The following is a 70476-nucleotide window of genomic DNA, read 5'->3' as shown; positions in this document are numbered from 1 at the left end:
TTCCAAAGTGCTGGGATTACAGGCGTGAGCTACCGCGCCTGGCAAGCCCTCACTCTCAAAGAACCTAGAGACTAGCTGGGATCAAAGTGGAGCAAACCGGCAATCAGTACAATAGAAGTGCTAGGTCTGCATATGCACACACACATGCACACACACTAGCAGTTTCAGAGACTGTCCCCTCACCACCTTTGACAGCACAGTCAACTGCAAATCTGATAGGTAAAAAACAGTATGTCATTTAATCTGCATTCCTGTGATTACTTATCAGAATAAAAATGTTTCTCATATGCTTCTTGGTCATTTGTATTTCTTCTTTATGAACTCTGATCATAAAGTGATAATACCTGGGTCCAGAGGAAGCACTCAGTGTCGGCTACTATTATTACTATTATCACTGCTGTTATTACTATTATCACTACTTTTTTTTTTATGGCTAATCAAGTGAAGCAGTGGGAGTGGAGAAGAAACAAAGAAATCTGTAACTGGTTGTGATCAACTAATAGTAACCACCACTATACTTGGACCAGTCACTACTGTTATTAAAGACTAGGGGGAGTAAGTTTCCAGAACAGGGTAGAGTCCTTCTTAAGCTGAGGTAATTGCTTGTGTGAAGACCCAGAGGCAAGGAACAACAGGGTATACAGCAGGCACTGGGCACAAGCAGTCTGTACTACCGCGTACAGGATGCTCAGGAAGAAGTGGAGAGATGATCTGGCAAAACATTTCAACTCTACCTTCAAAGCTAGGAGAGTCATGGTGGAAGAGGGATATGATCACACGCTTAGACGTGCAGTTTACAAGGATCGTGTTGGCAGCGACTTGGAAGAGAGAAAGCAGTCAAGGAGAATGACTACAAGGCAACAGAAGGTCAGGCAGCCAAAAGGGCGATGAAGGTCTGGACTCAAAAAGGAGAAGTAGGATGACTAGGAAAACATTATGAGCTAGGATCTCAAGAATGTGGTGACTAGAATGGCATAAGAAGGAACCCAGAGGCCTCTCAAATCCCTGATTCGAGTGACTGGCTGGATGACACTACCGCTCACCAGGATAAGAAGATAGGAAGAGGTTGGACCTGGGGAAGTGGATAAGATCATTTTAAAATGTCCATAGGATGGCCGGACATGGTGGCTCATGCCTGTAATCCCAGTACTTTGGGAGGCTGAGGCAGGTGGATCACCTGAGGTCAGGAATTCAAGACCAGCCTGGCTAACATGGTGAAACCCCATCTCTACTAAAAATACAAAAATTGGCTGGACGTGGTGGCACACACCTGCAATCCCAGCTACCCCAGAGGCTGAGGCAGGAGAATCACTGGAACCTGGGAGGCAGAGGCTGCCGTGAGCCGAGACCGTGCCACTGCACTCCAGCCTGGATGACAGAGCGAGACTCCGTCTCAATAATAATAATAATGATAAAATAAAATAAAATAAAATGCCCATAGGACATCCAAGTAGAGATGTCCAGGAAGCAACTGTGTATACGGGATTGGAGATCAGAAAACTAGTCAGAGCTGGAAAAAAACACTTTTGCAAATCATCAGCATATGGACGGCAAGTGAGGCACAAGTTTATCTAAGGCATTCCTCAGAAACTGCACAGGGTGAGGGAAGAAACGGTCAAGGGAAGGCAAATATGAATTTTTTTAGGAGCAAAAGAGGGAAAACATCTGAAAAGAAAACCAAGAGTATGGGCCAGGCTCGGTGACTCACGCACTTTGGGAGGCCAAGGCGGGTGAATCACCTGAGGTCAGGAGTTCGAGACCAGCCTGGCCAATATGGTGAAGCCCATCTCTACTAAAACTACAAAAATTAGCCAGATGTGGTAGCAGGTACCTGTAATCCCAGCTACTGGGGAAACTGAGGCAGGAGAATAGCTTGAACCCAGGAGATGGAGGTTGCAGTGAGCTGAGATCACGCCACTGCACTCCAGTCTGGGCAAAAGAGCAAGACTCCATCTCAAAAAAAAAAAAAAAAAAGTTTCAAAGATAAAACAAAAATCTTGTTAAAGATAAATACATAAGAAGCTAAAGAAATAATCTACTTCTTTAAGTCATGCTATCAATTTGCACCAAAATTTTCATTTCCTATGTGTAGGTGTCAAGAGTCTAGTACCCATGTTAAATGACATACACCTGTTCTGGGCTGAATTGGGTTCCCCAAAAGAGATATGTAGTACTCCAGGGGGCTGGGCACAGTGGCGCATGCCTGTAATCCCAGCACTTTGGGAGGTCAAGGCCATAGGATCGCTTGAGCTCAGGAGTTCGAGATCAGCTTGGGCAACATGGCAAGACCCCGTCTCTACCAAAAATATTAAAAAATAGCCAGGTGTGGTGGTGTGCACCTGTATTCCCAGATACTCAGGAAGCTGAGGTGGGAGGATTGCTTGAGCCCAGGGGTGAGGGGGCTGGAGGTTAAAGTGATCCAAGTGCCACTGCACTCCAGCGTGAATGACAAAGGGAGACCCTGTCTCAAAAAAAAAAAAAAAAAGATATGTAGTACTCCTAACATTCAGCACCTCAGAATGTGATCTTAGAGACAGGATCTTCAGACCAGGTACGGTGGCTCATGCCTGTAATCTCAGCACTTTAAGAGGCCGAGATGGGTGAGGTCGAGAGTTCGAGACCAGCCTGACCAATGTGGTGAAACCCTGCCTCTACCAAAAATGTAAAAATTAGCTAGGCGTGGTGGCGAGCACCTGTAACTCCAGCTACTTGGGAGGCTGAGGCAGAAGAATCACTTGAACCTAGGAGGAGGAGGTTGCAGTGAGCTGAGATCACGCCACTGCACTCCAGCCTGGGCAACAAAGAGAGACCCTGGAAAAAAAAAAAAAAGATAGGATCTTCAAAGAGGTCACAAAGTTAAAATCAGGTCATCAGGGAGGACTCTAATCCCAATATGACTGTTGTCCTTATAAAAAAGGGGAAATAGGCCGAGACGTGCGGATCACGAGGTCAGGAGATCGGGACCATCCTGGCTAACACAGTGAAACCCCGTCTCTACTAAAAAATACAAAAAACTAGCCAGGCGAGGTGGCGGGCGCCTGTAGTCCCAGCTACTCGGGAGGCTGAGGCAGGAGAATGGCATAAACCCGGGAGGCAGAGCTTGCAGTGAGCTGAGATGCGGCCGCTGCACTCCAGCCTGGGCGACAGAGCAAGACTCCGTCTCAAAAAAAAAAAAAAAAGGGGGAAATTGTGGACACAAAGAAACACACACAGAGAGGCTGGGCGCAGTGGCTCACACCTGTAATCCCAGCACTTTCGGAGGCTGAGGCTGGCAGATCACTTAAGGTCAGGAGTTTGAGAACAGCCTGGGCAACAAGGTACAGCCCTGTCTCTACAAAAAATACAAACTTTAGGCTGAGTGGTGTGGTTCATGCCTGTAATCCCAGCACTTTGGGAGGCCGAGGCAGGCAGATCACCTGAGGTCAGGAGTTCAAGACCGGCCTGGGCAACATGGTGAAACCCTGTCTCTATATAAAATACAAAAAATTAGCCGGGCATGGTGACTCGTGCCTGTAATCCCAGCTACTCAGGAGGCTGAGAAAGGAGAATCACCTGAACCTGAGAGGCAGAGGTTGCAGTGAACCGCTGTTATGCCACTGCACTCCATCCTGGGCAACAGAGCAAGACTCTGCCTAAAAAAGAAAAAGAAATACGCACAGGGAGAACTCTACATAAGGACTGGAGTTATACTGCCACCAGAAGCTAGAAGAGAGGCTTGAAACAGCTCCTGCCCCAGTTGCTTCAGAGGAAGTATGCCTCTGCCCTTAGATTTCTAGCCTCCAGAACAGTGAGACAATAAATTTCTGTTATTTAAGCCACTCAGCCTATGTCACTCTGTGGCAGCAGCCTTAGCAAACAGATGTCATGAAGAAAATTCGCAGCTCAGGTTTACTGACTACCTATCAGGTGCTGTTCTAAACACTCTACATCAATAAACTCATTTAATCCTTATAAAGTGCCCTCCAGGATCTAGGTACTATCATTACACCCTTTTTTTTTTTTTTTTTTTTTGGAGACAGAATCTCGCTCTGTCACCCAGGCTGGAGCACAGTGGCGCGATCTCGGCTCACTGCAAGCTCCGCCTCCCGGGTTCACGCCATTCTCCTGCCTCAGCCTCCAGAGTAGCTGGGACTACAGGCGCCCGCCACCATGCCCAGCTAATTTTTTGTATTTTTAGTAGAGACGGGGTTTCACCATAGTGGCCAGGCTGGTCTCAAACTCCTGACCTCAGGCAATCCTCCCGCCTTGGCCTCCCAAAGTCCTGGGATTACACTTGTGAGCCACCACGCCCAGCCCTAAAGATTTTTTTTTTCTTTTCATATATACACCAATGCAAATTATCTTTTTCTCCTGTTTTTCCCCAAAAAACACAAAGTGTATCAAATCATACATACTGTTCTGCATCTCGCTTTTATCACTTAACTGTCTGCCTTGCAGATCTTTCCATATCATATTAAATTATATTTTAATTCTCTCGTTTTGCTTGTCAAGAACAGTTTTTACTTAATTTTACTATAGTTCAGTCTAGCACACAAGGCACCCAGCAGCCCCTAAGAACTACCCGAGACAACTGATGATGGCTCCATGCCACACACTAAAGGCCCTGTATCTTTTCTCTCCTCCTCATTTTCATTTCACTTTTTTCTCCAACTCACTCAATTCTCCTTCCTTCCCCTATACCTCTCCCATCTCAACCACTCCTTAGCCCCTAACCCTGACAACTAGACCTAGCAACATCACTGACATTGCTTAGTCATAGCTAGAAATATTCAGGCTTTAAAAAGGTACAGACCCCCAACATAGAGAAAAAGGGATAAATAATAATTTCCATGAGAACTTCTAATTAACGAGAGTGCCTTAAATTGAAGAGTTTTGGTCTGGAGTTATTCTTCCTTGTTACTTGCCTCCTCTCGCATTTTGGTTTGTGAAGAGTAAGTATGACACTATTTTCTATATGCATGGAAACAAGCACATACTCAGTCTAACATTTAAGCAATGCCTGACAGAACGACAGAGTTCATTCTACAATAAGATAATTGGAAACAAAATATAAGAGCTATATAAAATTAACATTTGGGCTCCAAAATATGCACTTTAATTAACCTATCATTTCTTTTTACTTAAAGTAAGTAGCTCCAATCTGAAACTACATCTTAGAAATGTTTTAAGGATATTCACCAATGAAAAAGAGGAAAGTTCCCTCTCCCTGCTTTTATTTTCCAGCCCACAAACTCTATGCTATCCTCCCCGCAAAAAGTACCTTTTTTTCTGGCCGGGCGCGGTGGCTCAAGCCTGTAATCCCAGCACTTTGGGAGGCCGAGATGGGCGGATCACGAGGTCAGGAGATCGAGACCATCCTGGCTAACACGGTGAAACCCCGTCTCTACTAAAAAATACAAAAAACTAGCTGGGCGAGGTGGCGGGCGCCTGTAGTCCCAGCTGCTTGGGAGGCTGAGGCAGGAGAATGGCGTGAACCCGGGAGGCGGAGCTTGCAGTGAGCTGAGATCCGGCCACTGCACTCCAGCCTGGGCGACAGAGCGAGACTCCGTCTCAAAAAAAAAAAAAAAAAGTACCTTTTTTTCTGACCAGACGAACACTGTAATTTTTAAGATTTCTAAATAATAAAAATAAGAAAACATCACCCCCAAAAATTGGTTTACACTTAGAAGACGTTTCGCACTGAGCAAAGGATTGATAAGGAACATAAAACTAAGGCAGCCACGTAACTACATTCTCAAGTAGTAATAGGTGGGATATGGAGCTCATTTCCTTTCTCTATTCCCGCCATGCCAGGGACTTCTGGTAGAACTTCTGAGGTTAATGTATTGTAACCCAGGTTCAGAGACATTCACAGGTAAAACCTTAAACATTGGAAATATCTTTAAAAGTAGGGCTTTGTGTACCAAATACATTCGTTAAAACCTAGGAAACTATAAAATGAAATCCCATATATTGATCTCAATCCCCTTGCCTGCTTCCTAAGAAGGACAGAGGCCAGCAGGTCCTGGTGCTCAACACTTGCTAAGTCGAAACAGTCTTACACAGGTCCTCCGATTCTGGACGGGTTCAGGACTTCTGGTTGCATTCCCCATGCAACCCCTCCAACTCTACAGGGAGAATGCTGGAAAAACTGTGTCACTTTGGCTTCCTGCATATTAATATAAGCACTCATTATCCAGCAATAGCAGCTGAAATGTAAATGAAGATGAGAACTCAGTCTACATGACCTAAGATTTCCCACAAGTCCAGATATTTAGGTTACGCAGACTGCATTATTGTCCGATTTCTCCTCTGCACTAATCTGGAAGTCCACAGAACAGATTAGCACACAACAATCTTTTTTTTTTTTTTTTTGAGACAGAGTCTCGCTCTGCCGCCCAGGCTGGAGTGCTATGGCCGGATCTCAGCTCACTGCAAGCTCCGCCTCCTGGGTTTAAGCCATTCTCCTGCCTCAGCCTCCCGAGTAGCTGGGACTACAGGCGCCCGTCACCGCGCCCGGCTAGTTTTTTGTATTTTTTAGTAGAGATGGGGTTTCACCGTGTTAGCCAGGATGGTCCCGATCTCCTGACCTCGTGATCCGCCCGTCTCGGCCTCCCAAAGTGCTGGGATCACAGGCTTGAGCCACTGCGCCCGGCCAGCACACAACAATCTTAACTAAGCTAGTATTCAACTCTGAAGGAAGGCGAAGCTGGTGGAGGGTTTCCAGGACTCCTTATCCTTCTCTGTCCTTCCTCCCATCCCCTCCTTATGTCTTTTTTGTTTTTTGTTTGTAAAATTTAAAAATATTTAATTTTTAAAATGTATTTTTAGTCACAAGAAAATCAAAGAAGCCACCCATTTAAGTCTTAAGCTCTGCCCTTTGCCTAGTCCTAATGGAGAGTTCTTTGGCCATCTATGTATAAGAGATTAGAGGAGCCAAAGAGACTGGAGAATCACCACATCAATGGGAGCTTTTTCATCTAAAGGTCATCTGTCCACACTGTCCAAATGAGGTTTACCCTGTGAAATAAACTTGGCATAAGTGCTACCTGTTGAGAAAAACAGTGTGAAATGTCACACAAAGGACTGGGGTGCAGCAGCAGGACTCTGAAAGAGTCATACGTGTAAACCAGCAGGTCTTAGAATGTTCTAATATACTATATTGCAGTTTCAGAGTAAACAAATGGTTAATGACACATCTTTTGTAACACATGAATCAGCTACTGATTTGCAACAGTGGGACACACCCTAGTACCTACGACTCTAAAGTACCTGTTTGAAAAGTGGACCTAGATGTCTGAATTGCCAACCTATCCTAAAATTGGAACAGAATTTTATAACTATGTAAGTTGCCATAATTTAAAGTTAAAAAGATCACTGCCTTTCATTATAATGGAAGTTAATTTGAGAACTTCATTAAAACCTTCACACCGATAATCAAAGAACAGTAGCAATGCAAAGTAAGGTATAGCCAATCAATCCTAGGAAGCAAACACAAGAGGCAAGAGAAATGGCCGGTAAAGGAACCGAAGAATAGCAAATTCAAGAATTACAATTCAAGAATTACAAGCATTACAAAGTTCTAAAGAAAAATGAATAAAATGAGGCTGGTAATGAAAAAATAACACATCTTACCTTAAGAGGCATCCAAATAGCATTCATAGTGTCAGGATATCAAGACAATACTCAGAAATGAGCAAGAAGTCTTAGTAATTCCCTCGGTTACCAAGTATGAGCAGGTAGGAAAATCTTTTGTTTTGATAAGGTATCTGAAAGAGAGGATTTTCATTTAGACTAAAAAATAACCAAGAAAATGCAAATAGTTTAAGCTACCTGGGCAGGGATTTTGAAGTACTATTTGCCTCATCGCACTAAAAAAGTATAGAAAATACAGTCCCCTTTAGAAAATGGCAAATGTGTGTGTGTCTCCATATATGTGTGTAGAAACACACGTTATATAAAAAGAGAAATAAATATGTAACACATATTTTAGATAATGTAAAATTGCTTATCAAACAGCCAAAATCCCAGAGACAATAAAGTTTCCAGGGTACCTCATAAACACTAAACGTGATTTGTTAACTAACCGTCTAAAAAAAGACCCTTGCCACATTTAATTATATTTAGTCAAGTAAAACCTCTCTAATCATCCAGACTGTCCCAAGATTATGCTTAAGTTTCAGAGTCAATTCCACATGAAAAGTAAAACCTATTCTTGACTGAAGTACTAGAAACAAATAAAATACCCTTCTTCCCCAGAGATCGTTAAAAGCAGACCGAGCAACTTAATTTTGAGGGTGGGAGGAAGGTAAATTTGCCTGGAGGCTGGAGGATGGACTAAATGACCTCTAGTAGGATCCTCGTTCAAGTCCTGGGCCTGAATACAATTCCAGCTTAACCAGTTACTGCTTCGCTTAAAATGGAGGCTTGTCCGCGTAGGGACAAAAATAACAGCACCCACTTCGTTAAAAACAAATGTCGAAAAGTACTCTTATTTAAATAAAAATAAAAAATAAACACCTCTGGAGTGGATGTGTTCTTGCTATGCGTTTGTCACTGAGGCTTCGAAGACTTGGCATCACTTTCCTTACCGCTCACCGGATTTTGGGGGAGGAGCGGGGGGCGGCAGTTTGACTCCTGACCCAAGTCTCAGGCAGGCTTCAAAGCCCCACCGGGGCCCCCAACTCCAGAGCCAGCGGGAGCGGAGAGGCGAGAGCCCGAGATCGCACCTCCCCCCACCGCGGACCCCAGTCCCAAACCTACCCCTCACCCCTCCGCAGTGGGGCGCCTCCTTCTGCCCCATTCCCATTGTTAGGGAGGGGAGAGCGCGGGGTGGGCTCAGGGCAGGGGCGCCCGCGGCCCTTGGCCGGCTCGCTTCAGGAGGGGCGGCCCGCGGGATGCGGCTTCCCTTCCTCCCCGCGTCGGTCCGTCCCACCTCGGCTCGGCCTGGCGCCGCGAGCTCCGCTCCGCGCCCCCGGCCGCGGCCCCGGCCCGCCCCCCGGGCAGCCAGGCCCCCCGGCCACTCGGTCGGCAGCCTGCGGCCCAGGCCTACGAGTGGGCGCTGGGCGGGGGTCCCCGTGCCCCACACACGCGTCCCTCTCCCCGAGCCCCTCCGCTTCCAGGGCCCTCGGCGGCGCCCGCTCCCCGGGCCCCGCTGCCCCCCGCCTCCCAGCCGGGCCGCTCCCTCGAGCTCGTCGTGTCGGGGCCGCCTCCTCTACCTCACCATCACCCCTGTCCACTCGTGCCCCCACCCCAGGGGCACCAGTGCCAAAGACAGCTCCCCCAGCCCCGGACCTACCTGCACGGTTCAACCAAGCCTAGAAGTGGGGGCGGGGAATCTTCCGCCCTCCTCTGGCGTTCATTGGCCCTTCAGGGGCATATCGTGAGCGCCATTGGCTGAGCGATGGTGTCCGTCAGAGAGATGGGGCGGGACAGAAGGGGGAGAGGGATGCTGGTGCCTCGGCGTCTCTGTCTCTGTGTATCTCGCTGTCTCTGTCTCTGTCTCGGCCCTTGGAAACGAGAGGCTTTTGGATGAGAGGACTAGAAGCGGGCCTGAGGTGGGAGGAATAGGAATAGGAATCCTGCCAGAGCGTCACGCCAGTTGGCCACTCTGAACTCCCTACCTAAGTCCCCTTTAGGTTCTCTTCTCCATCACCCCCAACCCCTGCCCCTCACCCCTCGAGGTTCCTTCATCCAGGAAGCGACGTGATGAAAACTCCAGGCCGGAAGGCCATAGGGAGAGATGTTATATATGTATACAAAATATACACATATAAATATTTATATATAAACTCAACCAGATATCAGTGCACTAGGGCCTGGAAAGGAAAGGGCACACATCTCACAGACAGGGAAGGACTTGAGATAGAGCCGGCAGAAGAAGGAATCAAAAATCACTCTTAAGAGCTGGCAACAGTGGTTACCTCCTGGGAGGGGAACTGAGTGCCTAGGGAACCAGTGGGCAGAAGACTTACATATCTCGGCATATCCTTTGTATCCATTGATTTTTGCACCATTCATCAAGATTCCAATTTTTAAAAAATTGATTTAAAGGTTTAAATAAGGTCGCAAAACCAGGGGACAGATAAGATAGTTGGCCAGGAAAATTGGCACAACATGCAGATTTGGGGAGGAATCTTAGCTTTTAATATGTTCAGTTCCAGGTAACAGGGTTTTGTAAAACCCAGTGAAGGTGTCTCAGAGGCAACTGAAGTTACACAACTTGAGAGAGGGTAGACAATCAGGACTAGAGACTATGTGCGGTCCTCTGCCTGAAGATAGTGGTCTATGACATGCTAAAGGATAAACTACCAAAGGAGGGAAATAAGACACCCACAGTAAAAGGTAGGAGAACAAAAAAGAAGGTCAGTGAGGTAAAAGAAACAGAATATTAAAGAGGCATGAAAATTAAGGAAGGAAGGGTCTGTGGAAAATAGAATAATAAAACTATGAGAGGCCGGGCGCGGTGGCTCACGCCTGTAATCCCAGCACCTTGGGAGGCCGACACGGACGAATCACGAGGTCAGGAGATCGAGACCATCCTGACTAACACGGTGAACCCCTGTCTCTACTAAAAATACAAAAACTAGCCGGGCGCGGTGGCGGGCGCCTGTAGTCTCAGCTACACGGGAGGCTGAGGCAGGAGAATGGCGTGAACCCGGGAGGCGGAGCTTGCAGTGAGTGGAGATCGTGCCACGGCACTCCAGCCTGGGCGACAGAGCGAGACTCCATCTCAAAATAAATAAATAAATAAATAAATAAAAATAAAACTATGAGAGAGGCCAGGCGCGGTGGCTCATGCTTGTAATCTCAGCACTTTGGGAGGCCAAGGCAGGTGGATCACCTGAGGTCAGGAGTTCCAGACCAGCCTGGGCAGCATGGTGAAACCCCATCTCTAATAGAAATGCAAAAAAAAATTAGCCAGGTGTGGTGGCACACCTCTGTAGTCCCAGCTACTGGGAAGTCTGAAGTGGGAGAATTGCTTGAACTGGGAGGTGGAGGCTGCAGTGAGCCAAGATCGCGCCACTGCACTCCAGCCTGGACAAGAGAGCGAGACCCTGTTTCAAAAAAATAAAAAATAGGCCGGGCGCGGTGGCTCAAGCCTGTAATCCCAGCACTTTGGGAGGCCGAGACGGGTGGATCACGAGGTCAGGAGATCGAGACCATCCTGGCTAACACGGTGAAACCCCGTCTCTACTAAAAAATACAAAAAATTAGCCGGGCGAGATGGCGGGCGCCTGTAGTCCCAGCTACTCGGGAGGCTGAGGCAGGAGAATGGCGTAAATCCGGGAGGCGGAGCTTGCAGTGAGCCGAGATCGCGCCACTGCACTCCAGCCTGGGTGACAGAGCGAGACTCCGTCTCAAAAAAAAATAAAAATAAAAATAAAAATAAAATAAAAAATAAAAACTATGAGAGCCTCATAGGTCTTACCTCTTTAGGCTCTGGTAACCATGGGACAACAAGAATGAAAGCCAAGGCCGGGCAGGGTGGCTCACGCCTCTAATCCCAGCATTTTGGGAGGCCAACGCAGGCAGATCACAAGGTCAGGAGATCAAGACCATCCTGGCCAACATGGTGAAACCACAGGCATCGTGGTGCATGTTTGTAATCCCAGCTACTCGGGAGGCTGAGGCAAGAGAATTGCTTGAACCAGGGAGTCAGAGGTTCCAGTGAGCTGAGATCGGGCCACCACACTCCAGCCTGGAGCACAGAGCAACACTCCGACTCAAAAAAAAAAACAAGAAAGAAAGAAAAAAAAGAAATATAACAAACATACACCGAAATTGAAAGAAAACCAACTATACTAAAATATGGTTTTCAAAATATTTTTATAAGTGTAATATAGCGATATATATACTTTTTATTAATGTATTAGATAATCTAATGGCAGGCCTAATGACCACCATAATTCTGAGGTCATAAATAAGCATAAGTATTATTTTATGATGCCTGCAACAACTATAATGTGGATTGATCTTAGACAATAGGCTGAGAAGTGACCAACTATAGTATATGAAAATACCTGTGATGGGCTGGGCGTGGTGGATCACTCCTGTAATCCCAGCACTTTGGGAGGCTGAGGAGGGTGGATCATGAGGTCACGAGATGGAGACCATCCTGGCTAACACGGTGAAACCCCGTCTCTACTAAAAATACAAAAAATTAGCCAGGCGTGTTGGTGGGCTCCTGTAGTCCCAGCTACCCGAGGAGGCTGGGGCAGGAGAATGGTGTGAACCTGGGAGGCGGAGCTTGCAATGAGCCTAGATGGCACCACTGCACTCCAGCCTGGGGGACAGAGCGAGACTTCATCTCAAAAAAACAAAAACAAAAACAAAATACCTGTGATTTCTGTTCATGACAATGTCACAGGTAGTGCTGTTACTACTGTGGTTTGTTGTTTCCATTCATAAATGAAGGAAATGTCAATTTCCTGTTGAACTTTCACAAAAATAAAGGCAGGTTATTTTTTCTATTCCAAGTTCATGGGTTTCCTAGTCCGTGGACCACAGGTTAAGGAACCCTATCCTAGGCTGCGGCAGGAAGATGGTTTGAGCCTCGGAATTCGAGGCTGTAGTGAGCTATGACTGCAGCACTGCACTCCAGTGTGGGTGACAGGGGGAGACCTAAATAAACAACAACAACAAAAAGCGGGGAAGGAGAGAATTTTAAAAATTAAAGAAAAAAAAGAAGAAAGAAAAAAGAAACCCTGCCCTGAAGAAATCATCCTTCCCATCCTCCGCACGTGGGCTGTGACTCTGCCTTTACCCCTCATCCCTATCTCTCTCTTCCCTTCAGCAAACTCCAAACACTCCACTTCTCAATCCTGCCTACACGTGTCTGACATCCCTGGGACACAAAAAACAAGGAAATATGAGTGGGAATTGGAAGGAAGATACGTACATCTTGTCTTTCTTCAAAGAAAAAAAGAGAAAAGGCCAGGCTTATGCCTGTAATCCCATCACTTTGGCAGGCTGAGGCAGGTGGATCACTTGAGGCCAGGAGTTCAAGACCAGCCTGCGCAACATGGCAAAACTCCGTCTCTACAACAAAATTAAAAATTAGCCAGGCCTGGGGGCTGGCGACTGTAATCTCAGCTACCAGGGAAGCTGAGGCGCAAGAATCGCTTGAGCCCAGGAGGTGAAGGTTGCAGTGAGCCGAGACTGCACCACTGCCCTCCAGCCTGGGTAATGGAGTAAGACTGTCTCAGAAAAAAAAAAAGAGAGAGAGAAAGGTTGAGGTATATTGAAGATCTAAGATGATGAGGAAAAGAAGCCCAGGATGGAGTATCATTGATTCCCAAGAAGGGAAACAAATTATAAAAAGAAAACCTTTGGCCGGGCACAATGGCTCACTCCTATAATCCTAGCACTTTGAGAGGCCAAGGTGGGCGGATCACGAGGTCAGGAGTTCAAGACCAGCATGACCAACACGGAGAAACCCCGTCTCTACTAAAAAATTAGCCAGGCGTGGTGGGGCACACCTGTAATCCCAGCTGCTCAGGAGCCTGAGGCAGAAGAATCGCTTGAACCTGGGAGGTGGAGGTTGCAGTGAGTGGAGAACCTGCCATTGCACTCCAGCGTGGGCGACAGAGCAAGACTCTGTCTCAAAAAAAAAAGAAGAAAACCTTTATCAATTAAGAATCTTTTTTCTGGCCGGGCGCGGTGGCTCAAGCCTGTAATCCCCAGCACTTTGGGAGGCCGAGACGGGCGGATCACGAGGTCAGGAGATCGAGACCATCCTGGCTAACACGGTGAAACCCCCTCTCTACTAAAAATACAAAAAAAAACTAGCCGGGCGAGGTGGCGGTGCCTGTAGTCCCAGCTACTCGGGAGGCTGAGGCAGGAGAATGGCGTGAACCCGGGAGGCGGAGCTTGCAGTGAGCTGAGATCTGGCCACTGCACTCCAGCCTGGGTGACAGAGCGAGACTCCGTCTCAAAAAAAAAAAAAAAAAAAAAAGAATCTTTTTTCTGAGTGTATTAATTCCATTTAAATCAACCCCAGAAAACACCTTCAACACAGTCCCATATTTCATATCTGTAAAATGGGGCAAAAAAATAGTTCCTACCCCTTAGTGTTGTTGCAAAAATTAAATTAGTAAATACATATGATGGATTTTTTTTTCTTTTTTTCTTTTTCTTTTTTGAGACAGAGTCTCACTCTGTTGCCGAGACTGGAGTACAGTGGCACGATCTCAGCTCACTGCAAGCTCCACCCTCCAGGTTCATGTCATTCTCCTGCCTCGCCTCCCGAGTGGCTGAGACTACAGGCGTCCGCCACCACACCCGGCTAATTTTTTGTTATTTGTAGTAGAGACGGGGTTTCACCCTGTTAGCCAGGATGGTCTCGATCTCCTGACCTCATGATCCGCCTGTCTCAGCCTCCCAAAGTGCTAGGATTACAGGTGTGAGCCATCAGGCTCGGCCCATATGATGGATTTTTTTAAGAGCCTGACTGGCTGGGTGAGGTGGCTCATAACTGTAATCGCAGCACTTTGAGAGGCTGAGGCAGGTGAATCACTTGAGGCCAGGAGTTCGAGACCAGCCTGGGCAACATGGCGAGACCTCGTCTCTAAAAAAGCACACACAAAAAATTTATCAGGGCATGATGGTGCATGCCTGTAGTCCCAGCTACTCAGGAGACTGAGGTGAGGGTCACTGGAGCCTGGGAGACAGAGTTTGCAGTGAGCCGAGATCTCACCACTGCATTTCAGCCTGGGTGACAGTGTAAGAATCTGTCAAAACCAACAAACAAACAAACAAAAAAACAAAACAAAAACGGACAAAAAAACACACATAAGCTTCTTGAGGGCAGAAACTGTCCCCAGTCTTCTATATTTTATTTCACATAATGTACAGAAGACTGAATTTCTTTATCCTTAGTCAATCACGTAGGTATCTAATGTGACATTCCAAAGTAAGGACAGGAGTTTAAATTCTAAACTATGGTATCTAAAGTAAACCTGAACTTTCCTTATTTTTAAAAAATTTTGGTCAGGCGAGGTGGCTCACGCCTGTAATCCCAGCAATTTGGGAGGCTGAGGCAGTCAGATCACAAGATCAAGAGATCAAGACCATCCTGGCCAACATGGTGATACCCTGTCTCCACTAAAAATACAAAAATTAGCTGGGCGTGGTGGCACACACCTGTAGTCCTAGCTACTCAGGAGTCTGAGGCAGGAGAATTGCTTGAATCCAGGAGGCGGAGATTGCAGTGAGCCAAGATCACTCCACTGCACTCCAGCCTGGCGACAGACTGTTTCAAAAAAAAAAAAAAAAGAAAAGAAAAGAAAAAAAAATCCATACATAGAATTCTGTGTGGCATTTTAGAGAAAATCTTGGTGACTAGAGAGACTAGGTGAATTTTTTTTTTTTTTTTTTTTTTTTTTTGGTGACACAACCCCAGGAGAACCTGTGAACATGTGTCCCTTGACCAGGTGAATTTCAGGAGCTTGCACTAGTCCCAGGCAGCTAGCCCCAGGTTGGCCCTAGTTTGAGTGCCTTCCACATACCAGGTACTGTACTGGAGAATTAACACCAAAAAGGAAAATCAAATTTCATCTTCAACAAGTTATTACAATACACTGTGATGAGAGTTAGGGTGATGGAGGTTCAGGTTACCATGGACTTATATTAGGAGGGCAAATCTGTCTTCAAGTTTTCTTGCTTCAACAGTAGCATTTAGATCTTGTGGGCTGATCACGGTGGCTCAAGCCTGAAATGCCAGCACTTTGGGAGGGTGAAGTGGGCAAACTGCTTGAGCCTAGGAGTTGCAGATCAACCTGGCAACATGGCGAAACCCCATCTCTACAAAAAAATACAAAAATCAGCCAGGCATGGTGGTGCAGGCCTGTAGTTTCAGCTACTTGGGAGGCTGAGGTAGGAGGATTGCTTGACCCCAGGAGTTCAAGACTGCAGTGAGCCACCATCGAGTCACTTTACTTCAGCCTGGGCCACAGAATAAGACCCTGTCTCAGCCGGGTGCGGTGGCTCAAGCCTGTAATCCCAGCACTTTGGGAGGCCGAGACGGGCGGATCACGAGGTCAGGAGATCGAGACCATCCTGGCTAACACGGTGAAACCCCATCTCTACTAAAAATACAAAAACTAGCCGGGCGAGGTGGCGGGCGCCTGTAGTCCCAGCTACTCGGGAGGCTGAGGCAGGAGAATGGCGTGAACCCGGGAGGCGGAGCTTGCAGTGAGCTGAGATCTGGCCACTGCACTCCAGTCCAGGCGACAGAGCGAGACTCCGCCTAAAAAAAAAAAAAAAAAGACCCTGTCTCAACAACAACAACAACAAAAAATCTTGTCATACAATAACAGCTTGTGCAGTCTTCAATAGCTCCCTGGTAGAGCAGAGGGCTGTAGACTGCACAGATAATAATAACAGTTTGTGTTTTTGAGTCAAAGATGATACCCCAGAATCATTATCAAAAATAATAGTTGATCCATTCACCTGTGCCTATAACTATGAGCCACATTGTGACCAATCTATGAGCAGCAGGGTTGGGGATGCAGTTTGCAGCCATGGAACTCCCTTAACAGGAAATTCCAATAGCAGTGGATTTACCATATTGCAGCTGTAGGATCTTGGACAAATATTTAATGACTCTGTCTCTCCGTTCTCTCAATAATAATACCTCCCTCCCAGGGTTGCTGTAAAGGTTAACATAGGGGAAGTCTTGCACATAGTAGGTGCCCAGTAAACATTGGCTAATAGTGTCATTGTTCAGCCTTTAGGATTCTGCCCTTCTAGATTAAAATGTAAGAGGCAGGGCATGGCGGCTCATGCCTGTAATCCTAGCACTTTGGGAGGCTGAGGCAGGCAGATCACTTGAGGTCAGGAGTTCGAGACCAACCTGACCAACATGGTGACCCCCCCCATCTCTACTAAAAATACAAAAATTAGCCAGGCGTGGTGGCACGTGCCTGTAGTCCCAGCTATTTGACAGGCTGAGGTGGGAAGATCAACTTGAACCTGGGAGGTGGAGGTTGCAGTGAGATGAGATTATGCCACTGCACTCCACCCTAGGTGACAGAGTAAGATCCTCTCTTGAAAAAAAAAAATATATATATATATATACAAATATATATATTACATAATATATATATGAAGAGATGAGATCTTGAATTGTACAGACTGTCCCCATACCCATTCATTTGCATTTCTTTTCCTTTATAATAATACATATCTATGATTTCCTTTCATTGCCACTGTCATCAATTTAGTTAGATTGCTGGGCAGAGATCACCAGTGGGGCTGGAGTAAAATGAAAATAAATGTGCATTGACTCTAGGTATTCCTAAGTAATCGCACAGGTTACTATGTTCTCCCTCATAAATCCTGGTAGCTGAATGTTGCCTGCTTTTAGCAGTTAGGTTAATGCTCATCTTAACCTCAGTGTTCAGTAAGAAAATAGTTATTGAATGGCCAGGCTCACTGGTTCATACCTATAATCCCAGCACTTTGGGAGGTTGAGGTGGAAGGATCACTTAAGGCCAATATTTGGAGACCAGCCGGGGCAACATAACAAGACCCCATCTAGGCCGGGCGCAGTGGCTCAAGCCTGTAATCCCAGCACTTTGGGAGGCCGAGACGGGCGGATCACGAGGTCAGGAGATCAAGACCATGCTGGCTAACACGGTGAAACCCCGTCTCTACTAAAAAATACAAAAAACTAGCCGGGCGCCTATAGTTCCAGCTACTGGGGAGGCTGAGGCAGGAGAATGGCGTAAACCCGGGAGGCGGAGCTTGCAGTGAGCTGAGATCCAGCCACTGCACTCCAGCCTGGGTGACAGAGCGAGACTCTGTCTCAAAAAAAACAAAAAACAAAAAACAAAGGACCCCATCTCTACAAAAAATTAAAAATCACCTGGCCATGGTGGTGAGTGCCTGTAGTCTCAGCCACTTGGTAGGCTGAGGCAGGAGGATTGCTTGAGCCCAGGAGGTTGAAGGGGAAGTGAGCCATGATTGAGCCACTGTACTCCAGCCTGGGTGACAGAGTGAGACCCTGTCTCTAAAAAAAAAAAAAAGAGAGAGAGAGAGAAATAAAATAGTTATTGAGCACCTACTGTATGTCAGGTCCAAGACCCTAAACATGTAAAAATGAATAAGGTGGTGCCCCTACCTTCCAGTTTCCACAGAGGTGGGCAATATGGATAAAAGTAGACAAAACCATTGCCATGGGATAAGGACAGAGAATAGCATGTGCAAATTCTAGAAGGTGAGGGATAATATACCACTTTCCAGAAACTGACGGTTCAATGAGGCTAAAGCATGGAGTTCAAGAAAGGAAACCAGATGAGATTAACTGCAACGTGGTTCTCAAACTTAAATGTGCATAAAAACTGGCCTTCGCCGGGCGCGGTGGCTCAAGCCTGTAATCCCAGCACTTTGGGAGACTGAGACGGGCAGATCACGAGGTCAGGAGATCGAGACCATCCTGGCTAACATGGTGAAACCCCGTCTCTACTAAAAATACAAAAAACTAGCCGGGCGAGGTGGCGGGCGCCTGTAGTCCCAGCTACTCCGGAGGCTGAGGCAGGAGAATGGCGTAAACCCGGGAGGCAGAGCTTGCAGTGAGCTGAGATCTGGCCACTGCACTCCAGCCCGGGCGACAGAGCAAGACGCCGTCTCAAAAAAAAAAAAAAAAAAAAAACTGGCCTTCTTGGCTGGGCATGGTGGCTCAATCCAAGCACTTTGGGAGGCCGAGGCGGGTGGATCACTTGAGGCCAGGAGTTCAAAACTAGCCTGGCCAATGTGGTGAAACCCCGTTTCTAATAAAAATACAAAAATTAGCTGGGTGTGGTGGTGCACACCTATAGTCCTAGTTGCTCAAGAGGCTGAGGCGGGAGAATCACTTGAACCTGGAAGGTGGAGATTGAGTAAGCCAAGATCAAGCCACTGCACTCCAGCCTGGGTGACACAGCAAGACTCTGTCTCAAAAAAAAAACTGGCCTTGTTTACACAGTCTCGTAAGCTCCATGCCTAGAGATCTTGATGTAGCGGGTCAGAGTGCTGCTGCTCAGAGGGCCACACTCTGAGAACCACTGATGGAGAAGAAGGGCGGGGTCAACTTGCAGAGCTGTGCTGGGAGGTGTATGCTGCACCCTTGAGTGGGTGAAGAACCTTTGAGGGGTTTTAAGCCTGCAAGAGATATGGTCACATTTACATTTTAGAAAAATCACCCTAGTGCAGTATGAAAAATGGAACAGAGAGGCCAAGACTGGAGTCAGGGAGAGCAGTTAGGAGGCTACTGCAGAAACCCAGGCAAGAAACCATAAAGTCCTGAAATAAAACAATGCCAGTGGTGAACGGGGAGGAGAGGGGTATTTAGGAGCCAGAATTGAGAGGCTATGAAGACTGCTGATGGGATACAGGACAGGATCTGAGATGACTTGCAGGTCTTCAGCTTTGAGTGACCCATGGAAGCAAAGGAAGATGGGAAGGAGGGTGCCTATCACACCGAGAGAATGAAGGTTTGAGAGGCAAGTGTAGTTTTTGACATTTTGCTTTTGAAATGTCTATGGGACATCAGAAATAATCTCAAAAGATGACCACGAGTCAGGCTGGGTGCAGTGGCTCACGCTTGTAATGCCAGCACTTTGGGAGGCCGAGGTGGGCGGATCACGAAGTCAGGAGTTTGAGACCAGCCTGGCCAACATGGTGAAACCCTGTCTCTACCAAAAATACAAAAATTAGCTGGGCATGGTGGTGGGTGCCTGTAATCCCAGCTACTTGGGAAGCTGAGGCAGCAGAATCACTTGAACCTAGAGGCGGAGGTTGCAATGAGCCGAGATCAAGCCATTGCACTCCAGCCTGGGCAATGAGAGTAAAACTCTGTCTAAAAAAAAAAAAAAAAAAAAAAAAAAAAAAAGACCATGGGTCACTGATTAACAGCCTGAGCAGCAGAAATCTCACAGATCTGAGTCTGAATCCTAGCCTAGCTCTGAAACTCGCAATCTGGAGCTGGGGCTTGGTGCAGTGGCTCAGGCCTGTAATCTCAGCACTGTTGGGAGGCTGAGGCAGGGGGATCGCTTGAGGCTAGGAGTTTGAGAGCAGCCTGGCCAACATGGTGAAACCCCATCTCTACTAAAAATACAATTAGCCAGGCATGATGGTGTGCACCTGTAATCCCAGCTACTTGGGGGGTTGAGGCACGACAATCGCTGGAACCCAGGAGGCAGAGGTTGCAGTGAGCCGAGATTGTGCCACTGTACTCCAGCCTGGGCAACACAGCAACACTGTCTCAAAAAAAAAAAAGGCTGGGTGCGGCGGCTCACATCTGTAATCCCACTTTGGGAGGCTGAGGCGGGCGGATCACCTGAAGCCAGGAGTTCAAGACCAGCCTGGCCAACATGGTGAAACCCGCCGCCCCTTCCCTGCCATGCCCTATCTCCCCCAACACACCCCAACTCTGTCTCTACTAAAAATACAAAAATTAGGCCAGGCGTGGTGGCTCACGCCTGTAATCCCAGCACTTTGGGAGGCCAGGGCATGTGGATCACGAGGTCAGGAGATCAAGACCATCCTGGTTAACACGGTGAAACCCTGTTTCTACTAAAAATACAAAAAAATTAGCCGGGCGTGGTAGCAGGCGCCTGTAGTCCCAGCTACTCAGGAGGCTGAGGCAAGAGAATGGTGTGAACCCGGGAGGTAGAGCTCGCAGTGAGTCGAGATCGCGCCACTGCACTCCAGTCTGGGAGACACAGCGAGACTCCATCTCAAAAAATAAAAAAATACAAAAAAAAAATACAAAAATTAGCCAGGTGTGGTGGCACACACCTATAATCTCAGCTACATGGAAGGCTGAGGCAAAAGAATTGCTTGAACGCGGGAGGTGGAGGTTGCAGCAAGCCAAGATCGTGCCACTACACTCCAGCCTGGGTGACAGAGCAAGACTCTCTCTTGAAAAAAAAAGATTTTTTTTTTTTTTTTGGTAGAGATGGGGTTTCTGTGTTTCCCAGACTATACTCAAGCTCCCGGGCTCAAGCTGTTCTCCTGCCTCTGCCTTCAACCAGCCTCAATCCTCCAATTTTCTTATTTTGTCTATTTTTCAACACCTTTTAAATGCTACATTCTGGCCAACTGCAGTGGCTCATGCCTGTAATCCAGCACTTTGGAGACTGAGATATGAGAATTGCTTGAGGCCAGGAGTTTGAGGCTTGCAGTGAGCTAGAACGGTGCCACGGCACAGTGGCTTGGGAGACAGAGCAAGACCTTGCCTCAAAAGAAAAATAAAGAATTTCAATACTACATTCTAGGAGATTTCTTCAACCTTCAAATTTTCTATTTAATTTTAAATTTTGGCTTTTTTTTTTTTTTTTGACAGGTTCTCACTCTGTCACCCAGGTTGGAATGCAGTGGCTTAATCTCAGCTCACCACAACCTCCGCCTCCTGGGTTCAAGTAATTCTACTGCCTCAGCCTCCTGAGTAGCTGGGATTACAGGCATGGGCCACCATACCCGGCTTATTTTTGTATTTTCAGTAGAGACAGGGTTTCACCATATTGGCTAGGCTGGTCTCAAACTCCTGGCCTCAAATGATCCACACGCCTCAGCCTCCGAAGGTGCTGAGATTACAGTTGTGAGCCACCACACCCAGCCTTGGCTATCATATTTCTAATTTATGATAGTTTTTCTTGTTTTCTTATTGTTCATTTTTTATAGCATCTTGTTCTTCTTTTTTTTTTTTTTAGATGGAGTTTCAATCTTGTTGCCCAGACTGGAGTGCAATGGCGGGGATTACAGGCATGCGCCCGGCTAATGTTGTATTTTTAGTAGAGACAGGGTTTCTCCATGTTGGTCAGGCTGGTCTCAAACTCCTGACCTCAGGTGATCCACCTGCCTCAGCCTCCCAAAGTGCTGGGATTACAGGCATGAGCCACCGAGCCTGGCCCATCCTGTTCGCAAATTATGGATATATATCTTCAGGTCTCGCTGAAGAAATAAAGAGGTGTATGTGTATATGTGTGTGTGTATTATTTTTATTTTTATTTTTTGAGACGGAGTTTCACTCTGTCGCCTAGGCTGGAGTACAGTGGCGCGATCCTGGCTCACTGCAACCTCTGCTTCCCAGGTTCAACTGATCCTCCCACCTCAGTCTCCTGAGTACCTGGGATTATAGGTGCCTGTCACCTTGCCCAGCTAATTTTTCTTTCTTTCCTTTTTTTTTTTTTAATTTTTATTTTTAGATAGAATCTCTGTAGCCCAGGCTGGAGTGCAGTGGTGTGATCTCGGCTCACTGCAAGCTCTACCTCCTGGGTTCAAGAGATTCTCCCGCCTCAGCCTCCCAAGTAGCTGGGATCACAGGCATGCGCCACCACACCTAGCTAATTTTTGTATTTTTAGTAGAGATGGGGTTTCACCATGTTGTCCAGGCTGATCTCAAACTTCTGACCTCAAATGATCCACCTTCCTCAGTCTGTAGCTAGGATTAAAATGATCCACCTTCCTCAGTCTGTAGCTAGGATTACAGGCATACTACTACGAAGGCTGAGGCAGGGGAATGACTTGAACCCGGGAGGTGGAGGTTGCAGTGAGCTGAGATCATGCCACTGCACTCCAGCCTGGTGACAGAGTAACAGAGCAAGACTCCATCTTTAAAAAAAGAATTTTCTACTTTTCAGTCTAACAAATGTTTTATGAACAAGGGCTTTGCTATGTTTTGAGTTAATTTTTGTAGGTAATATGAGGTGAGGGTTTAACGTCATTCTGTTGTGTGTGGGTATCTAGTTTTCCCAGGACCATTGTTTGAAAAGATTTTTTTCTACACTTTCCCTCACTGAATTGTCTTGGCATATTTATTAAAAATCAGATGACGGCCGGGCGCGGTGGCTCAAGCCTGTAATCCCAGCACTTTGGGAGGCCGAGACGGGCGGATCACGAGGTCAGGAGATCGAGACCATCCTGGCTAACACGGTGAAACCCCGTCTCTACTAAAAAATACAAAAAAAAAAATTAGCCGGGCGAGGTGGCGGGCGCCTGTAGTCCCAGTTACTCGGGAGGCTGAGGCAGGAGAATGGCGTGAACCCGGGAGGCGGAGCTTGCAGTGAGCTGAGATCCGGCCACTGCACTCCAGCCTGGGCGGCAGAGCCAGACTCTGTCTCAAAAAAAAAAAAAAAAAAAATCAGATGACTTTGGCTGGGCACCGTGGTTCACGCCTCTAATCCCAGTACTTTGGGAGGCCAAGGCAAGAGGATCATTTGAGCCCAGGAGTTCAAAACCAGACTGGGCAATACAGGGAGACTCCATTTCTAAAAATAATAATTAAAAAGATTAGCTGGGCAGGCCAGGCGCGGTGGGTCACTCCTGTAATCCCAGCACTTTGGGAGGCCGAGGCGGCAGATCACCTGAGGTCGGGAGTTTGAGACCAGCCTGACCAACATGGAGAAACCCTCTTTCTACTAAAAATACAAAATTAGCCTGGCATGGTGATGCATGCTTGTAATCCCAGCTACTAGGGATGCTGAGGCAGAAGAATTGCTTGAACCCAGGAGGCAGAGGTTGTGGTGAGCCGATTGTGCCATTGCACTCCAGCCTGGGCAACAAGAGCAGAGACTATGTCTTAAAAAAAAAAAAAAAAAAATAAAAGAAAATTAGCTGGGCATGGTGACACATGCCTGTGGTCACAGTGACTTGGGAGGCTGAGGCAGGGGGATCAGGAGGCGGAGGCTGCAGTGAGCCTTGATCACTGCACTCCAGCCTGGGTGACAGAGTGAGACCCTGTCTCAAAAAGAAAGAAAAAATCAGTTGACCATAACGTGAGACTCATTTCTGGACTTTCAATTCTATTCCATTGATCTATATGTCAATCCTTACGCCAGTGCCCAGGGGCTCAATGACCGGTACTTTGAATTAGATTTTGAATCAGGAAGTGTGAGTCTCCCAATTTTGTTCTTATTTTTCAAAGATTGTTTTGTCTATTTGAAGTTCCTTACAATTTAATGTGAATTTTAGAATCGGCTTGTCCATTTTTGCAAAAAAGGTGGTTGGGATTTTGATAGAGATTGTGTTGAGTCTGTAGATCAATTTGGGAAGCATTGCTATGGGAAGAGTAGTAAGTCTTTCAATCCATGAACACACAATGTATTTTCATGTATTTAAGTTGTTTTAATTTCTTTCAATAATGTTTTGTAGTTTGCACTCCTTGATTAAATTTATTCCTAAGATTTTTGGGGGGCTCTTACAAATGGAATTGTTTTATTGATTTCATTTTTGGATTGTTCATTTCTAGTGTATAGAAACTGAACTGAGCCAGGTGTAGTGGTGCACCACCTGTAGTCTCAGCTACTTGGGAGGCTGAGTCAGGAGGATGGCTTGAGGCCATAAGTTTGAGGCTATAGTGCATTGTAACTGTGCCTGTAAATGATCACTGCATTCTAGCCTTAGCAACATAGTGCGGCCTTGTCTCTTAAAAAATAAATAAGTAAACAACTGATTTTTCTATGTTGATCTTGTATCCTCCAACTTTGCCAAATTAATTTATTACTATTAAGATTTTGCTTTATTTTGTTTTTGGCGTGATTTTTTAGGAACCAAAAGATAAATAAATAAGAAAAAGATCTATAAAAAGATTATCTATTTATATAAATATTATATTAGCATTTCTTATCTCACTCCTAGGCATATTAATCTATCGTTCACATCTAATATCCTCTTTATTATGCCTAGAAGGAATAATACTCTCACTATTTATTATAAGTACCCTCATAGCCTTAAACATACACTTTCCCCTAGCTAATATCGTACCCATTGCTCTATTAGTATTCGTATTCTACTAATATTCTATTAGTATTTTTTAGGAACCAAAAATTTGGTCAAATTTGGTCAAATTTATTCCTAAATGTGTGTTTGTAAACGATATTGTAAATGAATTTTCTTAGTTTCATTTTCAGCTTCCTAATTGTTACTGTATAGAAATAAAATTTATTTACTTTTTTTTTGAGACAGTGTCTCTCTCTGTCACCCAGGCTGGAGTGCAGTGGTGTGATCTCGGCTCACTGCAACCTCCACCTCCCAGGTTCAAATGATTCTTTTGCCTCAATCTCCCGAATAGCTGTGATTACAAGTGCGTGCCACCACACCCAGCTAATTTTTGTATTTTTAGTAGAGATGGGGTTTCACCATATTGGTCAGGCTGGTCTCGAACTCCTGACCTCGTGATCTGCCCACCTCGACCTCCCAAAGTGTTGGGATTACAGGCGTGAGCCACTGCGCCAGGCCAATTTCTTTTTTTTTTTTTTTTTTTCGTTTTCCATGGACTTGGGCTTTATTGGGTGACTGTAGAGGCAAGGGAGGTTCTAGGGCTGGTGGACTGATGGTGGAGGAAGGGCTTCCCCTTGCTTTTGAATTTAGTGCATGTTGCCTAGAGGTTAGGTGTGTGAGAATAGCTGCAGAAGTGAGAGGAGAGGAAAAGAGAAGGTCGTAGAATGTACATTTTCCTTGAGCCAGAACCAGGATATGGGGACTGGGGGTGGAGAGGGAGGGTACTCTTCACATAGGAGACTCCACCAAGGTCACTATTTGATAGCAGCTTCCCTAATCCCCACCTGCCCCATCTCAGTTCATGCCCCAGATGCTAGCCCTGTTAGCTCCGTCAATATCCACTGGAGAAGAGGAGGGAGGAGGAGATGAGAAATGATGATACCCTTCTGCCCTCCAGCTCCCCTGCCCAGAAGAATTGCTTGCTCTGCCTGCCCTGACTTCCCAGCCAGGCTCAGGAGGTCAGAAAGCCTGGGCACAGGCAGGGGAACAATTGCGTCCCTCACCACCCCTCTTCACACTCTGCCCTCTCCTAGCCCCTCACATGAGGTTGCAGCTCTTGGCTCGATACTTGTGTATCTCGCCCTCATTCCCCCGGTCTGGCCGTCCTGACAGCTGAGTGGATCGCTGCATTCCCCGGCGTGAGTCAGTTCGGCGCAGCTGCCTATGGCCACGGCCAAGGGAGGCCACTGTGGCCACATGGAAGACATCCCTGACGCTGCGCTCAGAGGACCTGGAGGAGCACTCAACGTAGGACACAGCCCCCACCTGCTTGGCCAGCACAGTGCCCTGCTCATGTGTAACAGGGATAAGCCTCTGCTTGGACAGCTCCCTCAGTGTGGCCAGGTCAGTCCGCATGTCCAGTTTACAGCCAACCAGCACAACCTTGGCATTGGGGCAAAACTCTTGAGTCTCTCCTTGCCACTTCTTGAGAACACTGTCCAGTGTTTCTGGTCGGCTAATGTCGAAGCAGATGAGCACAGCATCAGAATCAGGATAGGCCAGAGGCCGGACATTATCATAGTAAGAGGAACCTGAAGTGTCCCACATGTTGAGCTCAATGCGGCGCTTGTCGATCTCAAAGCTCGCGGTGTAGTTCTCAAACACGGTGGGGACATAACTCCCGGGATAGGCGTCCTTGGCGAACACCTGCAGCAGCGCCGTCTTGCCGCACTCTGCGTCTCCCACCACTACGATCTTGCAGCGGCCGCTCTGCCCCTCCATGGTCCCGGCTACGCGCCGGTCCCCCACGCCACCCCACTCCCGGGCCCCGCCGCCGCCTCTGCCGCCGCCTCCCCCGCCGCTGCAGCTGCGGCCGCTCGGGCCGCCAACACCGGCATCGCGCGGGCCCGCGCCGAGCCCCCGCCCCCCCCCCAATTTCTTTTTATATCACTCTTACACCTGCAACTTTCCCGAATTTGCTTGCTTGTTCTAACGGTTTTGTGGATTCCTTTTCCTACAAACAAGAGCATATCATATGCAAATACAGATGGTTTTATTTCTTCCTTTCCAATTTGTATGGCTTTTATTTCTTTTTCTTGCTAATTTCCTGGCTAGAAATTTAAGTATAATGTTGAATAGAGGTGGCAATAGTGAATATCCTTGTCTTCTTCCTGATCTTAGGAGAAAAACTTATAGTCTTTCATCATTAAGTATTAGCTGTGGGGCCAGGTGTGATGGCTCAAGCCTGTAATCCCAGCACTTTGGGAGGCCAAGGCAGACAGATGGATCATTTGAGGTCAGGAGTTCAAGACCAGACTGGCCAACATGGTGAAACCCCAACTCTGCTAAAAACATTTTTTCTAAAAATATAAAAATTAGGCCGGGCACAGTGGCTTATGCCTGTAATCCCAGCACTTTGAGAGGCCAAGGCAGGCAGATCACGAGGTCAGGAGATCAAGACCATCCTGGCTAACACAGTGAAACCCCATCTCTACTAAAAATACAAAAAATAATAATAATAATAATTAGCCAGACGTGGTGGCACGTGGGAGGCTGAGGCAGGAGAATCACTTGAACCTGGGAGGCGAAGCTGTAGTGATCTGAGATCACACCATTGCAGTCCAGCCTGGGCGACAGAGCGAGACTCCATCTCAAAACAAACACACAAACAAACAAAATACAATAATTAGCTGGTGCTAGTGGCGTGAGCCTATAATCCCAGGTACTTCAGAGACTGAGGCAGAAGAATCACTTAAGCCTGGGGAGCAGAGATTGCGGTGAGCAGACATTACACCACTGCACTCCAATCTGGGCGACAGAGTGAGACCCTGTCTCATAAAAAAGAACTATTAGCTGTGAGTTGTTAATAGATGCTCTTTATTTAGGTTGAGGAAATTTCCTTCTGTTTCTAATTTGTTGAGTATACATCCTTTATTTTGTTCATTTAAAATGTTTTTTCAAGAAGAACTTTGGTCTGGGCGTGGTGGTTCATGCCTGTAATCCCAGCACTTTGGGAGTCCAAGGCAGGTAGATCACCCGAGGTCAGGAGTTCGAGACCAGACTGACAATATGGTAAAACCCTGTCTCTACTAAAAATACAAAAATTAGCAGGGTGTGGAGGCGTACACCTGTAATCCCAGCTACTCAGGAAGCTGAGGCAGAAGAATCGCTTGAACCCGGGAGACGGAGTTTGCAGTGAGCCAAGATTGCACCACTGCACTCCAGCCTGGGCGACAGAGCAAGACTCCATCTCAGAAAAATAAACAAATGAAAATTGGCCAGGCATGGTGGTGCGCACCTGTAGTCCCAGCTACTCAAGAGGCTGAGGAAGGAGAATTACTTGAACCTGGGAGGCGAAGGTTGCAGTAAGTCGAGATCATGCCACTGCACTCCAGCCGGGGTGACAGAGTAAACTCTGTCTCAAAAAAAAAAAAAAAAAGAGAGATTAAAAAAAAAGGGGGGGATTTATGGGAAGTAATTAAGGTCAAATGAGGTCATAAAGCTGGGCCCTGATCTAATAGAAGTAGTGTCTTTATGAGACGAGAACCCAGAGAGCTCTCTAGCTTTCTCTCTGCCATATGAGGCCACTTCAAGAAAGCAAGCCAGGTAATAAAGCCCACGCTGAGGTAGGAGGTGGACTGGACTCCAGAGTGGGGCTTGGACACCAGACCAAACTGACGACTAGCTGAAACAGGGACAGGGTGAAAGCAGCTTTCCATAAGACACACTCACCAGTGCGCCATGTCAGTTTACTATTTCCATGGCAGCACCCAGGGTTACCACCCCCCCTTATTTTATTTTATTTATTTATTTATTTATTTATTATTATTTTTTTTGAGGCGGAGTCTCGCTCTGTCGCCGGGACTGGAGTGCAGTGGCTGGATCTCAGCTCACTGCAAGCTCCGCTTCCCGGGTTCACGCCATTCTCCTGCCTCAGCCTCTGGAGTAGCTGGGACTACAGGCGCCCGCCACCTCGCCCGGCTAGTTTTTTTTTGTATTTTTAGTAGAGACGGGGTTTCACCATGTTAGCCAGGATGGTCTCGATCTCCTGACCTCGTGATCCGCCCGCCTCGGCCTCCCAAAGTGCTGGGATTACAGGCTTGAGCCACCGCGCCCGGCCTATTTTATTTATTTATTTATTTTTTTGAAACAAAGTCTCACTTTGTCACCCAGGCTGGAGTGCAGTGGCACGATCTTGGCTCACTGCAAACTCTGCCCCCCAGGTTCAAGTGATTCTCCTGCCTCAGCCTCCCGAGTAGCTGGATTACAGGCGCCTGCCACCACGCCAAACTAATTTTCATATTTTTAGCAGAGACAGTGTTTCACCATCTTGGCCAGGCTGGTCTTGAACTCTTGACCTCGGGATCCACCAGCCTCAGCCTCCCAACATGCTGGGATTACCGGCGTGAGCCACCGTGCCCAGCTTACCACCCCTTTCAATGGCAAGAACTTGGCAACTCAGAAGTTATCAGCCTTTTTCTAGAAACATCTGTATAGTCCGCTCCTTGATTTGCATATAATTAAAGGTCAATGTAAATATAACTGCAGAACTGCCCTGAGCTGCTACTCTGGTCACACTGTCTATAGGGTAGCCCTGCTCTGCAAGGAGCAGTCCCTCTGCTGTTGCTGTAGGCCACTGCTCACAATAAAAGTTGGCATCTAGGCCAGGTGTGGTGGCTCATGCCTATAATTCTAGCACCCTGGGAGGATGAGGTGGGCAGATCACTTGAGACCAAGAGTTCAAAACCAGCCTGGCCAACATGGTGAAAACCCACCTCTACTAAAAATACAAAAAAATTAGCTGGGTGTTTTGACACGCACCTGTATTCCCAGCTACTCAGGAGGTTGAGGTGGGAGAACCACTTGAACCCAGGAGGCAGAGTCTGCAGTAAGCCACTGCGCTCCAGCCTAGGTGACAGAGTGAGACCCTGTCTTGAAAAAACAGTTGGCCTCTAACTCCTTCCGTTTGCCCTTGAATTATTTCCTAGGTGAAGCCAAGGACCCGCTTAGGCTAGGCCCCAGTTTTGGGGCTTACCTGCCCTGCATCAACACCAGAAACTTAACCCTTTGGGAACCTTGATCTTGGACTTTGTAGCCTCTAGAACCAGGAGAAAATCATCTGTATTACTGGGCTACCCAGTCTATGGTATTCTGTTGTAGCCTGAGGCGACTAAGACATTGAGCCAGAATCACTCGAATGTTGTTACCTGCTTGGCCCCTTCATGGCATTTCAGTTTGTAACTCTTGGTTTACGTGATCATGAAGCCAAAACTGGTTAGGAAGGAAGCAAACTCAAGACAGATTTAAAAAAAAAAAAAAAAGGCTGAGCACCGTGGCTCATGCCTATAATCCCAGCACCTTGGGAGGCCAAGGTGGGCAGATCACCTGAGGTCAGGAGTTCAAGACCAGTCTGGCCAACATGGTGAAACCACATCTCTACTAAAACTACAAAAATTAGCCAGGCGTGGTAGTGGGCACCTGTAATCCCAGCTATTCGAGAGGGAGGCAGGAGAATCGCTTGAACCTGGGAGGTGGAGGTTGCAGTGAGCCAAGATCATACCACTGCACTCCAGCCTGGGTGACAGAGCAAGACTCTCTCTCAAACAATAAAATAAATAAATAAAATAAATAAAAGACCCAAGCACGCTGGCTCACACCGGTAACCCCACACTTCGGGAGAAAGAGGCAGCAGGATTGCTTGAGCACAGGAGTTTGAGACTGGCCTAGGTAACATGGCAAGATCACATCTCAGTAAAAAAGAATATTTTAAAAACAGAATAATAGGGCTGGGCATGATGGCTCATGCCTGTAATCCCAGTACTTTGCAGCACTTTGGGAGGCTGAGGCGGTGTATCACCTGAGGCCGGGAGTTCGAGATCAGCCTGACCAATATGGAGAAACCCCATCTCTCCTAAAAATACAAAAATTAGCTGGGCATGGTGGTGGTGCCTGTAATCCCAACTACTCAGGAGGCCGAGGCAGGAGAATCGCTTGAACCCAGAAGGCGGAGGTTGCAGTGAGCCAAGATTGTGCCATTGCACTCCAGCCTGGGCACAAGGGTGAAACTCTGTCTTAAAAAAAAAAAAAAAAAAAAGATCTTGCCTCTGAAGATGAAAGAACAGAGGAAATTGGAGTAAGGAAGCAAGAAAGTTGAGAGGGGCTAAGGTTATAGGTCAGAGAGTTGAAGCCTGGGAGCTAGGATTTCAGTCATGTAACTGGTCCAGGGTCTGGGAAGCTCCTTTGCATGGTTATGGGTGGAGGCTGCTATAGATGGAAAGGTCACTGGAGTTGAAGAGATTGGGGGAAGATGCAGCTTAGATGTTACTGCTAGCCAGCATGATGGAAAGGAAGATACAAACCGAGGTGCCCAAACCATAAATGAACATGGAGGAATGGGTGGAAAGTTGGGGGATGATGGAGTTGAGGTGCACAATGGGGTCTCACAGCTCGATAACATGGGCCTCAAAAGAAAAAGATTGTATATAAGGTTGGAGGAGCACAAATGTGGGAGCAGCATGGGAGCCATGAGAACTCCACCCTCCTTTTTTCAGCACTGTAACCACCCAAACCTCCTAATTCAGTGACCCTCTTCCCTAGAGATAGTGTCCCCTAAGGCGAGGACAATTCTGTTCCATTCTTTTTTGTGCATTTTTAACTACATTGCTAATCACAAAGTCTTAATCTAACAATATGTTTCATCATTTCTTTTATTGTTCTTTAATTTGCACACAAGGGGAAAGGAATGAGGCAGGGAATAAATGTGACTTTTTACAACTGTGACAATCAAATATTCCAGATTTTTAAGAACAGTGCGTATTTCAGGTATTCAGTACCTTTATTAAAACTCTGGGAGGGGCGCAATGGTTCACGCCTATAATCTCAGCACTTAGAAAGGTAAAGGCAGGAGGATTGCTTGAGGCCAGGAGTTTGAGATCAGCCTGGGCAACATAGCGACACTCCATCTCTACCAAAAATAAATTAGCCAGGTCTGGTGGTGCACACCTGTAATCCCAGTTACTCAGGAAGCTGAGGCAAGAGGATCACTTGGGCCCAGGTGGTGAAGGCTGCAGTGAGCTATGATCACACCATTGCACTCCAGCCTGGATGACAGAGGGAGAACTTATTTCCAAAAAAAAATTGGACAGGTGCGGTGGCTCACGCCTGTAATCCTAACACTTCAGGAGGCTGAGGAGGGCAGATCATGAGGTCAGGAGTTCGATATCAGCCTAACCAACATGGTGAAACTCCATCTTTACTAAAAATACAAAAATTAGCCAGGCGTGGTGGTGCACACCTGTAATCCTAGCTACTCAGGAGATTGAGCTGGGAAGGGGAGGTTGCAGTGAGCTGAGATCACACCACTGCACTCCAGCCTGGGAGACAGAGCAAGACTCCATCTGAAACAAAGAAAAATTTTAAAAATAAATAAATAAAATTTTAAAAATGAGCTGGGGTGGTGAGTCATGCTTATAATCCCTGCATGTTGGGAGGCAGAGGTGGAAGGATCATTTGAGCCCAGGAGTTGGAGACCAGCCTGGGGAACATAGTGAGACCTGTCTCTACAAAAATCATTAATATAATTAAAATTTTAAAATGTGTATTAGGTAATATGTCCTGGATTTTTGGTTTGCAATATATGGTTTTGTTTGTTTGTTTGTTTTGAGACACAGTCTCACTCTGTCAGCCAGGCTGGAGTACAGTGGCAGAAACTCAGCTCACTGCAACCTCTGCCTTCTGGGTTCAAGTGATTCTCCTGCTACAGCCTCTCGAGTAGCTGGGATTACAGGCATGCACCACCACACCCAGCTAATTTTTGTACTTTTAGTAGAGACGGGATTTCTCCATGTTGGTCAGGCTGGTCTTGACTTCCTGACCACAGGTGGCCCACCCAGCTCGGCCTCCCAAACTGCTGGGATTACAGGCATGAGCCACCACGCCTGGCCTGGTTATTATTTTCATAACAGCTCCAAGGAGTGACCCACTGGGGATGGATATTATGTGTTTAAAGTTTGAATTAGAATCTCTAGAGTTCCCAAAGAGCAATCCGGTATGCCTTTCCCAACTGAACGTTTCCATCACTGATCAGTGGCTAAGCGAGGCCTCAGGCAGGCTGAGACATGCTTAACGTGGGAGCAGCAAGGAGCAGAACCCTGTGGGGAAAAAAAAAGGTTGGGACTGTGTATCAGCCCATCCTCTTTTAACTTTTTTTTTTTTTTTTTTTGAGATGGAGTCTTGCTCTGTTGGCTAGGCTGGAGTGCAATGGCACGATCTCGGCTCACTGTAACCTCTGCCTCTCAGGTTCAAGCAATTCTCCTTCCTTAGCCTTTGGAGTAGCTGAGATTCCAGGCATGCACCACCAAGCCCTGCTAATTTTTGTATTTTTAGTAGAGGAGGGGTTTCGCCATGCTGGCCAGGTTGGTCTCAAACGCCTGACCTCAGATGATCCACCCGCCTGAGCTTCCCAAAGTGCTGGGGTTACAGATGGGAACCACCACACCCGGTCCCAAGACAGCTCATTCTTGAAGAGAGTTCATCAGCATTAAACATGTAGTTATTCAAAATGAAGTCAGAAAATAAAGACTAATAGCCAGAATGAATGAGTCTACCCGCAGAGCAGGTTGGATTTTCAGGGGAGTTAAGTTAAAAGAGTCAGGCCAGGCTGGGTGCAGTGGCTCACGTGTATAATCCCATCACTTCGGGAGGCCGAGGGGGGAGAATCACTTTAACCCAGGAGTTTGAGACCAGCCTGGGAAATATGGCAAAAACCCCATCTCTACAAAAAATACAAAAATTAGCCAAGTGTGGTGGCATGCACCTTGTTCCTAGCTACATGGGAGGCTGAGGCAGGAGGATCTCTTGAACCCGGGAAGTCGAGGCTGCAGTGAGCCAAGTTCATGGCCCTGTACTCCAGCCTGGGTGACAGAGCAAGATACTGCCTAAAAAAATAAAAATAAAAAGAGGCTAGAGCTAGCCTGGCCACCATGGTGAAAACCCATCTCTACAAAAAACACAAAAATCAGCTGGATGTGGTGGTGTGCACCTGTGGTCCCAGGTACTTGGGAGGCTGAGGCACAAGAATCGCTTGAACCCAGGAGTCAGAGGTTGCAGTGAGCCAGGATTGATTGTGTCACTGCACTCCAGCCTTGGTGACAGAGTCAAACCTCGTCTCCAAAAAAAGAAGCCAGAGATAAAGGAAGGAAGTTGTTCATGGAATAGGAAGCAGGTAGAGTAGGTATCGTTTCAGAGACCTGGAGTATACAAGAAGGTACGGGTTCTGTAGAACTCAGCAGTGTCAGGCAAGAGGGTCTTGTTTCAGCTGTCCTGGACCCAGGTTTACTCTTTAAGCCCCTTCCTCATAAGGGTAAATAATGCCTTTAACACACAATTGCCCTTCCACTTTGGTCTTCTGGATAACCATGACTTTTATCCCCACTCAGGCCTGGTTCCAGGTTAACTCTCTCGACGAGCAATGAGCTGACTTATCAATTCACCAACATCTTTTTATTAACAACTTACAAAGTTTAAAGCACTTCATGTTTTGCTGAGGCTGCCAAATGTTCAAAGTATTTTGAAGCAGGAAAATTTTGGGGACAGGAAAAGTATATTATGATTTTCCCCCCAAGGTTATTCCCTTCTTTAATTTATTTGAAATATATATTCAGAAAAGTATTATATATACAGTTTAACAAATGGTTATGAAGCAAACATCTGTTCCAGTAGCATCAGTACTCACACTAAGTCCTTTGACTCTCTTCTTTCTAGATTGTAACACCCTTCCCACTCCTTGGATAACTTTTTTTTTTTTTTTTTGAGACAGTGTCTGGTTCTGGCACCCAAGCTGGAGGGTGTGGCATGACCATGGCTCACTGCAACCTCAACCTCCTGGGCTCAAGTGATCCTCCCACCTCAGCCTCCTGAGTAGCTGGGACTATAGGCACGCACCACCACCACCCAGAAAATTGTTGTTGTTGTTTTTTTTTTTGAGACGGAGTCTCGCTCTGTCGCCCGGCTGGAGTGCAGTGGCCGGATCTCAGCTCACTGCAAGCTCCGCCTCCCGAGTTTACGCCATTCTCCTGCTCAGCCTCCCGAGTAGCTGGGACTACAGGCGCCCGCCACCTCGCCCGGCTAGTTTTTGTATTTTTTAGTAGAGACGGGGTTTCACCGTGTTCGCCGGATGGTCTCGATCTCCTGACCTCGTGATCCGCCCGTCTCGGCCTCCCAAAGTGCTGGGATTACAGGCTTGAGCCACCGCGCCCGGCCTGTTTTTTTTTTTGAGACGGAGTCTCGCTCTGTCGCCCGGGCTGGAGTGCAGTGGCCGGATCTCAGCTCACTGCAAGCTCCACCTCCTGGGTTTGTGCCATTCTCCTGCCTCAGCCTTCTGAGTAGCTGGGACTACAGGTGCCCGCCACCTCGCCTGGCTAGTTTTTTGCATTTTTTAGTAGAGATGGGGTTTCACCGTGTTAGCCAGGATGGTCTCGATCTCCTGACCTCGTGATCTGCCCGTCTCAGCCTCCCAAAGTGCTGGGATTACAGGCTTGAGCCACTGCGCCCGGCCAAAGAAAAAATTTTTAAAATTTCTGTCTCAAGATCTAATTCAGCATCATACATTGCATTTACTTGTCAATGTAGTCACCTTTAATATGCAATAGTTTTTTTGGTCTGTCTGATTTTCATAACCTTGATGACACTTTTGAAGGTTACAGGCCACTTATTATGTACAATGTCCCTCAGTATGAGTTTGCATAGTATTTCCTCACAATTAGATTCAGGTTATGCATTTTTGGCAGGAATATCCAGAAGTGATGCTGTGTACTTCTCCATATATATTACCAGGAAAAATAATAACCATTTGGTGGGGAGGTGCTTTTGAGACTATATACATATCTTGTTTTTAATCAAATTTTTACTTATTGATTTTAGTAACAATTGATTATTCCGGCCTGAAACAATTATAACTTTGGTGGTTGATAAACAGTGATATATATTGTTTTTTGTTTTTATTTGACATGGAGTCCTGCTTTGTTGCCCAGGCTGGAGTGCAACGGTGCGATTTTGACTCACTGCAGCCTCTACCTCCTGGGTTCAAGAGAGCTATAAAACTTGTTTAATTTATTTTTAAAAAATGTTTCTAAAAGATAAAAAATGTTTTTACCTGGAAATCGAGTAAACAAGTTATCTGTATTTGTAAGAAAGTCTATGGAATGTCTCATAAAAATCTATGGTGGCAGGACACGGTGGCTCACACCTGTAATCCCAGCACCTCGGGAGGCCGAGGAGGGTGGATCACCTGAGGTCAGGAGTTCGAGACCAGCTTGGCCAACGTGGCAAAAACCCATCTCTACTAGAAATACAAAAATTCTCCAGGCGTGGTGTTGGGCGCCTGTAATCTCCACTACTCAGGAGGCTGAGGCAGGAAAATCGCTTGAAGAGGCAAAGGTTGCGGTTGCAGTGAGCCAAGATCACGCCACTGCACTTCAGCCTGGGTAACAGAGTGAGACTGTCTTAAACAAAGAAAGAAAAGAAAAGAAAAAGAAAAAAAAACAGAAAAAAAGGCTATGCTAAGACCCTGGTTTCTGAAGTCCCACAGTTCCTCTAGTAAATGTTCTGGCTGTGTAGTAACCACATGCATGCGTTTACCACAGTCTATCCAACCAACCTCCTTTGCTTGGACATTTGAGTCGTTTACAAGATTTTGCAATTACAGATAATCAGTGATGAATCAACCTACACATACGTATTTTCCTGTTGTTGAGGTATATGTATGTTCAGGGTCAATTCCTACAAGTAGGATTGCTCAATAGAAGAGTAGATACATATGTGGGGTTTTTTTTGTTTGGTTGTTTGGTTGTTTTGTTGTTTTGCTTCTGAGATGGAGTCTCATTCTGCTGCCCAGGCTGCAGTGCAGTGGCACATTCTCGGTTCACTGCAATATCCACCTCCTGAGCTCAAGCCATCCTTCCACTTCAGCCTCCCGAGTCGCTGAGATTACAGGCGCACACTACCTTGCCTGGCTAATTTTTGTACTTTTAGTAGTGACAGGGTTTTGTCATGTTGGCCAGGCTGGTCTTGAACTCCTGGGCTTCGGTGATCTTCCTGCCTCCCAAAGTGCTAAGATTACAAGGCGTGAGTCAGTAGGTCCAGCCTCATTTGGCCATTCTGGTTTTTTTTTTCTAATTTAAGGTGACTTTTCACTTTTTCACATGCTTTTTGAAAGATATTTTCTTTTCCTTTAGCTTTGTAGGTTTTTGGGGAGACTTTTCAATAGCAGAAAACCTTTAATTTCCTGACTTCTGCAATAATTTTGTATGGATGTTGGCTACTTTATTCCAAATCATTCAATTCATAAAATTCTTAATTTGAGTGGCCTTGTCAGTTGTGCCCTCTTTTGTGCAATTTAAAGATCTTTATTGATGGGGTGGGGGATAAACTTGGCGTTTTCTCGTTTCTCTTTCTTTTTCAATCCTCCTTTTCCTTTTGCCACCCCTCCTTATAACTGATTCTCTCCCAGAAACACTTTCTATGAGGCTGCCACTCCTGGTACCACACTTTTTTTTTTTTTTTTTTTGAGACAGAGTCTCACTCTGTCACCCAGGCTGGAGTTCAATGGCGTGATCTCAGCTTACTGCAACCTCTGCCTCCCGGGTTCAAGCAATTCTCTGCCTCAGCCTCCCAAGCAGCTGGGATTACAGCTGTTCTTGGCTAATTTTTGTATTTTTAGTAGAGATGGGGGTGAAACCATGTTGGCCAGGCTGGTTTCGAGCCCCTGACCTCAGGTGATCTGCTTGCATTGGCCTCCCAAAGTGCTAGGATTATAGGCATGAGCCACCATGTCTGGCCTATATGCTTTTCTTAATACACAGATACATTTCAGTATCTAGTCATGATGAAAACCATTGAAAACTAGCAATAGAAAGGACACTGGAGTTGAGTGTTGAGAATGGCCACAAGATTAGCAAAGGTAATGTATTGGGCCAGGTGTGGTGGTTCATGCCTGTAATTCCTGCACTTTGGGAGGCTGAGGCAGGAGGATCCGTTGAGCCCAGAAGTTCGAGACCAGCCTGGGCAACAAAGTGTGACTTTGTCTTCACAAAAAATAAACAACATTAGCTAGGCAGGATGGCGCGCACCTGTGGTCCCAGTTACTTGGGAGGCTGAGGTGTGAAGGTTGCTTGAGCCGGAGAGGTAGAGGCTGCAGTGAGCCAAGATCACGCCACTGCACTCCAGCCTGGGTGACAGAGTAACATACTATACATTAGTGGCCTTTAGATTGTGTCATCAATTTGAAAGTCAATGCCAAATTTGAGAAAATTGAGAAGCATCTTTTTAAAAATGGAGAATAAGACAATAAATACTAGTTTTTATGCTGCTACTGCTCAATATAGTATTGGTGATCTTGGCATGGCAATAAATAAAGAAGTAAGAAATAAGATATTTGACCAGGCGCTGTGGCTCACGCCTGTAATCCCAGCACTTTGGGAGGTCAGAGTGGATGGATCAGCTGAGGTTGGGAGTTTGCAACCAGCCTGACCAACATGGAGAAACCCCATCTCTACTAAAAATACAATATTAGCAGGTCGTGGTGGCGCATACCTGTAATCCCAGCTACTTGGCAGGCTGAGGCAGGAGAATTGCTTGAACCTGGGAGGCGGAGGTTGTGGTGAGCCAAGATTGTACCATTGCACTCCAGCCTGGGCAACAAGAGCGAAACTCCATCTCAAAAAAAAGAAAAGAAAAGAAAGAAAGAAATACGGTATTTTACATAAGGATTAGAATGAAATTAAAACCATTATTTGAAGATAATGGCTTAAACAGAAACTCTGCAAATCCTTAGAATAACGAAGTTCAGGCCAGGTGTAGTGGCTTGTGCTTGTAATCCCAGTGCTTTGGGAGGCTAAGGTGGGAGGATTGCTTGAGCCCAGGAGTCTGAGACAAGCTGAGGCAACATAATGAGATCCCATCTCTACAAAAAATTTAAAAATGAGCCAGGTGTGGTGGTGCATGCCTGTAGTCCTAGCTATTTGGGAGGCTGAGGTGGGAAGGTCACTTGAGCCTGAAGAATTCAAGGCTACAGTGTTATGATCATGCCACTGCATTGCACTCCAGCCTGGGAGACAGAGCAAGACCCTGAGACCCTGTCTCAAAAAACAAAATAAAAAACCCTCACTAAATTGAACATGACATCAACATTCAATAGCCATTCCCCTTCTCCTTTGCTAATAAAATTCCAGTTTCTTTGTGTTCTATCCCAGGATCATGATTTATCTAAACTGGCCATTCTGGGTCAATAAGTTTGGCTAAAAATAAATAATATCGAAACTGGTCACAGCAAACCTATTCTTTTTTTTTACTTTTTTTTTTTGAGACGAAATCTCTCTCTGTCGCCTAAGTTGGAGTGCAGCGGCATGATCTTGGCTCACTGCAACTTCTGCCTCCTGGGTTCAAGCAATTCTCTGCCTCAGCCTCCCAAGTAGCTGGGATTACAGGCACCAAGCCTGGCTAATTTTTTTTATTTTTAGTAGAGATAGGGTTTCACCATCTTGGCCAGGCTGGTCTTGAACTCCTGACCTCGCATTCCACCCACCTTGGCCTTCTAAAGTGCTGGATCTGTCACTCAGGCTGGAGTGCAATGGTGCGATCACAGCTCACTGCAGCCTCAACCTCCCCAGGCTCAGAGGATTCTCCCACCTTAGCCTCCCAATTAGCTGGGATTAAAGGCATGTGCCACCATGCCCAGCTAATTTTTCTATATTTTTTGTAGAGACAGGGCACCCCTTATCGCTTCTTGGCCTTTTGGCTAAGATCAAGTGAGACACGGCACCCCTACCTTGCCCAGGCTGGTCTTGAACTCCTGGCTTCAAAGGATCCTCCTCCTTCAGCCTCCCAAAGCACTGGGTCTATGATTCCCTTTCGTATTCAAACTTAATTCTGCATTTTCAAGGACTTGAATTTTCAAGTACAGTTTTTTCTTTCCCTGAATTTAATCCTCAGTTCCTCTCACCTCCTGGGAGGGTAGGGGGTGGGGATGAAAAGTCCCAACCCTCTGCCTTGCTCTTGGGCTGCCAGCCTGCACCCTGAAGCTACCTAGGGAATGCCAGCTACCAGTCAATTTGTTTGCATACAAAAATATATCACTTTGGAATTTCTGGGTGTATATGAAGAAATGAGGTCAAAGACCAAATATATATATTTCACTGTATCATGCTTACAAACTTTTGTTTACTGTTTCCCTTCTCCTACTGGATTATAAACCTTTGAGGGTGGGGACTGTGAGTTATTTATCTTTATATTCCCAGTGTCAAGGGTGTGTAGCTATAATGGGAATGAATCTCAAAGTTTCTTGACTAAATGACAAGAAGAATCATAGTTGCATGAACTAAATTCATTATTCTCAGTCCTTAAGGTAAATGATTATATTGATATTATGCATTTGCTTACTCTTTTTTGCAAGAGGAGAGGGAGAAAGAGGAGGGAGGGAGGGACGGAAGGAAGGAAGAAAGGAAGGAAGGAAGGAGAAAAGAGAGAAAGGAAAGACAGAAAAGAAAGAAAAAGAGAAAGAAGGAAGGGAGAGTGAAGGAAGGGAAAGGAAGCAAAGAAAGAAGAAAGAAGGAAGGAAGGAAAGAAAGAAAGAGAAGAGAAGAGAAGAAAAGAAAAGGAGGAGGAAGGAAGGAAGAGAGGGAGGGAGGGAGGAAGGAAGGAAGGAAGGAAAGAAGAAAAGAGAGGGAGGGAGGGAAATGAAGGGAAGAAATAAAAAGAAAAGGAGGGAGGAAGGAAGGAGGGAGGGAAGGAAGGAAGAAAGGAAAGAAGGAGGGAGGGAGGAAGAAAGGAAAGAAGGAGGGAGGGAGGGAAGGAAGGAAGAAAGGGAAGAAGGAGGGAGGGAGGGAAATGAAGGGAAGAAATAAAAAGAAAAGGAGGGAAGAAAGGAGGGAGGGAAGGAAGGAAGGGAAAGGAGGAGGGAGGGACATGAAGGAAAGAAGGAAGGAAGGAAGGAAGGAAGAAAGAAAGAAAGAAAGAAAGAAAGAAAGAAAAGAAAAAAGAAAAGAGAGGGAGGGAGGGAGGAAGAAAGGAATGAAGAATAAAGAAGAAAGAAAAGAAAGGAAGTAAGAAAGAAGAAAAGAGAGGGAGGGAGGGAGGAAGAAAGGAATGAAGAATAAAGAAGAAAGAAAAGAAAGGAAGTAAGAAAGAAGAAAAGAGAGGGAGGGAGGGAGGCAGGCAGGAAGGAAGGAAGAGAGGGAGGGAGGCAAGGGAGGAAGAAAGGGAAAGAAGGAGGGAGGGAGGGAAATGAAAGAAAGAAAGAAAATAAAGAAAATAAAAATTAAAAAACCATAAGGTTAAAGTAAACCCTTTTTCTTCATACAGATTAAACACACGACTTCAAATTGCAGCTTTGCTTCTTTTTTTTTTTGAGACAGAGTCTCGCTCTATCGCCCAGGCTGGAGTGCAGTGGCCGGATCTCAGCTCACTGCAAGCTCTGCCTCCCCTCTGGACTGATCTTGGCTCACTATAACATCCACCTCCCGGGTTCAAGCAATTCTCCTGCTTCAGCCTCCCGTTGGCGGGGACTACAGGCACATGCCACCACGCCTGGCTAATTTATTTTGTATTTTAGTAGAGACGGGGTTTCATCGTGTTGCCCAGGCTGGTCTCATGAGCTCAGGCAATCTGCCAGCTTCAGCATCCCAAAGTACTAGCATTATAGGCCTGAGTCACCGCACCTGGCCACCCCCTGGGTTTTAAGTGATTCTCCTGCCTCAGCCTTCCAGGTAGCAGGGATTACAAGCATGGGCCACCACGCCCAGCTAATTATTGTATTTTTTAGTAGAGAGGGGGTTTCATCATGTTGGTCAGGCTGGTCTTGAACTCCTGGCCTCAAGTGATCCGCTCACCTCGGCCTCCTAAAGTGCTGGGATTACAGGCCTGAGCCACCGCGCCTGGCCCAGAGATGTTTGGATACAGGCATGCAATGTGAAATAAGCACATCAGGGAGATTGGAGTATCCATCCACTCAAGAATTTATCCTTTGATTTACAAGTAATCCAGTTGCATTCTTTTTTTTCTTTTTTTTTGAGATGGAATTTCACTCCTGTTGCCCAGGCTGGAGTGCAACCTCCGCCTTCTGGTTTCAAGCGATTCTCCTGCCCAAGCCTCCTGAGTAGCTGGGATTACAGGCATACAGCCACTATGCCCTGCTAATTTCGTATTTTAAGTAGAGACGGGTTTTTCCATGTTGGTCAGGCTGGTCTCAAACTCCCGACCTCAGGTGATCAGTCCGCCTCAGCCTCCCAAAGCGCTGGGATTACAGGCATGAGCCACTACGCCTGGCTGACTAGTTTTAAAAAATTTTGTATCAGTATGAACTCATAGATGGTAACATATGCAGTATATTTCAGTCTACTGAAATTTTTCATTTTTATGCTCAAATCATCCCATCTTTGGCAAGTAGGAGCCAGTTTGGTTCTTAAGTCATTCTGAATGACCCTAGTACCCTGGTATTCTTTTATTTATTTATTTTACTTATATATTTGAGTTTTGCATTTTGATATAAGACGTCTCAGACTCACAGAAAGGCCTTTTGAGATAGCAAGACAAATTTGGTGGATTTAATTTCAGCCAAAGGAAGAGAATGTCAGCTGTTCTCTCCTCACGCCCAGAAACTTGAAAGAAACCAGGACAATTGTGAAGGCAGTTTTCTCACTGAAAAGAAGTGCACGTTGGTGGTGAGACAGTCAAATGAGGATTCTAACCTGTGGACTGCATTGGTTGTCACTAGAGGGGGTACATACAGTATTTATTCAAAGACGTCCAAGCCTGTAATCCCAGCACTTCGGGAGGCCGAGGCGGGAAGATTGCTTGAGCCCAGGAGTTTGAAACCAACCTGGGTCAAACAGTGATACCTCATCTCTAGAAAAAAATTAAAAAATGGGGTGGGAAGATCGCTTGAGCCCAAGGGGTTGTGGCTGCAATGAGCCATAACTGAACAACTGTACCTGGGTGACAGAGTGAGACTGTGCCTAAACAAAAAAAATTAAAAAAAAAAAAAAGGAAAGACAATTCTAACATCCAATTCTAACATCTGTAAGCGTATCTGTCCAAGCACAGAGCTAAACTAAAAACACAGAAAGGGGCTGGGTGCAGTGGCTCACGCCTGTAATCCCAGCACTTTGGGAGGCCAAGGCGGGTAGATCACCTGAGGTCAGGAGTTTAAGACCAGCCTGACCGACATGGTGAAACCCTGTCTCTACTAAAAATATAAAATTAGTCAGGCGTGGTGGCGCATGCCTGTAATCCCAGCTACTTGGGAGGCTGAGGTAGGAGAATTGCTTGAACCTGGGGAGGTGGATGTTGCGGTGAGCCAAGATCGCACCACTGCACTCCAGCCTGGGCAATGAGAGCAAAACTCTTGTCTCAAAAAATCAAACACACAGGAAGGAAAGGGCATAATAAAAAGGAAGGAGTAGTAACTGATTTGCTCCAGACGACCACCAGAGTAAATGCCAGAGAATAGGCAAGTAGGCAAAGTAAAAGAAAACTTTATTTACAACCCAATGTGAAGGAGGGGCGAGGTTCACCGGTCCCTGGCGGTGGAGGCCCACGAAGTCGCGTTCTCGGGCGAGGTTCCTAGGTCCGCGCACGAGCAGGGGTCAAGGAACTTCGCACCGAGCGCCCGCCGGGAGCGGCTTTTATATCCTGGGCCCTGGAGTGGGCGGGCAGTGGGCGTGACATAGGCGGGTCAGGGGCGGAGCGGTAGGCGTGGCTAGGCGGGTTCCGGTTTTTCTCCCTCGGAGGTCGGGTTGCACCTGCGCAGTCAACCGGTGTCTTTCCCCGGCGGGCGCAGGAAAGTTAACAATGAAGAACCCAGAAATGCGCCATTTTAGTCCCTTTGTTCTTTTTGTTCCCTCCCTCCCTCCATCCAGACAGTAACCACAGGGGATCCATGTTGGAGTATTCAGATCAGCCTCCTTTTCATTAATCATAAATCCCCTGGTGCTCTCTCCTGTTGGCTTTTCATGCACCTTCAAATCACGTATGGGGGTGTGAGAAAGACAGTTAAAAAAGGAAAGGTTTGCTATTCCACCGTTAGGGGTGAGGGAGATACTTAGCCAAGTGATGACTAGTAATAAGCTCTAGAACTGTGGGCCGTTTTATCCATGTTCATTGTTTCATATTCTTCTGGACCCACAAGATCGCACTTGAGGATCTACCACAGCAAAACCATACCAACGTATTTAGAATAAAAGAATCATCCACAGGGTCAGATTAATGATGCATCTTTCTGGCCTAACAGTGTCTCTTTGATGGGTATAGAGATAAGGGGACTATGGCTACTCCATCATGATTGTATTATTCAATTAATAATGGCTACCACTTGGAAATGCTTCCTGTGCCCCAGGGCACTGTGCTCATCACTTTACATCTCATTTCATCTATAAGACTCTATACAACTTCATCTTCACTTTACAGATGAAGAAACTGAACTTTAAGTTACATAACCTGCTGAGTGTGTACTATCACATGTGCTGAAGCTGGGATTCACCAAGCGGCCAAAAAACCCAGGTTCCCTTACCATTGCTATGTAAACCTATAGACTGATGTATTTTAAATCAGTTTCTATTTTTCCAACCTTGTAAGTTTGAAAAGCTGTACTCTGCACTGATTTAGCACTGGTGGCTGCTTAAAAATTGCCTTGCCCTCCCCGCCAAAATACCCTAATTACTGGTGTCATCCTCTCTATTCCGAGAATTTTCTCTTAAGACTCCCGCTCTGTGTGTTTGCTTGGGAAGGCAGAGCCCTGTCCTCATCTCCCCATCTATGCTTTCTTCATTCTAAGCCCTTTCCTATGTACTTCATGTTCCAGGTGGCTCCACCTCCACCATGAGCCAGAGCCAATGATGCTCATGGCCCCAACCACACTTTAAGATAGAGATTGCCCTGTAAGGTAAATCAGTTAAAATCAACCTCTCCTGCCCTGAGTTGATAGGTAGGGTTAGGGTTGCCAGATGTCACAAAGTTACAGGATGCTCAGTTGTAGGGTATATCCCTTATTCTATAAGGGTTATAGTAAAAAATATTCATTATGTGAAATTCAAATATAACTGGGTATCAGGTATTCTATGTGGCAACCCTTGGTAGGGGAGTACGGGTAAGGCAAAAGATTAGAAGATTTGCAGGCTCCAAGGTTTCTGCATCTCGACGGGACACTAGAAAGGAAGGCTTCTGGGCCTTTCTGGCTCTGGGAATGAAGCGTGGAAAACCCTCCTTAGGCGGGCGCAGTGCTTCAAGCAGCCAAGTCCTGAATTCCGAGGGAAGAACCTCTGCCAGAGCCCTGCTCTGGACTCTAGGGTCAGCAGAGTTCAAAACGACCTGCATCGTCTGGTGCTTAGCTCCTAATGGGGTCTCCAGTCCAGCGGCGACAGCCAGCGGCTAGACGCCATCCGCCCGACTCCAAGATGGCGCCCGCCACAGCTGCCAGGTGTTAAGATGGCGGCGCGGGGCCGCGCCCGCGCTCCCACACTCTCCTCCCCCAGCCTTCCTCGGGCTGGTAGCACGACTCGCGTAGCGGTGCGCAGGTTGCTTTTCGGCCTGGACAGTGGTCCTGGCTGCCGGTTGACGACCGCCCCGCGTCATGCGGCTCCTCGGCTGGTGGCAAGTACTGCTGTGGGTGCTGGGGCTTCCCGTCCGCGGCGTGGAGGGTGAGTGTGGGCCGGGGGCGGTGCATGAGATGACGGGGCGAGCTGAGGTCCACCCGGGCGATGCTCTGGACCTGCGCGAAGGCCGGCGGTGCGCGGCTCACCCCTTCCTGGCGTCCTCCCAGGCGCGTCTCCCCGACTTCTCTCCCCGCGCAGCGCCTGCTCGTGGCCAGTGGAAAGGGGACGGCGGGCGGAGGGCCGGTGAGCTGGAGCCTGGAGGTGCTTGAGCCGCGTTCAGGCCGCCTTCAGCTGGCGGCTGGTAGCCAAAAGGGACAGTGCGGTAAGTGCTGCTGAGGCACACCCTTTGGTGATGAGCACTTTGTTATTAATAACATCATATCAAATACCGACATTTGTTGTGGCCGTATTAGGAGCCAGGAACTGTGCATCGTGCTTTATTTACATCATTATCCCATTTAATGCTCCCACAAACCCTCGGTTCCATTTAGTGTCTCCATTTCGCAAATGAAGATGCTGAGGCCCTGCCTAAGTTGGCGCTTCTGGTAAGTGGCAGAAGCCTGCCTCTGACGCCAAAGCCCACGCTGGAGTCCACGCTGCTGGACCACTGTCTTAAGAGGCCACCCTTGTTCAATCGCTGCATGAAAAACAGACGAGAAACACGGGAGACTCCCGGTAACCCCCAGCTTGCCGGTGGGGAAGGCAGCCACCCTAGAGGCATGGCGAGGGTGGGGAGTGGAGGCCTTTCATGCCCCTTCACCCCACTCCTCACAGTCCTGTTAAAGTCCAGACCCTCGGCCTTGCTTGTCATTCAGGCCTTAACAGGAACAGGCAGGTCTTTCTTTTCCCTGGGGTGTCCTGGATGGAGGCAGGATAGCAGAGGGTTGTGGAGAAGGGTGAGTCGTAGTAACACAATTACCATGAATGAAAGCACTCACTGTGTACCAGGTGCTGTGCTCAGTGCTTTACAAACATCATCTTTTGGAATCTTTACTGTTTTGTTTTTGTTTTTTTAAGAGATGAAGGCTTGCTCTGTTGCCCAGGCTGGAGTGCAGTGGCCGATCATGGCTCGCTGCAGCCTTGAACTCCTGGGCTTAAGTGATCCTCCCACCTGTTTCCCAAAGTGCTGGGATTACAGATATGAGCCACTGCTCCTGGTTTATGTAATTTTTATTTTTATTTTTATTTATTTTTTATTTTTTGAGGTGGAGTCTGTCTCTGTCGCCCAGGCTGGAGTGCAGTGGCGCCATCTTGGCTCACTGCAACCTCTGACTCCTGGGTTCAAGCGATTCTCATGTCTCAGCCTCCCAAGTAGCTGAGATTACAGGCGTCTGCCACCACACCCAGCTAATTTTTGTATTTGTAGTAGAGATGATGTTCTACCATGTTGGCCAGGCTGGTCTCGAACTCCTGACCTCAGGTGATCCGCCCGCCTCAGCCTTCCAGAGTGCTGGGTTTATAGGCTTGAGCCACCGTGCCTGGCCTTAGTAATTTTTAAATGCATATGCAGTAGATGTTATTGTTCTCATTTTGTAGAAGTAAACTGAGACTCAGAGCCAGTAAGTCCTATGACAAGGTCATACAGCCAGAAGTTGAGGAGCCTTGATTCAAGCCCATGTTTGCCTGACTTCAGAGCCCAACCTCTGCATTTTCACTACACTCAACTGCCAGCCTCACAGAGGTGCTGGCATGTGTTGGATATCTTGTGTTTCAGCCCCTCCACCCTTCTCTGTGCCCTGTGTGGCTGTCCTGTGTGGAATAAATACCAACTGTCCTACCGTCTTCCTTCCATTGCGTTGGAATGAGGGGAGAGTGAGGTCAGGGTATTGATGCTCTCCGCTCCCTCCCTGAGAGATTATTGCAGGCTGGCTTTGCCCCCAGTGGAAGGCATTGAATTCTGGAAAGCTGCCCTCTATGTTACCCTTGATGTTTCAAGGTTTTGTGACTACTTCTCTCTCTGGACTCTTAAGGTCTGTGAGTGGTAACTGGCTCCCCCTCTCCTGTTATTGGCCTTGGAGTTCCTTACCATTGCTTTTCATTTCTCTCCACCCAGCCTACACATTAGTGGTCCCTTCATTAAACTCTCCTCAACTTGCCCAAGTTAAATGTTCTGCTTCCTGGCAGAACCCTGGCTGATTCAGGGTTCAGCTTGGGTCTCTGGTCATCATGCTCAGGCCATGAATGGGGTGAAGACAGAAGGAACTTCACCAGCAGATTTCTTCTCAGAGTAGCTGAAAATATAAGATGTGTTTTGTTTGTTTGTTTGTTTTTTTAGCAGAGGATGCCACAGGCAGATTATGTTGGCCTCAGATGCTGAGGCCCTGAGAGACTAAACAACCTGGAGGTAGCAATGCTATCCAGGTGTCTAGGAATGGAAGCACACTCCTGGCTTCAATATCCCTATGCCAGTCTAACCTAGGCAGTCAGCTAGCGGATTCTTACTGAGCACTTGTCATATGCTAAACACTATGCTGGGCACTGGGGATCCAGTGGTGAGTCAGAGCAGCAGGCCTTTGGGGAAGGCAGCCACTAAATAACTACAAATTACTAAGAAAATTGCAAGACTGAGAAATGCATCAAGGAGAGTCCCAGGGCATTTTTGGGAGCTGTAATGGGAGACCTCCCACCCTGGTCTGAGGGTCAGGGAATGTGTCCTTACAGAGGTGACATTTAGGATGACATCTGAATGAGGAGGATAAAGGATTAAGCAGGAGGAAGCCTCCCAGCAGAGAAACAACCCTCAGGAAGGCTCTAAGGCAGGTGGGGATAGGGGGAGTTAAATGATCAGGGACTAGAGAGCTCTGATGGCCACAGGTGAGAGTGCAGATAGAGGCCACACTGGGGCCTGGTAGCAGATGCATTCACAGGGTCGGGGAAGCTGCTGAAAGAGTTTTAGCAAGGGAGTGACATGATCAGATATGCCTTTTATCTTTCAGTTTCACTTGTATTGCTGTGAAGATCAGGGTCTGGAGTGGGGATAGCAGGCTGACCAGGGAGAACAGTTTAGCTGGCTACAGCAGTTGCCCAGACGAGAGCTGGCTGTGGCCTTTGCTGAGAAGTGTTAGTTGGGATGGGGAAAGTAGATGGATTGTGAATGTGTTTAGCAGGTAAATTTTTTTTTTTTTTTTTTTGAGACAGAGTCTCACTCTTGTCGCCCAGGCTGGAGTGCAGTGACACCATCTCAGCTCACTGCAACCTCCACCTCCTGGGTTCAAATGATTCTCCTGCCTCAGTCTCCCAAGTAGCTGGGATTACAGGTATGCATCACCACGCCTGGCTGATTTTTTTTTTTTTTTTTTGAGATGGAGTTTTGCTCTTGTTGCTCAGGCTGGAGTGCAATGGCGCGATCTTGGCTCACTGCAACCTCTGCCTCCTGCGTTCAAGTGATTCTTCTGTCTCAGCCTCCTGAGTAGCTAGGATTACAGGTGCCTGTCACTATGCCTGGCTAATTTTTGTATTTTTTAGTAGAGATGGGGTTTCACCATGTTGGCCAGGCTGGTCTCGAACTCCTGACCTCAGGTGATCTGCCTGCGTTGGCCTCCCAAAGTGCTGGGATTACAGGCTTGAGCCACCGCCCCCGGCCTAATTTTTGTATTTTTTAGTAGAGATGGGGTTTCACCATGTTGGCCAGGCTGGTCTCGAGCTCCTGACCTCAAGTGATCTGCCCGCCTTGGCTTCCCAAAGTGTTAGGATTACAGGTATGAACCAGCAAGCCTGGCCTGCAGGTGAATTAATAGAACTTAGTTATTGTGTTATTGTGCCTTTCCATCTCTTTGAATTGTAAGCACCAGTCGTTGTCGTCATCATCGTCATCATCATCATCATCAACATCACCACAGCCATTTATGGAGTGCTTAACCTACAGGAACCATACACATCTTTTCTCATTTAATCTTCACAGTAGCCTTGGAATTTTCTACATCTTGGTGGTATTGTCTCCATTTGCTAAATGAGCACACAGTATTGCCTATGGAAAATATGGATTGCTGTCCCTCCAACCCCTGGCTGTTTTTGGTCCCTCCACATTTGGCTTTCCTGGGAGAAGCCATTGTGAAAACACCTGCAGCTGGTAAAGAGCCTTCTGAGAAAAGCTGGAAGGGTGTGAAGGTGCTGACCTAGGCTAGGGCTCCCTGGCAGAGTTGGCATGGTGCCCTCACACTTGTCCAGACAACTTCTTTGCTGCCAGTGATGCAATAATTATCACTTTATGTATAGCTCAAACTGCAGTCTCTTAAAAGGCACATTACCAGTTGGGTGCAGTGACTCACGCCTGTAGTTCCAGCACACTGGGAGGGAGGCCGAGGTGGGTGGATCATTTGAGGCCAAAAGTTTGAGACCAGTCTGGCCAACATGGTGAAACCCCATCTCTACTAAAAATAAGAAAAGTAGCCGGGTGTGGTGGTGTGCATCTGTAATCCCAGCTATTTGGGAGGCTGAGGCAGGAGAATCGCTTGAACCCGGGAGATGGAGGCTGCAGTGAGCTGAGATCATGCCACCGCGCTCCAGCCTGGGTAACAGAGCAAGACTCCGTCTCAAAATAAAAACAACAAAAAAAGGCACATTAGCATGGGAGGGTTCAATGGCTGTCATATAGTATGACATTTTTATCTTCTTGGGGAATAATTCAGTGTTTCTTTTCTTCCTAATTCCTAAATGAAAACACTGGTACCTGAAGGCGTAAGTTTTTTTGTTCCTAATCTGTACTATGTACTTAAATATTTTTGCAAGGTGCGGGGGGTGGAGGGGACAACACTCTTGAACTTAAAATACCAGCTCCATGCACCACTTACACTCCATTTTGATTTTGTGCAGGGGCTATCTGAGGGTGATCAGACAGAACCAGGTTATAACTTGTGCCCTGATTTTTTTCTCTTGAGGTTCTTCATTTTGGCATTCTTCATTTACTTGTGGAACCTAGAATGTTGATTAGGTAGCAAGAGCAAATCTCTGTAGAGCTGCGGTGTTTGGGAGTAGGGTTGGACCCCGAACCTGGCATCCTTTCTTTTCCAGACTCTTAGCCTCTCTGGCTTCATTTCCTGCTTTGTCTTGTGGATGACACAGAAAACATGTGTGTTTGTTTTTTCTTCTGATCATACAGGCAATACACACTCATTAACCAAAGGCTACAGAAATAAAAGGCTATAGAAATTCTGCCAACGTGATCCCGCCCCTCCACCGAATTGGCAAAGCTCCCTTCCCAGGCATCCAACACCTTCTCTGGATCGTAGTCACAGAAGTGCTTGACCTTCTGCTAAAGACTCACTTTGCTGCCCAAGTCCTAAACTCTGTCCTATGTAACCTCCATTGCCACCTCTCCCTTCTTTCCTGCTTTCTTTTTTTTGGATACAGAGTCTCGCTCTGTCACCCAGGCTGGAGTGCAGTGGTGTGATTCTTGGCTCACTGCAGCCTCCGCCTCTCAGGTTCAAGTGATTCTCCCGCCTCAGCCTCCCAAGGAGCTGAGATTACAGGTGCATGCCACTACGCCTGGCTAATTTTTGTATTTTTAGTACAGATGGGGTTTCACCATGTTGGCCAAGCTGGTCTTGAACTCCTGACCTCAAGGGATCTGCCCTCCTTGGCCTCCCAAAGTACTGGGATTACAGGTGTGAGCCACCGCACCCGGCCCCTTCTTACCTGCTTTCTCATCAGCTTTATGTATCCTCAAATTGCTCCTATGTTCCGAATACCAAAATAGAAACCTCCCTTAGTCTTCCCTGCCTGTAGCGAATCTACCCTACCTTCCTCGCCTCCTTTGTAGCTAGATTTTTGGAAAGAATTGTGTATATTTATCCATGTAGTACCATTTTGGGTTCTCTATTTCTTTATGTGGATCCATATTTCCAACTGTTAACATTTTTCTTCTGCTTGAAGGAGTTCCTTGAAGATTTTTGTCGGGTGGGTTTGCTGGCAATGAATTCTTTCAGCTTTTGTATGTCTGAAGACGTGAAGAAGTATTTATTTCACCTTTTTTTTTTTTTTTTGAGATGGAGTCTCGTCTGTAGCCCAGGCTGGATTGCAGTGGCACTATCTCAGGTCACTGCAACCTCTGCCTCCCGGGTTCAAGCGATTCTCTTGCCTCAGCCTCCCAAGTAGCTGGGATTACAGGCGCCCGCTACTATGCCTGGCTAATTTTTTTTTTGTATTTTTAGTAGATACGGAGTTTCACCATGTTGGCTAGGCTGTTCTGGAACTCCTGACCTCAAGTGATCCACCCACCTCGGTCTCCCAAAGTGCTGGGATTACAGGCGTGAGCCACTGTGCCCAGCCAAAAGAATTTTTTTTTTTATTTTTTTTGGAGACGCAGTCTCACTCTGTTGCCCGGGCTGGAGTGCAGTGGCACAATCTCTCGGCTCACTGCAACCTCTGTCTCCTGGGTCTAAGTGATTCTCCTGCCTCAGCCTCCTGAGTAGCTGGGATTACTGACGTATGCTACCTTCATTTTTGAAAGATACTTTTTCTGTATACAGAATTCTAGATTTATAGGTTTTTTCTTCTCTGATGTTAATTTGCCATTAATCTCATGCAGTGCAGGTTTTTTTTTTAATCTCAGACATTGTAGTTTTTGTAGTCAGAGATGCCGCTCTGGCTTGCTTTGTTTTCAGTGAGAAACCTGTTGTTGTCCTTTGTTCCTCTCTACATGATGTTTTTTTTTCCCCCCTCTGGCTGCTTTTAAGATTTTTTTCTTTGTAACTGGTTTTGAGCAATTTGATTGTGATGTGCTTTGTTGTAGTTCATTGAGTTTGGGTTTTGTTGAGTTTCTTGGATCTGTGGATTTATAGTTTTTACCAAGTTTGGAAAGTTTTTGGCTATGATTTCTTCAGATATTTTTCTGTTCCTCCATTCTCTTCTCTTGCCAGTACTCCAGTTATCTGTACATTAGGCCACTTGAAATTGTCCTACAGCCCACTGATGCTCTTAATTTCTTTCCATTCTTTTTTTTTTCCTGTGTGTTTCATTTTGGATAGGTTCTATTGCTGTCTTCAAGTTGACTATTTTCTTCTGCATTGTCTAATTTGCCATTAATCTCATACAGTGCAGTTTTCATCTCAGACAATGTAGTTATTGTAGTTTACATCTTTAAAAGTATGATTTGGGATGGGCGCGGTGGATTATGCCTATAATCCCAGGATTTGGGAGGCTGAGGCGGGTAGATCACTTGAGGCCAGGAGTTTGAGACCAGCCTGGCCAACATGGCAAAATCCCATCTCTAGCAAAAATACAAAATAATTAGCCGGGTGCAGTGGCTCATGCCTGTAATCCTAGCTACTTGGGAGGCTGAGGTGGGAGAATTGCTTGAACCTGGGAGGTGGTTGTGCCACTGCACTCCAGCCTGGGTGACAGAATGAGACCCTGTCTCAAGAAAAAAAAAAAAGGCCAGGCCTGGTACCTCAGTGGCTCACACCTGTAATCCCAGCACTTTGGGAGGCTGAGGTGGGCAGATCACTTGGGGCCAGGAGTTTGAGACCAACCTGGACAATATGTTGAAACTCCATCTCTACTGAAAAATACAAAAATTAGCCAGGCGTGGTGGCAGGTGCCTGTAATCCCAGCTGCTTGGGAAGCTGAGGCAGGAGAATCCCTTGAACCTGGGAGGCAGAGGTTGCAGTGAGCCCACATCGTGTCACCGAACTCCAACCTGTGCAATAGAGGGAGACTCTATCTCAAAAAAAAAAAAGGAAAGAAAGAAAAAGGAAAGAAAGCCAGGCGCGGCAGGCTCATGCCTGCAATCCCAGCAGTTTGGGAGGCCAAGGCAGGAGGATCACCCAGGGTCAGGAATTCGAGACCAGCCTGGCCAACATGGTGAAACCCCATCTCCACTAAAATATATAAAAATTAGCCGGGTGTGGTGGCGGGCACCTGTAATCCCAGCTACTCGGGAGGCTGAGGCAGGAGAATTGCTTGAACCTGGGAGGCGGAGGCTGCAGTGAGCTGAGATCATGCCGCTGAACTCCAACCTGGACAATAGAGCGAGACTCAGTCTCAAAAAGAAAAAAAAAAAAGGTACAGTTTGATCGTTTTTATTTTTATTTAGTTATTTTTTTGAGACAGGGTCTCACTCTTTTGCCCAGACTGGAGTGCATTGGCTTGATCTTGGCTCACTGCAACCTCTGCCTCCCAGGTCGATTTTATATTTTTTAATATCTTATATCTTGATATCTACTTTTCTTTTTGAATGTAACACAGTTATAATTATTGTTTTAATATTCTCGTCTGCTAATTCTGACATGGGTGCAAGTTCTGGGTCAGTGTTGCTTGATTGATTATTCTCATTATGTGTCCTATTTTCCTGCTTCTTTATATGTCTGATAAGTTTTTATTGGATGCCAGGCATGAATTTTACTTTGTTGAATGCTGGATATTTTAGATTCCCTATACCTATTCTTTTTTTTTCTTTCTCTGAGACAGAGTTTTGCTCTTGCTGTCCAGGCTGGAGTGCAATGGCACGATCTCTGCTCACTGGAACCTCCACCTCCTGGTTCAAGCAATTCTCCTGCCTTAGCGTCCTGAGTAGCTGAAATTACAGGTGCCCGCCACCACGCATAGCTAATTTTTAGTATTTTGGTAGAGACGGGGTTTCACCATGTTGGTCAGGCTGGTCTCAAACTCCTGACCTCAGGTGGTCCACCCATCTTGGCCTCCCAAATTGCTGGGACTACGGGCGTGAGCCACCGTGCCTGACCCCCATATGTATTCTCGAGCTTTGCTCTGGGGTACAGTTAAGTTACTTGAGAACAGCTTGATTCTTTCGGGTTTTGCTTTTAAGCAAGCAAGCTATATTTTCTTTAGGGTTAATAGTGTCCCACTACTGAGGCAGGGCCTTTTGTATACTCTACTCAGTGCCCTGTGAATTACGAAGTTTTCCAGTCTAGCTGGTAAGAAGAGGTACCATTCCCTGCTCTGAGTGCATGTTGGATACTGTTCCTTTTCATCCTTTCTGATAGTTCTTTCTCTGGCATTGGGTAGTTTACTCACGTGCATGTGCTGACCAGTACCCTGCTGTATACTTAGCAGGGGGCCTCTACAGATCTTTGGAGTCCCCTCTCTATATAGCTCTCTCATCTGCAGTATTCTGTTTTGCAAACTATTGCTTCTTGGTCTCCTTGGACTCTTAGCTCGCTCCATCTCTTCAACTGGGAGAGTCTGCTGGGCTGTGCCGGGATTTCCCCTCCTTGAGCCACAGTGGGAACGCTGTCAAGGCAGTAAGTTGGAGCAGTTGTAGGGTTCTCTTCATTTGTCACCTGTTTCTCGGATGTCACAGTCCTCTGTTGCCTGATAACTAATTTCCTGAAACTGTTGTTTTATATATATTATCTGTTTATTTGGTTGTTTCGGTAGGGATGGTAAATCTGGTTCTTGTTACTCCATCTTGGCCAGAAGCAGAATTCCCAGATAATGTTTTTGAATCTCTGAATGAATCCACAGAGCTCTATGCCCTAGTGTGAGGTAGATCCGTTGGGTAACTGTAGTTCATAATAGCCTATTGTATATTTCAAAATAGCTAGAAGAGAAGAATTTGAATGATTCTAGCATGAAGAAAAGACAAATATTTAAGGTGATGGATATCCCCAATGCATTGATCTGATCTTTACAAATTGCATGAATATATTATCACATGTGCTTTGAAACTATGTATATCTATTATGCATCAGCAACAACAAAAACTCCACAGGGATATTCTTTGAGATCTTATACAAATGTGCATACCTTAGGAAGCCCCCAGACCTTCCCAACTTTGAAGTCAGTTGGTCACTGACACTCCAGTGACATGCTGTGGGCACGCAGAGCTCATCACCCAGCCGGTGGTTTCCTAACCACATGGTGAGGTTTCCTGGGGCTGCTGGCCTCATTGGTTTCTGCTGGTTGGTCCCTGGCACAAAGTCTGGCAGCTGGTGTTGAGTTGATAAGAGTTGGAGGGCAGGAGGCATTGCTACAGAGGTGAGTGGAGATGGGTAAATGGATGTATGAGACTGCCTGGGACTCTTCCATTATCTGAGCATTATGCTTAAGATCCACCTTCTAGCTCCAAAGTGGGAGAAAGTTCTCTTCTTCTTCCTCCTGCTGCTGCCTCTGCACTGCCAAACCCATCTCCCAGTACTCCCAAGGGTAGCAGGCAGGAGAGCAGAGTCCAGTTGTCAGAGGCTACCTCAGGAAGGAGCTGCTGTGTAGCTTGAGCAGTTCTTCAGGCATTGTGGCTCAGCATCCCTGAGGTATCATGGCAGGGGGCCTACGGCTCGTTCTGGAGTAGCAGCCAGAAGACTTTGCTCCCAGACTTGGCTTTGCTGCTTACTATCTGTGTGCCATCGGACACTGTGCTGAGCCTCTCTGTGCCTTGCCTAGTTACCTGTTCAGTGGGCTTGATAATCCTTGTCTTGCCCATCTCACAGAATGGTTATAATGTGTGCAAAGATGCTTTGCTCTAGTAGAATCTTGCATAAAACTATGATCATTTTCTTGGATACTATCAAACAAATGAAAATCTTATCAAAAAATATAAGTGTTTATATTCTGTTTTCCTAATTAGATATCTAACTGGGATGTTTTTGGTTATGATCCACATGGCAAGCAGCAAGTTTAGGGCAGAGCTGTGTGTTTGTCTATTATTTGACATTCATTATTTTGTTTGTTTGTTTTTTGAGACGGAGTCTTGCTCTGTCACCCAGACTGGAGTGCAGTGGCACAGTCTTGGCTCACTGCAACCTCCGCCTCCTAGGTTCAAGCAATCCCCTTGCCTCAGCCTCCCTAGTAGCTGGGATTACAGGTGCCTGCCACCATGCCCAGCTAATTTTTACATTTTTAATAGAGACAGGGTTTCTCCATGTTGGCCAGGCTAGTCTTGAACTCCTGACCTCAAGTGATCCGCCTGCCTTGGGGCCTCCCAAAGTGCTAGGATTACAGGCGTGAGCCACCGTGCCCGGCCTTCTTTGACATTCATTAATCTATTAATAGTACCTGCTCGTGACCTTCCTAACCTGGGAAATGGTGGGTAGCTCTCTGATAGTTTAACGAAAGGAGACCTTTTTGTCTCCAGAGGGGAAAATTTCATGTTGGAGGGGAACTATAATTCTTTGGGGTTCATTTGTTTTGAAGTCAAGTATGACTCTGAATGTGCTGGCACGTTTTAGTTGCAGAGGAAAGTGGTCGCTTATGGTCAGAGGAGCAGCCTGCTCACCCTCTTCAGGTGGGGGCTGTGTACCTGGGTGAGGAGGAGCTCCTACATGACCCGATGGGCCAGGACAGGGCGGCAGAAGAGGCCAATGCGGTGCTGGGGCTGGACACTCAAGGCAATCACATGGTGATGCTGTCTGTGATTCCTGGGGAAGCTGAGGACAAAGTGAGTTCAGAGCCTAGCGGCGGCACCTGTGGCACTGGAGGAGAGGAGGACTCAAGGTGCAACCTCCGAGAGAGCCTTTTTTCTCTGGATGGTGCTGGAGCACACTTCCTGGATAGAGAAGAGGAGTATTACACAGAGCCAGAAGTGGCGGAATCGGACGCAGCCCCGACAGAGGACTCCAATAACACTGAAAGTCTGAAATCCCCAAAGGTGAACTGTGAGGAGAGAAACATTACTGGATTAGAAAATTTCACTCTGAAAATTTTAAATATGTCACAGGTAAGGAAACATCATTTAGTGCTTTTCTCCTTTTCAGTACATTTATTTTATGATTAATACCCTATCAACTTTGAAATGGAAAGTCATGATCTTGATCATATTGTAAGCGAGATAGCATTTAATGGCTGCTTTAGTGAAAATCGACTTTGCCCTCTGTGATGTTTATAGGGAAAGGAGGAGATATAACTAGTGTTGATTATGCTTTTCAGGTGGCCTAAACCTAGTTATCCTTGGGCCAGTCCCACCACCAAACCTCACGATAAAAATCCCAGTGGAAAGATCGTTGCTTGGCACCAAAATCATAGCATTCTTTTTCTTTTTGAGACGGAGTTTTGATCTTGTCACCTAGGCTGGAGTGCAATGGCATGATCTTGGCTCACTGCAACTTCCGCCACCTGAGTTCAAATGATTTTCCTGCCTTAGTCTCCTGTGTAGCTGGGATTACAAGCATGCACCACCATGTCTGGCTAATTTTGTATTTTTAGTAGTAATGGGTTTCACCATGCTGGCGAGGCTGGTCTCAAACTCCTGACCTCAGGTAATCCACCCACCTCGGCTTCCCAAAGTGCTGGAACTACAGGCATGAGCCACCATGCCCGGCCATTTTTCTTCTTCTAAATGAAGTATTTATTTATTATACAGGCAACTTAAACTTATCTGGATTACTAAAATGATAATTTACCATTATTTAGTAATGCCCCTGGAAAATATGTTATATTGATGAAAAGTTTCTCTTTCATCAATGACTGACAGTTTCTGTGGGGTGGTTCTGAAAACAGAAGGGTAGGATGCATTCACGCTGCTTATGTAAGACTGGTAAATCCTGACTCTAAGAGCTGTGATTGCTTGTTGTCAATGAGGGCACAGCACCTTTAGTGCACATAGCTCCTCCAAGGGCAGTACTTGGCGCTGGCTTTGCATCCACTCTTGAGTGCCTGTAGATGCTGCGGTCTGTGGGACTCTCACAGGTGTCACTCACATGACTGGGAGAGAGCAGTTTAAACAGTCTGAGTTATGGATTACACAGGTGGTGGCAGGGATGGTGTACTCTTTTACTTTTTTTGAGATCGAGTCTCACCCTGTCGCCCAGGCTGGAGTGCAATGGGAGGATCTGGGTTCACTACAACCTCTGCCTCCTGGGTTCAAGTGGTTCTACTGCCTCAGCCTCCCGAGTAGTTGGGATTATGGGCACATGCCACCACGCCTGGCTAATTTTTGTAATTTTAGTGGAAACGAGGTTTTACCATGTTGGCCAGGCTGGTCTCAAACTCCTGACTTCAACTGATTTGCCCGCTTTGGCTTCCCAGAGTGTTGGGATTACAGATGTGAGACACTGCGGCTTGCTAGAACAGTGTGCTCTTTAATTGATCTAACCTTTGGCCAAATATATCGATATGACTGCTTAGTTCAGACTTAGCTCTGCTGAGATGATAGTTTGAATCTGAGATCATAGTCCTCTAATAATTCCATTTTAGATGGTTTGAGATGCACAATTCAAAGGTGGGGGCAATTGCCCAGACCCTGTGAGTACTTAGTGCAGGCATTCCTCAAAGATACTACAGGTTTGGTTCCAGACCACTGTGATAAAGCAAATATTGCAGTGTAGCAAATCACATGAGTTTTTTGGTTTCCCAGTGCATGCAGAAGTCATACTATATTGTAGTTTATTAAGTATGCAGTAGCATTATGTTTAAAAAATGTAGATACCTTAATTTAAAAATACTTTACTACTAAAAAATGCTAACGAGCACTTGAGGCTTCAGTGAGTTGTAATCTTTTTGCTGGTCGAGGGTCTTGCCTTGATGTTGATGGCTGCTGACTGATCAGGATGGTAGTTAGTGACGGTTGGGGTGGCTCTGGCAATTTCTTTGAGACAAGAGTATTGCTCTGTCACGCAGGCTGGAGTGCGGTGGCGAGACCATGGCTCACTGCAGCCTTGACCTCCCAGGCTCAAGTGATCCTCCCAGCTCAGCCTCCTGAGTAGCTGGGAATACAGGCATGTGCCAGCATACCTGGCTAATTTTTTTCTTTTTTTTGTAGAGATGAGGTCAAACTATGTTGCATAGGCTGGTCTCAAACTCCTGGGCTCAAGTGATCCTCCTGTGTTGGCCTCCCAAAGTGTTGTGAGTTGTGAACCACCATGCCTGGCCCACAGTTTCTCTCTTTCTTTTTCTTTTTCTTTTTTTTTTTTTTTTGAGATGGCGTCTCACTCTGTCAACCAGGCAGGAGTGCAGTGGCCTGATCTCAGCTCACTGCAACCTCCGTCTACCAGGTTCGAGCTATTCTCCCACTGCAACCTCTCGCCAAGTAGCTGGGATTAGAGGTATGCACCACATGCGCAGCTAATTTTTGTATTTTTAGTAGAGACAGGGTTTCACCATGTTGGCCAGGCTGGTCTCGAACTCCTGACCTCAAGTGATCTGCCCACCTTGGCCTTCCAAAGTGCTGGGATTACAGGCAGGAGTCACCACGCCTGGCCTGTGGCCCACAGTTTCTTAAGACAACATTGAAGTTTGCCACACTGATTGATTCTTCTTTCACGAAAGAATTCTCTGTAGCATGCAGTGCTGTTTGATAGCATTTTACCCACAGTAGAACTTCTTTCAAATTTGGAGTCAATCCTCTCAAACCCTGCGACTGCAGTATCAGCTAAGTTTATGGAATATTGTAAATCCTTTGTCGTCATTTCAACAGTGTTCACAGCATCTTCACCAGGCGTAGATTCCATCTCAAAAAACTACTTTCTTTGTTTATCCATAAAAAGCAACTCCTCATCTCTTCAAGTTTTATCATGAGATTGTAGCAATTCAATCCTATCTTCAGACTCCACTTCTAATCCTAGTTTTCTTGCTATTTCTATCACATCTGCAATTCCACCCTCCATTGAAGTCTTGAACTCCTCAACGTCATCCATGAGGGTTGGAGTCAGCTTATTCCAAATGCCTGTTAATGTTGATATTTTGACCACCTCCCATGAATCACAAATGTTTTTAAAGTCATCTAGAATGGTAAATCATTTCCAGAAGGTTTTCAGTTTATTTTGCCCAAATCCATCAGAGCAATTGCTATCTATGGCAACTATAGCCTTATGAAATATATTTCTTAAATAATAAGAGTTAAAAGTTGAAATCCCCCCTTGATTCATGGGCTGCAGAATGGATACTGTGTTAGCAGGCCTGAAAACAACATTCATCTGCTTGTGCATCTCCACCAGAACTCTTGGGTGACCAGAGGCATTGTCAATGAGTGTAATATTTTGAAAGGAATCTTTTTTTCTCAGCAGTCGGTCTCAACATTGGGCCTAAAATACTCAGGAAACCATGCTGTAAGCAGATATATTGTCATCCAGGTTTTGTTGCTCCTTTTCTAGAGTACTGGCAAAGTAAATTTAGCATAATTTTTAAAGGCCCTCGGATTTTCAGAATGGGCAATGAGCAATGAGCATTGGCCCTGCGGTTGCTCATACCTGTAATCCCAGTACTTTCAGGGGCCAAGGTGGGTGGATTGCTTAAACCTAGGAGTTCCAGACCAGCCTGGGGAACATGGTGAAACCCTGTCTCTACAAAAACTACAAACATTTGCCAGGCGTGGTGGTGGGCACCAGCTACTTGGGAGACTGAGGCAGGATTGCTTGAACCCAGGAGGTTGAGGCTGCCGTGAGCCATGATTATGCCACTGTACTCCAGCCGGGGTGACAGAGCAAGACCTTGTCAAATAAATAAATAAATAAGACTTATTGTCAAATAAATAAGACACCAGCTGCACTGGCCTCTAAAAAGAGTCCATCTGTCCTTTGAAGCCGGGCATTGACATCTCTTGTCTAGCTATGAAAGTCTTAGAAGCCATGTTATTCCGATAGAAGGCTGTTTTATCTACATGAAAACTGGTTATTGAGTATAGCCACCTTCATCAATTCTCTTAGCTAGATGTTCTGGGTAAGTTGTTGCAGCTTCTCTTTTTTTTTTTTCATTGGTCTTTGATGTTAGTATGTTGTAGCTTCTCTATCAGCACTTGCTGCCTCACCTTGCACTTTTATGTTCTAGAGACAGCTTCTTTCTCAAACCTCATGAGCCAACCCCAGCTAACTTCAGACTTTTCCTCTGCAGCTTCCTCACTTCTCTCAGCCTTTGTAGAATTGAAAAGAGTTAGGGCCTTGCTCTGGATTTAGGCTTTGGCTTAAATGTTGTGACTGGTTTGATCTTCTATCCATAGCATTAAGATTTTCTCCATATGAGCAATAACGCTGTTTCGCTTTCTTATCATTTGTGTATTCACTGAGTAGCACTTATTTTTATTTTTATTTTTAAGTATCAGAGGTCACTGCACTGGATGGAGTAGCACATTGACTTCCTTTAAAAACTTTTCCTTTGCATTTATAACGTGGCTGTTTGGTGTAAGAGGCCTAGCTGTCAGCCTGTATCCTATGTTGGCATTCGGCATGGCTTCCTCACTAAGCTTAATCAGTCATTTTTGGCTTTGATTTAAAATGAGAGCTGTGCAACTCTTCCTTTCACTTAAACAGAGGCCACTGTAGGGTTATTAATTCATCTAATTTCAGTATTGTTATGGCTGAGGGAGAGGCCAGAGGAGAGGGAGAGAGATGTGGAACAGCTGGTCGGTGGAGCAGTCAGAACATAGACATTTATTGATAAAGCTCACTATCTTCTGTGGGTACAGCTTGTGTTATGGGCACCCCAAAACAATGACAACAGTAACATCACAGATACTGGTCATAGATCACCATAACAGATATAATAATAATGAAAAACTTTGAAATATTGCAAGAATTACCAAAATGTGACACAGACACAAAATTGAGCACATGCTATTGGAAAACTTACTCGATGCAGTGTTGCCACAAACCTTCAATCTGAAAAAATGCAATGTCTGCAAAGTGCAGTGGAGTGAAATGCAGTCAAATGAGGTATGCCTGTATTTGAAATGATAAATTATGAAAAATATTAACATAACTGTTGTAATATTAGGAAAGTGCAGAGGAAAGCTTAAAACTTTCTGCTTAATTCAGCAAGACTTAAAAAAAGTGATAGTTTTTGATCATACTTTTTTGCTGATTCCTGGATTCATATGGTTCAAAATCCAAAAGGTTTCTGAGGGTCCCTCCTCTCGCTGCTCCCACCCACCCATTCCTCTCCCTGGAGCAGCAGTGTGTTCTGTTTCTTGGGTATCCTTTCAGAAAAATGTACTTTTACTGCTGACTTTAATGCTTGTTTCTTTTACCACAGGACCTTATGGATTTTCTGAACCCAAACGGTAGTGACTGTACTCTAGTCCTGTTTTACACCCCGTGGTGCCGCTTTTCTGCCAATTTGGCCCCTCACTTTAACTCTCTGCCCCGGGCATTTCCAGCTCTTCACTTTTTGGCACTGGATGCATCTCAGCACAGCAGGTATTTTCAGTTGGTGGGGTTTACGTCCATCCTCCTGCCTGCCTGATGGTTGCAGTTATTTGGAGGTCCTAATTAGTTAAGTTAGAAGCAGAGGAGGGGGGCATGAGCTTTGTCCTGGGATTGACGGCAAGGCAAGAGTGAATATTGAGGATTGTCATACCCCTGAGGGAGCTGTCACTTTGTGGAGGCCCTTTAAAGAAAGTGGGCTGTTCTCTGTGTGGTGGATTTAAAGGTGGCAGGTGATAGCATCTGATCGCAGGGGACGGGCCAGAAGACTTTTGAGGGCTGTAGCCAGACTGAATCAGCACAATTGGTATCACAGTGGGATATTCCTTTGTGACTTCAACGCGCAGGTTCAAGCCCCATCCCAAGCGCCTAATTCCCAGCATCCCTGTTTTGTGTCTACTCAGGATTTCTTCCTTTCCTTTTCTTTTTCTTTCCTTCTTTTCCCTTTTCCTCTTTCCTTCTTTCTTTCCTCCGTACTTATTCTTGCAGTCATGTTCTGTAGTAGGCACTCGATCAAGTAATGAATTAATTTAGCTCTTTAACATGACATTTAGCTTTGTTTCGTATTTCTTGTGTATCAATCACTGGGTTTTTGTCCAGGCTGGCCTTGAACGCCTGGGCTCAAGGGATCCTCCTGACTTAACCTCCTGAGTAGTAGGACTAAAGCCATGCGCCACCATGACAGGCTTGTCTTTTTTTTTTTTTTTTTTTTTTTTGAGGTGGAATCTCACTCTGTCACCCAGGCTGGAGTGCAATGGTGTGATCTTGGCTCACTGCAACCTCCGCCTCCTGGGTTCAAGTGATTCTCCTGCCTCAGCCTCCTGAGTAGCTGGGATTACAGGCACCTGCCACCATGCGTGGCTAATTTTGTATTTTTAGTAGAGACGGAGTTTCACCATGTTGGCCAGGCTGGTCTCAAACTCCTGACCTCATGATCCGCCTGCCGCGGCCTCCCAAAGTGCTGGGATGATAGGCGTGAGCCACTGTGCCTGGCCGAGGTCTGTCTTTTTTAAATGTTTAGTAAAGTAAGTTACAGAGAACTTTGTTGAGATGGTATATGTTTCTCCTAAGTGCCGCGATTGTGCATGAGTTATAAACTGTTCTTCTCTTCCAAATCAGATGCTTCTTAGCAGGTCAGCCTCAACAAGGAGGTTGTGTGTAAATAAATCTAGAACATCTGAAAAATGGTCACTTAGTGGTAAAATGAAGTTGAGTAAACTTCTGTTACTCTGTACTTGAGGCCAGGTGCAGTGGCTCACACCTGTAATCCCATCACTTTGAGAGGCCGAGGTAGAAGGATCACTTGAGCCCAAGAGTTTGAGACCAGCCTGGACAACATGGCAGAACCCCATCTCTACAAAAAAAAAAAAAAAAAAAAAAAAATACAAAAAATTGACTGAGGATGGTGGCACACACCTGTGGTACCCCAGCTACTTGGGAGGCTGAGGTGGAAGGATTGCCTGAGCCCAGGGAGGTCAAGGTCACAGTGAGCCATGATCCTGCCACTGTACTCCAGCCTGGGTGACAGAGTGAGACTGTACTCCAGCCTGGGTGACAGAGTGAGACTGTACTCCAGCCTGGGTGACAGAGTGAGACTGTACTCCAGCCTGGGTGACAGAGTGAGACCCTGTCTCAAAAAAAAAAAAAAAAAAAAAAAAGGCCGGGCGCGGTGGCTCAAGCCTGTAATCCCAGCACTTTGGGAGGCCGAGACGGGCGGATCACGAGGTCAGGAGATCGAGACCATCCTGGCTAACACAGTGAAACCCCGGCTCTACTAAAAATACAAAAACTAGCCGGGCGAGGTGGCGGGCGCCTGTAGTCCCAGCTACTCGGGAGGCTGAGGCAGGAGAATGGTGTAAACCCGGGAGGCGGAGCTTGCAGTGAGCTGAGATCTGGCCACTGCACTCCAGTCCGGGCGACAGAGCGAGACTCCGCCTCAAAAAAAAAAAAAAAAAAAAAAAATTGTATTCCACTGATTTTCATTGTGGGAATATAACTGCCAGTGTTTACCTGAAACTGTTTATGGAGAAAGAAATGGCTCAACAAATGAGTAATTTTCATATAGGCTTCTGGGTGATATCTAAGTGACTGGGCCCAAGGGAGCAGACTGATTGGAAGGACAGATCACGTCAGTGTCAGCTTTGGTGGGGCCTCCACTGCCCCCAGGCATACTCAGTGCTCTTTGGTTCTGGGTCTCACACTGTCCCTCCTGCCTCTCCCACAACTCCCTCCCCAACCTGCTTTCTTCTTTTTTCCTTCAGCTCCATGTTGTACCTGGTATGGCGCCTTAATTATGGAGACTAAGGCTCTTGCGCTTATTATATGGGCTGGGACATGTTTGCTGCTTATGTTAATATTTAAGTTACAGTATGTATACAAAAGAAAAAATTCCCGGTTATACAATATTACTATTTTACTAAAGTGGAAAACTGAGGCTTAGCGAGGTTAAATAATCTGCCCAGAGTTCACATTGGTTCAGTGGCAGAACTGAGGCTTCAACCCAGAGTGTTTTGACTTGGGAGCTTATCACCACTAGTCTGTATTATGTAAAGGTGAAATAAGCCCCCTCAGTTATATTACTTCCAAACAAGTCATCCTGCCCTAATTGTGAACATCCTGGTGTGTTTGTTAGATCATATACTCCTTTGTGCCAGCTTACCAAACTAATTGCCTACTGTAAGTTGATCTTTTTTTGAGGGACAGGGATGGGCATTCTGAAGAGTTGGAAATTTTTTCTGTCAAGTAAATTGACACAGTGTGCTTTGTCCATGAATTAGAGTTTTCTGGTCTGGTTTGTGTAGACATGAACTTAACTAGTGGAATAACTGTGCCATGGGTAGATCCATATTATAGTTGAAGGCAACTCAGATTGCAGAAAAGGAGTGCCCCCAGCCATGACCCATAAGCAAAGAGATCAGAAACAAATGAAAAAGCCAAAAGTTTCAAGTGTCAGAAATCTCCGTAGGTCACATGCAACTTCCTCATTTATTTTTGTCCATTCTGAGATGGTAATTGTATGAGAAAACCCTCTATTAATAATGAATTCAGGTTTTTTTACTTCTTTCTCTTATAGCCTTTCTACCAGGTTTGGCACTGTAGCTGTTCCTAATATTTTATTATTTCAAGGAGCTAAACCAATGGCTAGATTTAATCATACAGATCGAACACTGGAAACACTGAAAATCTTCATTTTTAATCAGACAGGTATGTGGAAGTACTGTGCTAAGGAAGAAGATATTCTATTGCTGGGGGTCTGTGCCTTCTGTGGGTTCTGATCTGCTATAATCCTTAAATGAAGGATTCAAGACTGACTTTGAGTTGTAAAACCGCTCTTCTAATGAACTGTTATAATCCTGTTAAATACTTCCCAATCAGTATGAAGCTTAACATGAATAGGTAATTTTAATTATGTATTTATTTATTTATTTATTTATTTTGAGACGGAGTCTCGCTCTGCCGCCCAGGCTGGAGTGCAGTGGCTGGATCTCAGCTCACTGCAAGCTCCGCCTCCCGGGTTTACGCCATTCTCCTGCCTCAGCCTCCCGAGTAGCTGGGACTACAGGCGCCCGCCTCGTCGCCCGGCTAGTTTTTTGTATTTTTTAGTAGAGACGGGGTTTCACTGTATTAGCCAGGATGGTCTCGATCTCCTGACCTCGTGATCCTCCTGTCTCGGCCTCCCAAAGTGCTGGGATTACAGGCTTGAGCCACCGCGCCCGGCCGTAATTTTAATTATTATAGCTACTCCCCCCGCCACCCTTTTTTTCCTTTTTTGAGACGGAGTCTCACTCGGTCGCCCAGGCTGGAGTGCAGTGGTGCGATCTCAGCTCACTGCAAGCTCCGCCTCCTGGCTTCATGCCATTCTCCTGCCTCAGCCTCCCGAGTAGCTGGGACTACAGGTGCCTGCCACCATGCCCAGATAATTTTTTGTCTTTTTAGTAGAGGTGATGTTTCACCATGTTAGCCAGGATCGTCTCAATCTCCTGACCTCGTGATCCACCTGCCTCGGCCTCCCAAAGTGCTGGGATTATAGGCATGAGCCACCGCGCCTGGCCTTTTTTATCTTTTTTTTTTTAAGGCAGAGTCTCTGCTGCCCAGGCTGGAGTGCAGTGGTGTGATCTCGGCTCACTGCAGCCTCCCCATCCTAGGTTCAAGTGATTTGTGTGCCTCGGCCTCCTGAGTAGTTGGGATTACAGTTGTGTGCCACCATGCCCAGCTAATTTATGTATTTTTAGTAGAGACAGGGTTTCGCCTTGTTGGCCAGGCTGGTCTCAATCTCCTAGTCTCAAGTGATCCACCCGCCTCTGCCTCCCAAAGTGCTGGGACTACAGGTGTGAGCCACTGTGCCTGATCTATTATAGATTATTTATTGATTGATTGAGACGGAATCTCGCTCCGTGACCCAGACTGGAGTGCAGTGGCACAATCTCGGCTCACTGCAACCTCTGCCTCCTGGGTTAAAACGATTCTCCTGCCTTAGCCTTCCTAGTAGCTGGGATTATAGGTGGGCACCACCACACCTGGCTAATTTTTGTATTTTTTGGTAGAGACAGGGTTTTGCTACCTTGGCCAGGCTGGGCCTGCACTCCTAACCTCAAGTGATCTGCCTGCCTCGGCCTCCCAGAATGCTGGGATTACAGGTGTGAGCCACCATGCCTGGCCTATTATAGACACTTTAAAACAAGTTTTATTGAAATATAATTCACATACCATACACTTTACTTATAACTTTTAATGCACATTTTTCACTTAATATTTACACAAAGGTATGCATAAATCATGAGTGTACAGGGTGATGAATTTTCACAAAGTGAATACCCTGGGTAACCACTCTGATCAAGAAATAGAACATTGGCTTATGCCTGTAAACCTAAGACTTTGGGAAGCCTGTGCCAGCGGATCACTTGAGACCAGGAGTTCGAGACCAGCCTGGCCAACATGGCGAAACCCTGTCTCTACTAAAAATACAAAAACTAGCTGGGCATGGTGGTGGGTGCTTGTAGTCCCAGCTACTCGGGAGTCTGAGGCATGAAAATTGATTGAGTCCAGGAGGCAGAGGCTGCAGTGAGTTGAGATCGCAGTACTGCATTCCAGCCTGCTTGACAGAGTGAGACTCCATCTCAAAAAAAAAAAAAAGAGAGAGAAAGAAACAGAACATTACCAGCCTCCCTTCAGCACCACTGCTCCTGCCTTCCCCAAGATAACCACAGTCTTGACTCCTAATATCATAGACAGTGTTACTTATTTTGGACTTCATATTAATGGAGACATGCAGGATATTTTTCTTTTGTGTCTGATTTTTTCATCCAACGGTATGCTTGTGAGATGCACCTGCATTGTCATGTATAGTTATGTTTTGTTCATTTTCTTTGCTGCTACTGTTCCATTTATTAATCCATTTGTGGATGCTATCTTAATTCCTTAATATTTGCCAAAACATATGGCCTTATTTTTTATTGTTTGTAAAACATTGTAAAGCACTGTAAATTGAAAAAATTACCTCCATTGGAAAAGTTCATTCCTGTAAAGCCTCACTGTCTCACTTGTGAGCATCCCACTCTTCCCAAAGTGTACTCCCTGGAAATAAATACAAACTATAACACACATTGCATATATATTAAGGTGCATATAATCATTTTAGCTAACACTAAAGAAAAAAGAGCTGAGTTGGCTGATAGGAGTAAAAGTAGGATATTACAAGGTGGTTAGCTAGTCCAAGTCTTGTCATGGATCCCTGATTGTCATTTCGATTGATGTGTGGAGAGGGAGCCATTTTGCTCAATGCTCTAAGAAAACCTAGAACACAAATCTGGGAGTCAGAGCATCTTTGGTAATCCCTGTTCCCAGTGGTGGCTTGTTTTTATAACAGTTATTTCAGTAAATTATTAAAAGCATTTTGGGGCCGGGTGCAGTGGCTCACGCCTGTAATCCCAACACTTTGGGAGACTGAGGTGGGCGGATCAACTGAGGTCTGGAGTTCAAGACCAACCTGGCCAACATGGTGAAACCCCATCTCTACTAAAAATACAAAAAAAAGTAGCCAAATCCTAGCTACTTGGGAGGCTGAGGCAGGAGAATCGCTTGAACCCAGGAGGCGGAGCTTGCAGTAAGCCAAGGATGGTGCCACTGCACTCCAGCCAGGGCGACAGAGCAAGACTCCATCTCAAAAAAACAAAACAAAACAAAAAACATTTTGCATTTAGCATTACTTAACCTGTGAAAACATTCTGTAGACACCTGAGAGGAGTTTTACTAGTTACTTACTGAACTTTGGTCTCAAAAGACACCAAAAGACAACTCTTATAAACACACTGAGTAATAAACTGCTGATGAGTTCACAGAAATTCTAGTGTTTTAGTTGTGAACAGCTGAATGGATTCCTGATCCATTGATGTGGTGGGGAGAAAGGCAACCTACAGATTACACTGACAGGCAAGTGAAATCCATCACAGATATTAATATATATACTAGTGGCAGTGCTTATTTTAGGACTGCATGTCATTTTGCATACCACGCATAATACTTGAGAAAAAGTCTGTGGTGGGTGCTTTTTCTGTCTGATTTGAAACCAATGATTTTTCTTTCAGGTATAGAAGCCAAGAAGAATGTGGTGGTTACTCAAGCTGACCAAATAGGCCCTCTTCCCAGCACTTTGATAAAAAGTGTGGACTGGTTGCTTGTATTTTCCTTATTCTTTTTAATTAGTTTTATTATGTATGCTACCATTCGAACTGAGAGTATTCGGTGGCTAATTCCAGGACAAGAGCAGGAACATGTGGAGTAGTGATGGACTGAAAGAAGTTGGAAAGAGGAACTTCAATCCTTCGTTTCAGAAATTAGTGCCACAGTTTCATACATTTTCTCCAGTGACGTGTTGACTTGAAACTTCAGGCAGATTAAAAGAATCATTTGTTGAACAACTGAATGTATAAAAAAATTATAAACTGGTGTTTTAACTAGTATTGCAATAAGCAAATGCAAACGTATTCAATAGAGTGGACTATTCTTGTTTTTACTGCATGAACTTAATCCAGTATTTGAAAAGTAATCCAGTTTGAGATGTGAAGATGTATTCTGGTAGAATAGTGAGTAGAATGACATGCTTACTATACAGAAGGCAAAAATAGAACTCTCAGATAATAGTTTTAGGAAACCCTTGATTTCTTATATATGTTTAAGAAGGTTAGTTTTCTATTTCTTTGCAATTTTTCTTCCAGAGCCCAAATTTTCTTTCCAGAGCAGGAAAGTATGTAACGAGAACTGGTTAGTGTGACCCCCTCAAGTAGCAAGTGATGGAAAATAAAAGAATCAAATACCTTGATGTTTGTGATCTCTACTTTCACTCAAAAATTTTGAAGTGTTTTGTTTCTGGGTAAGGGAGATGTTAGGAGAAAGGAAATGCTGTAACTAAAGCTCAAGTATTATCAGTTCTATGTAATGTATACATTGTAATCATACTTATGTAATCAGCATACATTAATTGAACCTTAAAATGTTCCCAGCAGGCTGGGCGCAGCGGCTGATGCCTGTAATCCTAGCACTTTGGGAGGCTAAGGTGGGAGGATCACTTGAGGTCAGGAGTTTTGAGACCAGCCTGGCCAACTTGGTGAAACCCCATCTCTACTAAAAATACAAAATATTAGCTGGGTGTGGTGGCAGGTGCCTGTAACCCCAGCTACTTGGGAAGCTGAGGCAGGAGAATCACTTGAACCCCGGAGGCAGAGGTTGCAGTGAGCCGAGATCATGCCACTGCACTCCAGCCTGTGCAACAAGAGCGAAACTCCGTGTCAAATAAAAAAGAAGTATTAAAGTATAAAAAACACTGTTCTTGCCCACAAGTTGATTCTAGTCTAGTTCAAGACACATTTAGTAAAGAGACAACATGTAATTTAAACAAACTTTTTTTTTTTGAATTTATTTTTTAAGATGAAGTCTTGCTCTGTCACCCAGGCTGGAGTGCAGTGGTGCAATCTCGGCTCACTGCAACCTCTCCCTCCCGGGTTCTAGCAATTCTCCTGCCTCAGCCTCCTGAGTAGCTGGGACTACAGGCATGCGCCATCACACCCAGCTAATTTTTCTATTTTTAGAAGAGACAGGGTTTTGCCATGTTGTCCAGGCTGGTCTCAAACTCC

At 46.1% G+C, this 70476-nt stretch overlaps 3 protein-coding genes across 6 annotated transcripts; 1 reads left to right on the top strand and 2 right to left on the bottom strand.

The window, feature by feature from the left end:
- Positions 1 to 7619: 7619 nt before the first annotated feature.
- Positions 7620 to 9672, bottom strand: LOC117083748 (protein argonaute 14-like). The gene is made up of 3 exons (XM_033211740.1): positions 9655 to 9672; positions 8743 to 9193; positions 7620 to 7748 (listed from the first exon to the last, which is right to left on the bottom strand). The coding sequence occupies exons 1-3, from the start codon at positions 9670 to 9672 to the stop codon at positions 7702 to 7704; spliced, it is 516 nt and encodes a 171-aa protein (XP_033067631.1). The 3' UTR covers positions 7620 to 7701.
- A 15555-nt stretch (positions 9673 to 25227) lies between these two features.
- On the bottom strand, positions 25228 to 26574 carry LOC117083777 (rho-related GTP-binding protein RhoN). Its single transcript, XM_033211784.1, has one exon. The coding sequence runs from the start codon at positions 26461 to 26463 to the stop codon at positions 25780 to 25782; it is 684 nt and encodes a 227-aa protein (XP_033067675.1). The 5' UTR covers positions 26464 to 26574; the 3' UTR covers positions 25228 to 25779.
- An 18540-nt stretch (positions 26575 to 45114) lies between these two features.
- Positions 45115 to 69665, top strand: LOC117083756 (thioredoxin domain-containing protein 15-like). Of its 4 annotated transcripts, none has more exons than XM_033211758.1 (5): positions 45115 to 45368; positions 56447 to 56934; positions 62178 to 62341; positions 65421 to 65551; positions 68932 to 69665. In XM_033211758.1, the coding sequence occupies exons 1-5, from the start codon at positions 45302 to 45304 to the stop codon at positions 69126 to 69128; spliced, it is 1047 nt and encodes a 348-aa protein (XP_033067649.1). In that variant the 5' UTR covers positions 45115 to 45301; the 3' UTR covers positions 69129 to 69665. The 4 variants fall into 4 exon arrangements, with proteins under 4 accessions (XP_033067649.1, XP_033067642.1, XP_033067668.1 ...); XM_033211751.1 differs by lacking the exon at positions 45115 to 45368 and adding an exon at positions 45387 to 45645; XM_033211777.1 differs by lacking the exon at positions 45115 to 45368 and adding an exon at positions 45847 to 45868.
- The last annotated feature ends 811 nt before the right edge of the window (positions 69666 to 70476 follow it).

The sequence above is a fragment of the Trachypithecus francoisi genome, unplaced genomic scaffold, assembly GCF_009764315.1.
Source record: "Trachypithecus francoisi isolate TF-2019V2 unplaced genomic scaffold, Tfra_2.0 Contig00388, whole genome shotgun sequence".
In the NCBI taxonomy this organism is placed as follows: domain Eukaryota; kingdom Metazoa; phylum Chordata; class Mammalia; order Primates; family Cercopithecidae; genus Trachypithecus; species Trachypithecus francoisi.
This window is presented reverse-complemented; position numbering and strand designations above follow the sequence as displayed.

Excerpts from the sequence above, each read along its gene's own strand:
- LOC117083748 (XM_033211740.1), bottom strand. Across the intron at positions 7,749-8,742 it reads CCACTGCGGAGGGGTGAGGG|ATACCTTATCAAAACAAAAG; the intron begins GTAGGTTTGGGA and ends CCTCTCTTTCAG.
- LOC117083777 (XM_033211784.1), bottom strand. The coding sequence starts at position 26,463 with ATGGAGGGGCAGAGCGGCCGCTGCAAGATCGTAGTGGTGGGAGACGCA.
- LOC117083756 (XM_033211751.1), top strand. The coding sequence starts at position 45,429 with ATGCTCTGGACCTGCGCGAAGGCCGGCGGTGCGCGGCTCACCCCTTCC. Across the intron at positions 45,646-56,446 it reads TAGCCAAAAGGGACAGTGCG|TTGCAGAGGAAAGTGGTCGC; the intron begins GTAAGTGCTGCT and ends GGCACGTTTTAG. Across the intron at positions 65,552-68,931 it reads CTTCATTTTTAATCAGACAG|GTATAGAAGCCAAGAAGAAT; the intron begins GTATGTGGAAGT and ends TTTTTCTTTCAG.